The following is a 54,759-nucleotide window of genomic DNA, read 5'->3' as shown; positions in this document are numbered from 1 at the left end:
CTACAGTGCCAGATAGTTTAAGGATTACTTTTTAGGAAGAGGGGCTAACAGCAAGGCAGGAATTGGGTTCCTGGACAGGCAACATCTGAGTATAACAGACAACCTGGAAATAGCTGTGGGAAGTGACACAGTTGAGATTCTTAAAGTGGCAATTGTATATATAGTACATAGACTACATCTAAAGTCAGTGTGTGCCTCAGCGTATTTACTGATTAAACTGGTTAGAGCAGACGGCAGTTTCTTAGTTGTTTAAGTGAGGATGAGAAGACAACTTATAAGAGACTTGTACAATGTTGGAAAACAGGTCATCTGAACAGTGGTAGGCTTTCATGGCATGGTGTCTGCCACGTGAGCGCACAATTAAAATAGTGTCTTGTTTAAAATTTGGTTTGCCTTTCTATCCTGAAGGGTAAATATTTAGTGAAGACCTTATATTCTGTATTCTTAGTTTGGTTGGGTCTTAAATGTGCCCTGAATCTGGCTCTGCTGTCAAAGGTTTTAAATTTTCATATCTGGAAATTACTTGGATTTACTCACAGGTAATTTATTACCTCTTTCAAACAAATGTTTTGTTTTGACATTAAATTTGCTGATGATTTTGTTAGACTTACTAGGCTGGTGACAAAATGCAAAAGCAGAAATAACCAAAGCCTGTCATCGTGTAGATCTTGTGTCCGCACCCCCTCTCCCCCCACTGCATTCTTCCCCCCAGTCAGACTGTTGTCCTCCATCTGCACCACTTCAGGAGCTCCTACCTCATAGACATAAGTACGTGCCTGAACATTCCACAGGAGAGGACACGTGTGTGCACAGCTCTGAACTCTGGAAAAGGGAACACAGCCACGAGATGGCATGAGATCGGGCAACGATGTTGCTAGCACCCAGAAGCTTGCCTGCTCTTCTGGATAGCTCCATTCTTCTGCTAACATAACTGGTAGCCTGATTTCTGTGACCATAGATTAGTTTGCTTATTTTCTAACTATGTAAATATGGAACTAAGTGGCTTATATCCTTTTGTGTCTGATTTACTTAATGCTACGAGTTGTTGCATGCCACTGAGTTTTCAATGCTGTATGTAGTATATTGTGTGAGTGTCCTACAATTTATCCATTCTACTCTTCATTAAGCCCATGGCTTTCCATTTGGGATTTACCTATAGTGCTCTAATGGATTTTTATAAATGTCTTGGGGAACATACGTACTCATTTCTGTTGAGTGTATACCCAAGGATGGAATTCGGGGTCCTGTCGTGTGTCTGATGCATTTCAGTAGCTGCTGCCCCACAGTCTCCCAAAATGGTTACATCAGTTTGCACTTGGCACGCAGCATGTGAAAATTCCACGGACTCCCCACATTACCAACAGTAATCATTGGTCTTTTTCATTTTAACTGTTCTGGTATTTTTCCTAAGTTTTAAGCCCTTAGTCATTCTGACACAGCAGCCAGAGTGACTTTAAATTCTAATTTAATTTACTGTTCTGTAGATAATTCTTAAGCATGATACCTAATTCAAAAGATACAAAAAGATACACAGTAAAACCCGTTCCTCCCACTCCTCTCTCCTAGCCATACCATCTAGTTCCCTCTCGAGATGCTGTCTGGTATTTTTCCAGAGATACTCATTTATGCATCAACGTTTATTTTCCCTTTCCCCCAGAAATGATAGCATGATGTACATATACTGTTGAACACCTTTCTTTTTTCACTTGATAAATCTTAGTATCCTATAAGAGTGCATCAATTTTTTTTTAAAGCAGCTACTAGCATGTAACCTGAAAATGCCTCTGTAACTTCGCATTGTACTTAGCATGAAATCCCAAGTGCTTCACAGGCTTTCCAGCTCTCAGGACCAGGTGCCCACCTACTCCCGCCTTCCCCACCCCTCCATGCCCTCTCCCTTAGCAAGCTCTCGTCACCCTATCAATCACGTCCTTTATTCACTGGGCACTCCCACCTCCGGGCCTTGCATATGCCTTCTTATCCTAGAAGGTGCTTCTACCTGACTGTTTACATCGGCCTGTCACTGTTCCCAGAAGTCTCTAACTGTCCCTCAGCCCTATATGTAATTTAAGGGTCCCTCAGTTACGCTTTCATTATCCCTGTATTTTTTTTCTTTATGATCCTTGAGATGCTAGACATGTAGTTATGTGATTACTTGATTAATGATACTCAACTAGATTATTAATTCCGCGGGGGTAGGGACTTTGTCTCGTTTACCACTCGTGGCGTCTATGTGTTAGGTGTTTAATGAATAGTTGTTGAGTGAATAAATGGATTTATGTGAGGTAAATTTGCAAACATACAAAGGGCTTAATGGCAAGTAACAAAGTAGGACTGGGGCAGAAGGAAAATAGGTGCTTGTGTACAAATTTGCTGTAGCAGTCTGACGGTTAGAGTAAGGCAGACGTGTTGATAAAGCAGAACAGGCCATTCTATCTTCCAGGATGTAGTTCCTGTGCTTCCCACCATGTTGCTTGGGTATGAGCCACCGACAGCCTCCTCTGGCAGCCCGGGCGGCTATTGCTGGTGAAGAGAACCCCAGGTCTTAGGTGTTCTGGGAACAGGCAAATCCCGCTTCTTCCTGAGAGTGCCCATTGGTGTTCTCGAAGGTGCTTGTGGCAGTGGTTGGAAAGGAAATCTCCAAGGGAAGCCAGTTGGAATGCCAACATCTTCCCTTCCGTCCCCTCTTCCCCCTTTCTGACGCTACCAACCAACCGTTCCTATGTTTACCATTGAATGGACCCTTTCTCACCTTCCTGATGGACTAGAGTAAGGCAGGGTGTTCAAAAGAAAGAAGTCGAAATCTAAAATTTAAAAGATCTTGAAGTTAAAATTTTAAAAAGTTCTGGGGACCATGATTCCACCAACAATATGCATTTTTTGTATTTGAAAAGTTTCAGACAATTGTCGCCAAATTTTTTCAACTTTCAATAACTTAAACTGAAAATTTTACCATGGATGTAAAAGGTATAAATATATATATAATTGTATGTATATATGTATATATAATGTAAGTATATATAAGTGTATATATATATATAATGTATATATTTTATTTTACAGAGGAAACCCCCCCCCCCAAGCTAACAGGTGTTGGTGAGGCTGTGGAGAAATTAGAACCCTTATGCATTGATGGTGGGGATGTAACAATGATGCAGCTACTCTGGAAAACAGCATGAAGCTTCATCAAAAAATTAAAACATAGGATTACCATAAGATCCAGCAATTCTACTGGGTATATATCCAACAGAAAGCAGATTTTTGAAGACATAGTTGTACCTATGTTTATAGTAGCAGAGTTCACAACAGCCAAGAGAGAGAAGCTACTCAAATGTCCATTGGTGGATCAATGGAGACACAGACTGTCAGCCTTGAATGCCGGGAACATCTGACATGCGCTGCAACCTGGATGAACCTTGAAGACAATAGCTAAATGAAATAAGGCAGTCACAGAAAGACAAATACCGAATGATTCCACTTACATGAGGTTTCTAAGGTAGTCAAATTCATAGAAACAGAAAATAGAGTGGTGTTTGCCAGGGGCTGAAGGAAGGGAATTGTTTCCGGGGTGTAGTCTCTGATTTGCAGGATAAAAATGTTCTGGAAGTCTGTTTCACAACAATGTGAATGTATGTAATTATGCTGAACTGTATACTTAAAAATGGCCACAATGGTAAATTTTATGTTGTGTATTTTTGCTGCAATAAAAGGATATGATTTTTAAATTTTATAGATCACATATAAAAGTTGTAATAAGCAGGAGAACCACTCCTGCTTGGTTGTAAATACTTAGTTCCCTTTCAGGTTCATCCACTGCTCTCCAAATCTGGGTCTCTGTGCAAATGTACTCAGCTTCCCTTTTGTTAGGTGACTGTTCTTAGATACTTTTCCTCTTGAGAAACACTACACTTCCACATCTTTGTCTTATTAAATGTCCATTTTATATGACAGAATTTAAGTCTTTGACATTAGGAGAGTTAAGATCTCAGCTAGTCACCAGGTTATTGGCGGATTGCCTTTTGACTTAAATTGTTTTACTTAAATTGACTTAATTGCCTTTTGACTTAAATTGTTTCATCTACTGGCATAAAAATATTAGACCTGAAGAAAGAAGATGGATCCAGTACGAGGAAGTTCTAAATGCCTGCAAAATGTAGCAGATAACATTTTTTATGCCTCAGCTGCCCCGTGTCCATTTAGACTATAAAGTCAAGAATGGTATGTTTGCGCTTGGAGAATTTACTGCTGTTTATGTTGAGGGTGAAAAAATACTCTCTGGTGACCATGACTAAAAAAGGTTGAGGATAATGGTGGCTGAGAACAGACTTGGCCTCAGCTGGGAAAGATTGTTTGAGGTTGTAAATGGTGCCTGGCAACAAATTTTACCTGTATCTATAAATCCCTTCAAAATATGGCCTGTATCCAGAATGGCACTTTATAGCCTATTATGTAAATGTGTGGGACTTACAGTTATTAAAGAAAGTGTTTTGGTATTTATGACTGGAAGCACATCAAACTAAGTACCGTTAATGGGTTCTCCTGTCTTTATCAATAGAGATCATCTAATGATACGAATAACCAGAAATTTGTGGTATTTGCCTCCCTGTCCAGGTAACTCCTTATGGAAAGATCTTTGGGCTTAAACTCTGGATCTGACGATGGCCAGATCTCTGTGTGGAATTAATGCCTACTCTTGAGAGACATAAGCTGTACAAATTGTTTCTAAAATGCATTTAGCTGGGACGCCTGGGTGGCTCAGCGGTTAAAGCATCTGCCTTCGGCCCAGGGTGTGATTCTGGAGTTCTGGGATCGAGTCCCGCATCGGGCTCCCTACATGGAGCCTGCTTTTCCCTCTGCCTGTGTCTCTGCCTGTCTCTCTCTGTGTCTCTCATGAATAAATAAATAAAATCTTTAAAATAAAATAAAATGCATTTAGCTGTGGGCTGCCTGACTGGCTCAGTTGGAAGAGCACGCAACCCTTGATCTCAAGGTGGTGAGTTCAAGCCTGACTTTGGGTGTAGAGATTACTAAAAAAATAAGTAAACTTAAAAAAAAACAAACGCATTTAGCTGCTGTGCTGACAACCCTCACTGCTTTTCAGCTTGCTTAAAACTCATTTAGATATGTATATATGCATATGCATACATATATGTGCACATTTGTGTTCATATGTGTATACATACCTATACATATATACATGTGTATTTTTCTACCCCAAGTATATTCAAAATCTAAGTTATGGCATTGTATATTATTTCAGTTTTTTCTTTAGGGTGCAAAAATTCACATGTAATGTTCTGTTACACTGATAAACTGAGAACATAACATGGTCAACATTTCCTGAGAACTTGGTCAGTGTGTATCCAGGAAGTAGTAATTCAGGAAAGTTTCCATCTGGCTAAGATTTAAGCAAGAAAGGCATGATTTACAGTCCCCGTGTTTTTGTCAGATGATTTTTTTTTAATTTTTATTTATTTATGATAGTCACAGAGAGAGAGAGAGAGAGAGAGGCAGAGACACAGGCAGAGAGAGAAGCAGGCTCCACGCACCGGGAGCCCGATGTGGGATTCGATCCCGGGTCTCCAGGATCGCGCCCTGGGCCAAAGGCAGGTGCTAAACCGCTACGCCACCCAGGGATCCCGATTTTCTTATATGTTTGCTACCTTTCTTATTGATGTATTTTCTACAACTACATGTAAAGCAGGTGTAAAATAGCTTTCAGGTGAAATTGGATGGCTGGTCAAAAGGTACTTGGAAATCATACATGGTAACAGTTTAATGAATGATCTATCTTTTGAAGATTGCTTTCTAACTGAATCTTGGTTAGATGATTTTAAAAAGCATTTTAAGAGTTTTCGAGATCAATATATAAGCATAGATAAATAACTGGAAAATAAAAATAATTAAAACTTTTGCATTTTTTAATATCAATTAGGCCTGGGTAAAAAAAAATGATTTTAAAAATGTTTTTTATTGAATTCTGTCTTGGGCACAAGGTGTCCATTGTTTTTATTAAGTAGTAAGAACATTTGTGGGTTTATTATATAATGGCGATAAACTTTAGTCATGTAACTTTTTTGCTTTTGTAAAGTGAAACTCTTTTAACCATGCCAGATTCTATATATCCAAGATGTGAAACATACATTTGTCTTTAAAAGGAGTCAGCTGGAATTCTCTCTTCCCAAATATTGATTCCTTTGAAGTCGCTTTTGAGCTTGGTTTATAAGCCACATGGATCAGTTGGCCTAGTGATTTCACATCTGTGCCATCTATCCCCATGCTGGCTCCTCACTGCCACATCTCACACCTCAGTCTGCTGATTTTCATCAAATAGTTTTTTGGTGGTTTCCCAAAACCAGTTAGGTCCAGAAGATAATGTTCACTATTAGAAATACCTATGAGAATATGACATTCCAAAGGAGAAGTTTTTGAAAAGGTCTCAGGAGTGGTGGCTCCAGGTGCCTCAGTAGGGTGTCTGCGTGATCATGCTGAATGGGGCCACACTTGGTGGGAGATGTGTGTTGCAGTGCAATTGTTCAGGAACCCCCAGATAGTATCACGTTATAGTCACGCCTTACGTGTGTATGTGTGCATGTGTACCCATGCGCTTTGTGTTGTTTTTCTTGTTTGCCTTTCAGAGGATATTTTTGAATCTGGATTTGAAGGAAGGTCCAGGTTAAGAATCTTAGATTCTTTCTTTAAAAAAAAAAAAAGATTTATTTATTTATGAGAGAGAGACAGAGAGAGAGAGGCAGAGACACAGGCAGAGGGAGAAGCAGGCTCCATGCAGGGAGCCCGACACGGGATTCGATCCTGGGACTCCAGGATGGCACCCTGGGCCAAAGGCAGGCACCAAACCGCTGAGCCACCCAGGGATCCCCAAGAATCTTAGATTCTTTAACATTTAAAAATAACACCAGGGTACAGGGTTACAAAGTAGACACCTGGAACAGAGATTCTTTTTTAAAAAAATATTTAATTAATTAATTTGACAGAGAAAAAGAGAGAGCGAGAGCACAAGCAGGGGGAGTAGCAGGCAGAGGGAGAGGGAGAAGCAGATTCTCTGCTGAGCAGGGAGCACGATGCGGGGCTCAATCCCAGAACTCTGGGATCATAACCTGAGCCGAAGGCAGACGCTTAACTGACTGAGCCACCCAAGCACCCCACGGGCATTTTTTTTTAAATAATTTTTTCCTGGGTGGGAGGCAGTTGTGGAAAGAACACTGGGAGCCAAGAGACCTGAACTCCAGCCCTCCTTTTTCACCTGTACCTGTGACATCGAGTAGTTCTCCAGTCCTCCCAGAGGTCTTGGAGATGTTTTCTACATCTATAAACTCCCATATCACTGTGTTAGGGAAGATCGCATGAAAATAAGCTTGGATGTGCTTTTTAATCCATGAAGAGCCACAGTTTTACTTTTAGTTGGTGATCTAGCCATCCTTAGAGACAGTCTAGGATTGAGATCTCTCCAACGGACTGTTAAATGAGGAATATTTCAAACAGCATTTAGAATGGAGCATATAGTAAGTGCTCAGTGAAATGTAGCTATTACAGTTATTAGTGCTATCACCAAGTCTTAACTCTTTCCTTATGTATGAGGCAGGTGGTGGTTGCTGAAATTTTTAAAAACCGATTTTTATTTTCACTAAAATAATGCATATGTGTAAGAGTCTTAAAAAGTCAAATGGTATTAAAAGCCAATGAAAAATAGCAGTCCCCTTCACCATCCTTTCCCAGGTTTACTATTCAGAGGCCACTCTTTTAAAACTTGAACGGTTTCTTCCGATACTTATGTCCATGTCTCATGAACAATACACAGTGCTGCTGTTTCTTTTTTTTTTCTTTTTTTTTCTTTTTGAAGATTGTATTCATTCATTCACGAGAGACAGAGAGAGAGGCAGAGACACAGGACAGTTTGAGTTCTGAACATTTGTATGTGATCTGTTTTTGATCTTTGTAAATTAAAAAAAATTTTTTGACAATTTTGTTGAGATATAATTTATATGCCATAGAATTCAACTATTTGAACATAGAATTAAATTATTTTTGGTATATTTACAGAGTTGTGCAACCATCACCATAATCTAATTTTAGGATTTTTTCATCATCCCCTAAAACAAGCTCATAATTGTCAACAGTCCCTGACCACTCTCTTTGCTTTGGGTTTGGGTAACCACTAATCCACTTTCTATCTCTTACCAATTTGTCTATTTTGGACCTTATATAAATGGGACTATATGATGTATGCTATTCTATGATGTTTTTAAGGTTCATCTGTGTTGTAGCATGCATCAGGACTTAATTCCTTTTTGTTGACAAATAATATTCTATTGTAAGGATACAGCATGTTTGTCCATTTGTCAGTTGATGCACATTTGGGTTGTTTCCACTTCAGGGCTATTATCGACAATTTTGCTATGAACGTTCTTGTACAAATTTTAGTGTGGACATTTGTTTTCATTTCTCTTGAGTAGATATGTATGAGGTAGACTTTCTGAGTTAACGGTTTCTGCATTTCCATCTGCTTTCAGATTTCTTGAAATCTCTCTCCTATTATTGCCTCTTTTCCCATATACCTGGTCCAGGTGGGTTTATACCCTACTATAAAAATATACCTTGTTTTTAACAGCTTTTCTGTCAACTGATTGGGATTTTGGGAGAGAGGAGATAAGGATTCTCTTGCATCATCAACACATTTCGTTGAGTCCTTACTCTGTGACAGACACTCTTCTAGGTGCTGGGACTATGGAATGGAAGGTATCATGAATGTAGGGGCTGTAGGGAGAAACAGAGCAAACATAACAAGTAAAATAAGTATGCCAGAAGGTGCTACATGCTATGCAGAAACCCATGGCAGGGGGACACCTGGGTGGCTCAGTGGCTGAGCGTCTGCCTTTGGCTCAGGTCATGATCTCAGGGTCTAGGGATTGAGTCCTGCATCGGGCTCCCTGCAGGAACCTGCTTCTCCCTCTGTCTATGTCTCTGCCTGTCTCTGTGTGTTTCTCATGAATAAATAATTTTTTTTTAAAAAAGGAAGAACCCCATGGCGGGGGTGCAAGAAAGGGGGCGTGGAAGAACAGGAGATGGGGTTGCCATTTTAAACACAGATAAGATAACATCTGGATAAAGATCTGAAGCAAGTGAGGGAGTGTGCCATGCACACACCCAGGGCGGTGTGTTTCAGAGGGAATAGCCAGTGCAAAGGTCATGAGGTAGGAATATGTGGAAGCATTGGAAGGATGAGGAGGCTTAGTGGGAGCAGATGAGTTGGGAGGCAGAGGGAAGACCTGAAAAGGAAGTCAGAGGGGAATGGAGGTCTTGGTCAGGCGGGGCCTTGTTAGCCTTGATAAGGTCTTGAGCTTTCTCCCCAGTGCAGTTTGAGCAGAGGGTTGGTATGGTGAGACTTCCCTTGTTTCACTGATACCTCTGGGTACTGGGTATATAACAGACCAGAGTGAGGCGGAGGCAGGGAGGCCCATAGGAAGCTGCTGCTCTAGTCCAAGCAGTGGGTGGCACCTCGGACAAGGTGCTTATAGAAGAGATGGAAACGGTGAAAGCATGGACTTCTGGGCTTATTTGGAAGGTAGAACCTACAGGATGACTTGAAGGATTAGACGTGAGGTGTGAGAAAAAGAATGATCAGAAATGACTCCCAGATAATTGATCTGAGCAACTAGAAGGGTGGAGTTGCCCTTAATTGAGATGAGAAGCCTGTAGGTGGAGCAGGTATGGGCCAGAAGGGGAGGATCCATTCTGGACACACTCCGTTTGAGAGGTCTCATTAGGCATCCAAGAGAAGATGTCAAGCAGGCAAGTCCAGGCTGGAAAGAGAAGTGTGGGAGTTCTGTGCTATAAAAATGGGATTTCATATGGACTTAGGTGACTATGATGCGTCATGTGGGTTCATCAGTTGTAACAAATGTACCACTCTTGTGGGGGAGGTTCACATGAGGGGGGTGTGCATGTTGGGGGGCAAGATGTATATGGGAACTCTTCTGTACATTCTGTTCAATTTTGCTATAAACTTAAAAGTGCTCTTTAAAAAGTGTATTTTTAAAAAAAATGGTATTAAAAGCCATGAGACTTGATGAGATAATGAAGTAAGTATGTAAGAGTAGAGCTCCAAAGACCAGGCATGCAGTGCCCACTTTTACGAAGAAGGTGGCAGCAGCAGGAGCAGCAAATGGGGCAGAAGGAAAACTAGGAGAGTGGGGCGGGGAAGAATGGGCTCAAATCTCTCAGGAGACCTAGGAACACATCCTCTCTAAAGCTTTCTGGACCTCAGTTTCCTGATCTGCAGGGTGATAGCTGACCTTCCAGGATCCCTCCGGCTGTGGGATGCCATGAATGTGTGACTTGAAATGCAAGGGAGATCAAAGATGGGAAAGGCCATTGGTGTCTGCTTGCTCCATCCATGGGAAATGGAGAGTCTAAAGACTCATGTTGTAAAAATGTGGGTTTAAATATTGGTAGGTTAAGCCCTGAAGAGATTTTTGACCAGTTTCCAACTACTGATTTTTCTTCCTGATTTAAGAGTATATACACCACAGAAACTTTGCAAAACTGGAAAATGTAATAATGAAAATTAAAAACACCCCTTATCCCATCTCTAGATAAATGCTAGTAACATTTTGGTGTAGTTCTCTGCAAGTTTTCTATATATAAAAATAGACTATATTTCCTCTCCTTCCCCACTGAAAAATTTCTCTATATTTGTATCCTGATTTTTTTCAATGAAAAAAGCAGTTCTTACAACTGTTAAGTATCTCATCATAGGAATATACTGTCACTTAGTCACTCCATTAATGAGTGTTTATAGCAACTATAAACAGCACTGATGAAAGAGGAGTTAGGATGTTCAACTGTACATAGAAATCTTTGCCCCTCAGTCTTTCTTCCACATAAATTACCAGCTGTAGAATTATTCACTGGTCCAATGGGTATAAACATTTTGAAAGCTTTTATGTATGTTGCCAAATATGCATCTTAACACATCTGCCTCTCTTGCCTTCCAGAGAGGTTGTAACAATTTACTTTCTTCCTTTCTCTGTATCAATCGCATCACTGTTACTAACCCTTCCCATTCTCCCTTTTTTCTTTTAAAATGCCACTTCTCAGGACACCTGGGTGGCTCAGTGGTGGAGCGTCTGTCTTGGGCTCAGGGTGTGATCCTTGGTACAGGGATCAAGTCCTGCACTGGGCTCCCTATGGGGAGCCTGCTTCTCCCTCTGCCTATGTCTCTGCCTCTCTCTATGTCTCTCATAAATAAATAAACAAATAAATAAAAGCTTTTTTAAAAAGCCACTTCTCACTGCATATAGGCTAAACTTTACACTAAAGCAGCAGTGGAAGGGGGAGCAAGAGTAATTCAGGTTCCAGTATATTTTGTGTTTCTATATGTGCCGAGTACTGTGCCCAGTGGCTTTCTTGTTTATTGCTGGGGAACGCCACACCCTTAGGATGCAAGTGGCATCCTTTCCCCGTCCAATCCCACAATGGTGTGTTTGAAGACACTTAGCTGGGCTGCTATATGCCCAGGACTGGTACCTAGGTGTTGACTCCAAGGCAGGCACTTACTTATAAATCTTACTGGACACCTCACCTGCCTCAACTGGCCTAGAGTACTCTTTAGGAGAGACCCTAAAACATAAGAAACTCTATAACATATTCACAGCTTACTAATTTTTTAAAGTTTCTGAGTAGAACAAAAAAATACTGAACTCCGAAGTCAATGATCACTCTGACAATCCTGGGCTCTCTTTCTCCTTGCCTGGCTGAATGAGAATTGTTCAACCAAGGATGAGACCAACAGGGTTAGGAAGAGGTCAAACTGCTTCTTCCTATCCAGATTGGTTATCATCGTTTGAGAAGGCTTGAGATGAGCTACAGAAAGTGAGTGATGCTATCTGGATGGTGGGCACTGTCAGCCCACATGCAAACTGCAGGGAGAACTTAATCGTGTGTGTGTGTGTGTGTGTGTGTGTTTTCTTTTGGCAAGCTTCAGGAATCGTGAAGCTCTATACTTGTCTATTTGGTCTTTTATACAGTGCATGTTGAAAACTGGCTTCTGGATCTTTAGACACTTAAAACAGATATTTAAAGCAACTTCGCTAAGACAGACTCTTCATGTCCCAAAACAGAAATTTTAAACTGTACATTAAACCTTGACCATGGTCTTTATTTTTGAACTCACCATCTGATTTGCTAACAGCGCAGTGAAAGTGGTTTGAAGCTGGGCGATCTTCCCCTTACATCAGAAAGGCCTAGCTGCCTTCTTAGCTCAGAAGGCATTCATGGGTATGTCTTAGGCCACAGCAGGGCATTTCAGGACACTGTGGGGCTGGACCTGGCAACTGGCATATTTAGCTATGCCTGATGCCTACCCATTGTGCCCGGCTCCTTATTTCCTGTGTTAGGATTACCTGTAATTTTACCTGTAATTTGGTCTCCAGAGTGGTTTTCTGGGGAGGTGCGCTGCACAGATACCCTTGGCATTGCTTTGAGACTGTAGCCACTTCATTTGGATCCAGGACTCTGGGATTTTCAAAGCCCTGCTCTTAGACAACTGATGAAGCCGCTGCCTGTGGTTGCAGTAAGTTACAAGGGTGTGGAAGCAGGTGGGGAGCCCACCCCCAAAGCAGGCTAAGGATAGGAGGAAGAGGGTTTTTGTTTTGTTTTGTTTTTTTAAATCAAGGTTTTCTGCTGGGCCCTAAGCTTATTCCTGGTCATTGTAGTGACCATCCTCACAATCCCCATGATCATCTTCAGGAGCCAGAAAATCCTCTTCTGGCAAGAGAGGAGAGGGGGTGCTTAGAAATACTTTGAGGAAAGTGGCTTTGAGGGGCCAAAAGGACAGAAATGAGAAGCAACAGTAGAAGGCCAGAAGATGGGCTGGAATTGGGACCGAGCGGGTGGGTAGAAGGAGGGAGGAAAAATGAGCAGAACGGGCAGCTCAGAATAGATGATATAAAAGAAAGTGCCAGCTAGTGAAAACACTGCAAAACGATGGGTGGCAGGGCCCGACGACTGGGGAGCGGTTTAGAAAAATAGCAATTAGCACAGCTAAAAATAAAGACCAATTTGGAGACAAAGCCAGATACACAAGGAGAAAAATAAGACTCGCCACAAAGACAATTCTTCGGAAACCGAACGCTCAAGAAAACGAGGCTAATGACACCCCCTTTGGGGCTGTTTTGCACGGAAACGAGACAATGGATGGAGGGGGGCGCGCCGCGCTGAGCAGGTGACCGGCGGCGGCGAGGTGGGAAGCGCAGGGAGCGCCCAGCGGCCCCGAGCGGAAAGCCCTGCCGGAAGCCGCACCACGTGTCCCCAAAGTTGGAGAAGTGTCCGCGGCCGGCGGCCGTGCGGGGCAGAGGCATCTAGGGCGTCGGAACCCAGGGGTGCGCGCGAGCTCCGCCGAGGCCCGCCCCGGAGCCTCCGGGCCCCCGCAGGTGCCCCCCGCGCGCAGCGGCCCGGGGACCCCGGAGCTCGCGGCGAGGCGGCCAAGGCGGCCAAGGCGGCCAAGGCGGCCAAGGCGGGGCCGCGCCCCCGAGGGAGTGCCCGGCCCGCGGGGAGCCCGGCATCGCAGACCCGCCAGGCCGCGGCTCCCGGGCCCGAGCGGAGGGGGCGCCCCTGCCCGCCGCGCCGCCGAGGCGCACGGGGCCGCGGGCTGCAGGGACAGGGCGGGGGAGCGGCGGGGGCCCCGGGCCGGGCTCTCCCTCGGGGCCGCGGGGCCGGGCCTCGGCGTCGGGTCACCCGCGGCCTCCCGCGCCCCCGGGGCTGGACCGCGGGGCCCCCGGCGCGGGCAGGGCGGGCAGGGCGCACGGAGCGCGCCACGCGGCGGGGCGGGGGCGGGGCGCGGTGGGGCGGGGCGGGGCGGCGCTGAGCCGGCTCCTCCTCCTCCTCCTCTCCTCCTCCTCCTCCTCTCCTCCTCCTCCTCCTCCTCCTCCTCCTCCTGCCCCCGGTCCTCGGGCTCAGCCGCCGCGCCGCCCGGCCGCTCCTCCTTCCTCCCGGGGCCACCGCGGCGATGTTCAACCGCGCCGTGAGCCGGCTCAGCAGGAAGCGGCCGCCGTCAGGTAAGCGGCCCCCGGGCCCGGGGCTGCGGGTCGGGGCGCCCGGAGCTGCCGTCTCGGCCGCCGCTGCCCGCCGGGTCCCGGGCACCACCCCCGCCCCTGTGCCCGCACCCGCCCAGCGCCCCCCGAGCGCCCCCGAGCGCGCCGCCTCCGCCCCCGCCCGCGCCGTCCCCCCTGGCGCCCCTGCGGTCGTGGCCGCGGCGGGGGCGCAGGGCCCCGAACGGCGCCCCGGGGAGGAAGTTTGGGCAAAAGGGGGAACAACGGCAGTTTTCTTTTGAGTGATGGTCCGGAGGGAAAGGGGATCCCACGCGCCCCCAAACTTCGGAGGGAGTGCGCGCTCCGGCCCCGAAAGCAGAACGTGGCGCGGGGCCCTCCCCGTCTGGAGCTCGCCGCCTCTCGCGGGTGATGCTCGGGTGATGCTCGGGTGATGCTCGGCGGGCGCCCGGGGGCGGCGGGACCCCAGGCGAGCAGCGGGGTGGGGCCGGCGCCTCTCCCCCGGCGCCCGGCGCGCGCTGACACTACCCCGGACTCGCCCGGCTGCCACACTGGAGCCCATTTGATAAGACAAAGAATCCACGGTGACGATGAGCCCGTGGCTCTGATGCCAACCGTCTTGCCCCTTTCGTTCCCAGCTATAGCTGCGCTCCTGTGAGCGCGTAACGTGGGCCCAGGTCTCTGCTCCCCAAGTTTTGTCTTTTGTCTGCACCCTGAGGGGCGACCCTGTGAGATAGGGACAGGTAAGGCCACTTTGCACAAGAGGGAACGGAAGCCAGGAGCTAGTAGGTGACTCGGCCCAAGTCACACTTAACTGGGTGATGGAGAATCCTGGAAACCCAAGTTTGCCCGACTGTGGAGGTCAGAGGCTTTTCTGCCCCTTCCCACTCCAAGAGTCACATCTTTCTAGTGCTAAGACTCTGGACACGTTGGTCCGTGTCCTGTTTTCACTGAATATCTTATTTTATGAGACACGTTGCAGTTGAGAGGATAGACTGGAACCAGACCCGCTGGGACAAAAAAAATCCCACCTCCGCTGCTGTTGAAACTTTGTATCTGTGCAGATAAAGATCTGCAAAATGGGAACCAAACAGCTGTCCCTCTGTGAGCACTGGAATGGACCTGGTTTCTCATCCAGGAACGTAGGCAAATCTTCGCATTTAATATTCGGGACACCTCTCATAAAGGCAGATTTCATAGGGTTAGTGGAAAGAGCTTATATTTGTGGCAGCGGGCTCCTAAATCTTGCTGTGTTGTCTGTGGGTTAAAGGATTCCTTTGTGGGAGGGTGTTCGTTTTAGGTGTTCCGTGTCGGTGGGTATTCACTCACAGGAGGGTAGTCAGAACCTGGACCCTAGAGTTCAATTCCTGGTTCCCATCCTGGCTATCATTCAGTGACCACTTGACCTCTGAGCCAACTGCCAAATTACCAGGAAATCTGAGAACTGGTTACTACGTTTCACCATGGAAATGGGCAAATGCTAAAAAGCAAGTTTTTCCTTTTTTTTTTCCCCCTAGGATAGCTGGTTTACTAGCGCACCCCTGCGTCTGTTTTCCCCTCTGTAAAGTGGGTTTCATAGAGTCCTGGGATTAAACACACCGGAACATATGAAGTCCTTAGTGCACATAATAAATGACTAAGAATGGTTAGTTTCCCCCTTTTATATTATAAACAGAGCTGCTCTGAACATCCCTGCCTGGTTATTCATTGCTTTGTGTCATTTTCAGGCATACTGGTTTTGAAGGGTGTTCCATGTGTGAGGATTGTACCCCCAGAAAGATTGGGGCACTTTTTAGGGACATCGGTGGAGTATGCCTCTTTCAGGGCATCTACTTTTCTGCCTTACGACATGGGATGAGGTCACAGATAGAAAGATTAGTAGCTAAGCATCATGGATTGGTATTGGGGGCCTGGCCTCCAAGAGCCCAATCTCCTTGGGATTTTTAGGCTTAAAGTGTGCCCCACTGATGGGAAAGGGCAAATGACGCCCTGCCATTTGGGTATCAACATCCAGCCCTGAGAAAAGGAGTCAAGTGAGAAAGGGAATGTGGGACCCAAGGCAGAGATGCTGGGAAGCCAGCCAAGCGATCCACGGGACCCTGTACATTTTTATTTGGTAGTTTTGATTTTTTTTTTTTCCTAAGCCGGCTCTCCAAATTGTATAAGCTTCTAGCCCCACAAGTGCTGGATCCACCCCCTGGAGGCCCCTGATACGGACCTGACTGCTGTCCTGCCTCCCAGAACCTTCTGCCGTAGACTTTTCCTGCTTTTCAGCAAAACCTATTGGAGACAACGTCTTCAAGCTCAGAGTTTGGAGTCCCTAATCCCTAATTGCAAGGTTCAAAGTGTGATTTCCTTATTTTCCTTTTTTAGATTTCCCAAAGTGTGTTCGTGAACAAACTGAGGGTGGGAGGGGGGTTGATAAAATGCAGCTTTCCAGGCCACACCCTGGACCCACAGATTCAGTCTTGGGGACCCAAGGTGGCAGGGAGAGTAGGCTGAATTTTCAATAAACGCCCCAGTTGATTCTTAGGCCACTGAAGTGTGAGGACCCCTTGAAGGAATCTGGCCAACCTCTTGCCCCCCACCACGACTCACACTGTTGGTGGCAGTTGTGATGCTGCTCACTTGTAAAGCAAAGCCAAAGCCACAGCCTCCCCTCTGCGAATGGACTGAGGGGTGACCCATCGAGGGAATCCCCACCCTGCAGGCAGGCCTCGGCCCTCCCCCGAGGCCTGTTGTCCATTATCCCATTAAACCCTTGGGACCAGTTTCAGATTTATTACTGGGCTTAAGTTTTTATTTAAAGATGACAGTCAACATAGCAACTTAACGTCTTTGTTTTAACAAACCCAGCAGCAGAGCAGTCTTGGCCTCTGGGGAAACTTGCCCTGCAGATCATCACTGGCTCAGGCCTGTGGGTTCAGGGAGAGCAGTTCAGGGACAGAGGGGCTGGGCGGTCCGAGCGGTGTTGTCTTATACGGGCCGTGAGCCGGCTGGAACGGTGGTGTCAGCTCTCAGTGCCACCCAGAGCGGCCTGGAGGCTGGCAGGTGTCAGGTGCTGCTGGAGCTTTCTCTCTCTTCATCGACTCTCTTCATGTGACTGATGTCTCCTTTCCTCACTGTTAGAAGTTGGGGGGACCCCAGCAGGTGCCTGGTGGGCCATTTCCTGGGGCTTCCTGGGAGAACCGAGGCACATCTCCTACCTCGATGGAGTAATCCCCTCCACCCCGGGGGCCGCTGGGCTCGGAAAGTTGCTGTTTAAATTGTACTAAATTTACTCTCCCTGGTTGTCTTCTGCTTCCCCCAGATAGCTCTCCACGGCAGCAGCCCCGAGAGGGGCGGCGGGGGCAGGGGGGGCCTGGGCAGGCCGCAGCAGCAGTTCCTCGATAAGAGCCGTCAGGAGGCATCCACTGCCGGTGGCCGGGGGGGGGGGGGGGACGGGGGGACGACACACGGCCCCATGCAGACTTCTGGGGCCTCACGCCCCTTCTAGGCCACTTCGAATCCTTCCAGGGCCTTACCAGGCGCCTGCAGGTCAGCCGTGCTGCCCCCTCTGCATCTGCGCAGCGCCCGGGGACCCCTCATCTCTCCCCGGCCTGCTCCCGCGCTCTCACTCCGCCCGTGGGTGGCTGCGGGTTCCCACTTCTGCCCCTTTTGTTCCCCCACAGTGTCGTCTCTCCTGAGCCCTCTCCCAGAGCCGGGTCTCCCTGTTCCCGCAGGCCCGCTCTCCCGGCCTCCCTGCCCCTGAGACGCAGCCTGCCCGCTTTGTCTGTCCCTGGGCAGCTGCGGAGGCCACCAACGGGCAGAGCCACCCATTTCCCACGGGACAGACCAGAGAACGCAAATGTCTGACCCAAGTCCTGAGCCACCTGCCTGAGTTCACGCAGTATCCATTTAGTCATCGTGTTAAGTTATATTTAGAGTCAAAAAAAAAAATATATATATATGTACATATATATAAATACGAACATGGAGCTGACCACTTTTCTCCTTCCTGTCCTCCCACCCCCTTCTTCCTTTTCTCCCCTTTCTTCCTTTCTCCAGTCAGGACATTGAAAACCGTGCCATCGTCAACCATCCCTGAACACCCCAGATAGTTTCTCATGTCAGAAACGTCCTGATCCACAGGAATCTGCTAGAGGTTGCTGTGTCCAGGGAGAGGCAGTGGCTGGCTGAGGGACAGGCCAGGAAGCCCTGCTCCCCTGTACTCCCCCTGTGTCTCTTGATTTTGGTACCGTGTAAATAAATACAATGATCTGTTTCCTAAAAACAACCCGAGGCTGTCTTGACCATATCAAGACGGCTTACATGGCAAATGTTTCCTTGTCCTTATTCGCATTTGTTCATGAACCAGTGAAGAAAACTTCATGCCAGCCTGTGGCATTGTGGGCAGGCAGCCAGCTGGGAACTCCTGGTCTCATCTTCTCAATTAATTTTAAGTTCCGTGAGAAAAAGGGCCCCGCCTTTGACTTCTTGCATCTGTCACTGCCCTTCCCTTTCCAGGCTCTGCGGCCAGACGGCTTAGGGTGGTTGGGTCCCACCTCATCCTCTTCTTTGCTTGGAGCACATTACTGAACCTCCCCGTGCCTCAGTTTCCTCTTCTGTAAAACGGGCCACCGAGGAGCCCACACCTCCAAGGGTTGCTGTGAGGTAGAGACGGGATCTATAGCAAGTGCTCAGCCAGGCAGCTATTTTTACAGCTGTCCTGCTCCCCTGCCTCGCCCCCAATCTATCAGAAAACATCCATCAGTGTAAACACGAACAGGAGTGCCAGGCGCAGCCCGCCCTGGGGAAGGCACAGCCTCTCTGAGGCTCACTTCCTCGCCGGGCGGGTGGGGCCCCGGTGGAGCGAGGACACATTTGTGCCTGAGTGTCAGGCCCTGGGGGCAGCACAGGGCTTCTGGGATGTGAAGGAAACGTGAAGGCCCGGGTCTTCATTTGCACCCCCAGGATAGGGCTCCTGGGTAATTTTATTTTTTCTGGGCCTTTGCCTAGAAAGTAGAGATTCTAGGGAGGCTACAAATAACAGTCTGGCGTTCTGATTTCCTTCCCTCTGGTAGAAACTGGAAACCAGTGGCCATCTGTTGTTTAGTCCACTCAAAAGAGGATGTGGATGGAGTCTTGTTTTTCCTCCGGACCCAAGGGTGCTCAGGAGCCCCCGCAGCCCCCGGGCAGAGACACGAAGCGTCTCTGAGAAGGCAGTGGGTTTCTGGGCTGCGTGAGACGCCTCGGGTGGACCCCAGAGCATGGAACGTAAGGAGTGGCCCCCGCCCCCGTCGGCAGATGTCCTCAGCTCGCCCACTGCCCGGGTGACAGCGGGGCAGGGCAGGGGCTGGGGGGAGTGTGGAGGGCAGACGCAGACGCAGGTGCAGAGGCGACCTTTGCAGACACCGCCTGAGCACTTGGCCCCTGACGTCTGGGCTTCACGTGCAAAATTATGCCAAGATGCCTTTTCCGAGCCCAGCCAATCCTCTTTGCAGTCTGTTCTCCTTCTCTGGTCTTTGATGCTTGCTATTATTATGATTATTTTAATACTTTTTCGTTCTTATTATATGCTGCTAATTCCAGTTCACGCAAACCTCTCCACCAAGGGAATTGCATGCTGGAAGGGTAGTTATTCTCAGACGTTAGATACTGGAGCCGATAAACACTTAAGTAATATTTAGATAGAGTGTTTCCATGACCCAGTTTCTCCAGAGCCTTACATAGATCACTAGTTGTAACAAACCGATTTTTTTGCTTCTAAGTTTGGATGACTTAAAAAAAAAAAAAAGTAATACATTTGATGGGGTGTAGTTGATATGAGGTTTTAAAGATTTAATGTATTTATTTATTTGAGAGAAAGAGAGGGAGAGGACGGGCAGAGGAGGAGGGAGAGGGAGAAGGAAAGAATCTGAAGCCGATTCTGTGCCGAGTGTGGAGCCCAACACGGGGCTTGATCTCACAACCCTGAGATCATGACCTGAGCTGAAACCAAGAGTTGGACGCTTAACTGACTGAGCCCCTCAGGCGCCCCTGATGTGAGGTTTTAAATAAAGTTCTGAGGGTGTTCACTTTCCTTGAATATTTACAGGAGAATGGTGTGTGTGTGTGTGTGTGTGTGTGTGTGTGTGTGTGCGTGGGAGGGGGTGAGTGTGTGTGTGTTACACCAAACCACTTCAGAATTTGGAGTGAACATTTCTGCCTCTTCCTGGGCTTGAATATTGGGTTTGTTTTCTTTAATAATGCTGTAAGTTTTAGGGGTACTTAGGATAGACTCTTTGATGATGTGCATTGACTCTGCTTTGAGGAAGCTGCGTATTGAGATATTCCCAGGACAATTTTTTTGCCTTGGGAAAATTGTCCATGCAGGATCATTAGCCAGGCCTTCCTGCAGACTACCAGGAGGGATCCATGCTGTAGGCATTCAGTTCCGAGGAGTGTTACAGATGCCTTTTGCGTATGGATTTCCAAAGAATTAATGTCTGGCGAAACTCTCTGGTAGATATGACATCACAGCATCTATAAATAATGCATTACGAAATATGCTGCCAGCAACCAGCCTCAGCCATCTGTATCTTTGAAATAATGGCTTTTGCTGAAGTCAGAAACCACCCAGAACAACATCAATGTAAATGGAGAGTGTCTGTACTTTGTGTTTGCATGTGAGATGATTCTGGCCAGTTCTTGTGTGGGTTTTCCTCTGCACTGAATTCCCTCTCGGTTTCCTCAGTCTTTTCCCACGGGGCAGCTGCTGTCTTTCTCTTCAAGGCCGTTGTCTTCTGGCCTCAGCATTTATCAAAAACAAAGATGGCCACAGGGCCTCGTGGTAAAGCACATGTGCTGTGGGCCTGTGCTCTGAGCGCGGTCCCCCCTTTCCCAGCTGGGGGACCCTCGCAAGTCACTGTGCCTCATCTGTGCTTCCTCCTCTGTGAAGTGGGGGTAATCGTAAGCTCACCACAGGGCCCTGGGAGGTGTGAAGGATTTAACCCCCTGTTGGAACAGCACCCAGCACAGCGTAAGCCATTTACAAGTGTTCACTGTTGTTATTAGCTCACGATAGATTAATCTGAACATAAGTTTATTGAAAAATAAGTCTTGGGACACCTGGGTGGCTCGGTGGTTGAGCATTGGCCTTTGGCTCAGGTCAAGATCTTGGGGTCCTGGGATCGAGTCCCTCAGCAGGCTCCCCACGGAGAGCCTGCTTCTCCAAGCCTCTGCCTCTCTCTCTCTCTCTGTGTCTCTCTGAATAAATATATAAGATCTTTAAAAAAAGAAAAATAAGACTTGTGCCTACAAAAATCTGATCCAAAATGCTTTAAAGACCTCAGGAGTTTAAATTTTTTTTTTCTTCATTGCAAGAATATTTTAAAGGTGAACTAAACAACAAGACAAGGTAAAAAAGAGCCGGACAAAATGGAAACAAATGTTATCACCAATAGTTCCCTCCTAGCTTGAGTGATCTTAACGCTGCTAGAAAAGTAGGTTTGACTTTTTTTTTTTCCACCTGTGCATTCAGGCTTACTTTCTTTCTTTCTTTTCGATATTTTTATTTATTTGTAATATTTTTATTTATTTGTAAATGAGAGACACAGAGAAAGAGGCAGAGACAAAGGTAGAGGAAGAAACAGGCTCCCTGTGGGGAGCCCCATGTGGGACTCAATCCCAGGACACTGGGATCACTCCCTGAGCCAAAGGCAGATGCTCAACCACTGAGCCAGCCAGGTGTCCCTCAAGGCTTACTTTCTGTGTCATCCATCTAAAATGGCAACTTTTATCAATGAAAGAGCAAAGAAGAAAATTATACCTTCATGGCTTCAAGTGCCAGGAATTGGGAAGCTGGGAACTCTTGGTTTTCCTTTATTCTTTTTTTTTTGTTTTGTTTTAAGATTTTATTTATTTATTTATTCATGATAGATAGAGAGAGGCAGAGACACAGGCAGAGGGAGAACCAGACTCAATGCCGGGAGCCGGACGTGGGACCCGATCTTGGGACTCCAGGATCACGCCCTGGGCCAAAGGCAGACACTGAACCGCTGAGCCACCCAGAGATCCTTTTTCCCTTTATTCTTTTTTTTTTTAAATTTTTTTTTTAATTTATTTATGATAGTCACAGAGAGAGAGAGAGAGAGAGAGAGAGAGAGGCAGAGACACAGGCAGAGGGAGAAGCAGGCTCCATGCACCGGGAGCCCGACGTGGGATTCGATCCCGGGTCTCCAGGATCGCGCCCTGGGCCAAAGGCAGGCGCCAAACCGCTGCGCCACCCAGGGATCCCTCCCTTTATTCTTAAGCTTGGAAATAAACCTGCTTACTCTGGAAAAAGGTTCTTCCTTTTTCTGATGATTACTGGACTGATTCTAACATTTAAGATGAACTTGTCTTAGGAAACCTTTACTTACATGCATTGGGAAGTAGCAAAAGTGTCCTGAGGAGGGGACCCTGAGTAAAAAAAAAAACGCCCCAGGTAGAGGGGCAATCTCTCGGGCAGTGCCAAATGGGGCGGCCCTCGGCTCAGTCTCACAGGAGTCAGGATAATGACTTGGAGAGAAGATACACCATTAAATGAATGGAGTTTGCAAATGCTATTCTATTTAGAGCTATCTTTTTATATTGATGCCAGTCAAGAAAGATTAAGGAAAAAAAGGCATAGCCAAAAGCTTTTATCAAAATTGAGAGACAAGCAGGAAGTCTTGGAAAAATTGAAACCAATACTTCTGGGAAAAGCAGAAACATACATCAGACAGACTGTGGTAGAAGATTCCTACAGTAGGAATGGTTGGGGCAGAAGGTGGGCAAAAAGGCAAGAAGGAATTTGTCTTTATCCAGGACACTGAAGCCAGACACCAGTGGCCGTGGCTATGGGGAGAGTAATTACATCCTGGTGGACTTTTGGAGCCAGCCCTGGAAATTTTGTGCCTTTATGTAACAGTGTGGTGGTAAAAATATTTCCTTACTTTTGATGGCAGGGAGATGATAGCCCAGCTGAGAACTGAGAGGAAGGGCCATTTATTTGCAAAGTCCTGATTCCTGGAGCAGCCCTGGGGTTCTGTGCAGGTGGTCCTGGTAGGGACAGTCACCTTCTCTATACTGGTCTCAATATAGGTTCCATTGAGCAGTTCTTTGGTTGGGTCACCTTGGATAGATCATTATACCCTCTAAACTTTTACTTCCCACTCTATAAAATAAAAGAGGCTAGACCAGACTAGTGCGATTGAACTATAAGACGTTTTGATCAAATGAAACCTAATATGCAAGATGATTTGAGTATGAATTAAGGGTTGGGGGAGGTGGCAATTATCTAATGCTGGGGCTAGCTATCGGAGCTCTCAGTTAACCAGAAGATCTGGTTAACCAGAGCACTCTTTTGGTTAAATGGGAATCCACCTTGTATTTATTTGCAAGACAGTGTGGCAGTAAAAACCCCAGTGTGGTTTGGTTTATTATTGAAAAGGATGTCAGGAGTTCTGGAACCCTTTCAGACCAAGGTCGAAAACTTACGGGCAAAGTAGGTGTTGTGTGACAGCAGGAAAAATTTGTGGCTGCCTAACATTGTCCCTGGGAGCAGCCCACTTGTGTCTCCACGTGTATTTACTTAAGAGAAGATCAGCTGAGGAAGTGCAGCGAATTGTCAAGCTGTATCCCCGAACAGGAGAGTAAATTGGTGAAATGCTTGGCAAAATGAACCCTTGTGCTGAACTTTCTTATAATGGTGATCCTTTGATTTGATTTATACTTTGTTGGGAAGAAACTCAGTGTTCAGAAGCTTGCCATCCCAGCATTTGCAAAGAGAGCAGGAAACTAATGTAATATCCACGAACCAAAGATTCACTTTAGAGAAGCGTCAGGTCCATTTATATTGTGTTCAAGTGAGTTTGCTTCTCAATTAAAGGGATAGATTTGCCCCAAATCATTCTCTCGTGCTCCATCACCAGTGTGTATTGAAACAGCCCCCACCCCCTCTTGGGGCTTCTGGCTTCTGCTTTTTTTTTTTTTTAGCTCCAGTCAGCCAGCGAATGTCTAAAATCCAGATAGTTCTCCCAGATGCTGGGAGACAGAGTCTCAGCTGCTTGAGAAATTAACACGTGTGTTGACCCCCAATAGAACATGAAAGATCATGGAAGCTGAGTTACTCTTAAGTCCACTGTATTCAGATACAACTTTCTTCTAAAAACATTTTATTTTATTTTTTTTTCCAAAAACATTTTAAACTGTATGGCATCCTAGCTATTTGCAGCAATTAATATTCTTTTTTTTAAGATTTATTTATTCATGACAGACACAAAGACATAAGCAGAGGGAGAAGCAGGCCCCGCAGGGAGCCCGATGTGGGACTCGATCCCGGATCCCGTGAGCCAAAGGCAGACACTCAACCGCTGAGCCACCCAGGCGTCCCAGTAATTAATATTCTTAAGACTTTTTTTTTTCACTTATCCTTTACAAATGGTTAGCTTTGCTGATTTTTTAGTTAAAAGCTTATTTTCTCCTACATTCAAACTTTTCTTTATAGAAATATGCTTCTACGTTGAATTTTTTTTTTGAAAGGCAATGGAGAAAAAGCATTAGCTATAAAAAGAGTTCATTCGATGGATCATTATTTTAGGGAAGAGGAGAGAGGAACTAACATTTGTTGAGAGTCCGCTGTGAGCTTCTAAATGCCTGATGTGCTTCCCCTTTACTCCTTTGGATAACCAGAGAGGTAGGAGGATTATCTTTATCTGGCCCACAGATTTTGCCTCTTATCACACAGTTTGAATTGGCCAAACTGGGTTTGGAACCTGGGCCTATCTGAAATGACATTCCATGGGTTTTCCTTGGCTCTAGGAAGGGGCTGAATTCTGTAGAATGAGGCATGTTTGTGTTGTCACTTCCTCTCAGGCAAGTAAGTTGACAAAGTGTGTTAGCTGGAGGTCCCCCATCCCCTTTCCTTTAGTTAAGAAACTCTTGAGAAAGAGAATGCAGCAGAGGTGCAGGTACGAAGAGTTGTTTATTCAATCTACACACATAGGAATGGTGTGATGCCGAACCATTATTGGAGGCAATGGAAAAATCATTAATACCCATCCGGCCATTTTTTAAAAATATTTTATTTTTTTTTTCATGAAAGACACACACACAGAGGCAGAAACATAGGCAGAGGGAGAAGCAGACTCCTTGCAGGAAGCCCGATGTGGGACTTGATCCCAGGGCTCGAGCCCTGGGATCACACCCTGAGCCGAAAGCAGGCGCTCAAACACTGAGCCACCCAGGCGTCCCCCATCCGGTCTTTATTTACAATTTTGGTATTTTGTTTGTTATGGAATTCTTTGCATATTTTGATTTTTCAAAATCTTGCATGAAAATACCATTTATCTTGATGCCTGAGTTTTCTTTTTAGCAACCCCCTGAAGTTTTGCACCTGTAGCCAGTGCCTTCCTGTTGCTACCCTAGGCCCAGTGCTGGTGCATCCTTTTATTTACATGCCAGCCAATGAGCTGCTACGTGTTGCAGGTGTAAGATAAAGAGACACAGAAGCCTTCAGACTAGCGCATCAGTTATCCAACTCATCACACGACAGCATGACAATTACAAGACAGTGCAGAGTGTAGTTGCCCTTGTGTCAGGGTCCCTGGGAGGATGGTGGGAGAGAGACTTGAGGGCTGCCTGAGGGTTGGCCAGAGGACACGTGGGTGGGGGAAGGGCGATGGAGAGTGGTGGGAAAGGAGGAAAAGGCAGTGCCTACCCCCTGAGGTTATCATGGGGGGGGGGGGCTGGAGTGAGTTCTCCATGCTAAGTGTACCAGAAGATTCTGGTACACGACCTGTGATAGCCACAATGGTGATGGCGCTGCAGATATTTTTAAATGAAAGTATCCTTGGGCCACATACACAGTCTGAACTTTGCTTTACAGACATCCACAGCAGCGATGGGAGTTCCAGCAGCAGCCACCAAAGCCCCAAGAGCACAGACAAATGGGCCGCCTCCCTGGAGAATCTGCTTGAAGACCCAGAAGGCGTGAAAAGATTTAGGGTTTGCCTTTTTCATTGTTGATGGGGGTGGGGGGGTGGGGGCTGGATTGCAACACATGAAGTAGTTTAGACACCTGTGGGGGAAACACAGGCTGGTTTTTCACACTCTGTGCCCCAACCTGAGAATAAGGACTTCTCACTTGCCATGGCCACCATGGAGACGTTGTCGCTCTCCCGGGTAGCCGTGGACCAGAACTGAGGGGCATGCCCAGACTCTTTCTGGTTTTTGTATAGTTGGATGGGAGGCGTTAGGAGTGGTGGGTGAAGAGGTACTTTGCTCATAGGTAAAACCTACAAAGAGTTTCCAGCTCTGTGACGTGTGGGAGGGGGTGGTCTGGGTGTTGCTGATGTGAAGGTTTGTTCCCTTGGGTGTTGGGGAGGGATTCTCAGGATTCTATTTTTTTTTTTTAAAGACTGTATTTATTTATTCATGAGAGACACAGAGAGAGAGGCAGAGACACAGGCACAGGGAGAAGCAGGTTCCATGCAGGGAGCCCAATGCGGGACTCGATCCTGGGACCCCAGGATCACACCCTGAGCCAAAGGCAGATGTCAACCACTGAGCCACCCAGGCACCCCATCTCAGTATTCACTTTTAATCCAGTGGGAGATGAGGACAACAGCTGGAAAAGTGAAGTTGAACTCAGAGAGGAGGGCTGAAGGACGGGGGGTGTCAGGGCTGCCTAGAAAGAACTGTTTTGGCTAGCGGAAACCCCAGGTGTCAGTTTAGAAGAACCACATGTGAATTTTGAGAACGCTCCAGGTCTGCCTGAGTCCCACCGACTTCTGTCTTTAAGCCCTGGCTCAGGTCAGAGTGAGCCCTGATGCTGGGGGTCCCCGTCGTGGTGCTGAGGAACCGGGTGGCGGGCCAGCCACCAGGATTTCCTACAATCCTGAATACCAGGCCGCAGTGAGCACTGTGTAGATCTCGGGCAGGACCCTATTCTGTGCACGGCGGGATAGCAGGCTGTACTGCTAAGCACCCAACATTGCCCCCCCCCCAAAAAAAAAGAAAAAGAAAAAAAACCACACCTCCAACTTAAAATAGTTTTCATCATGGCATTTTTAGACATGCTTAATATGTTTCTTTTCTTTTGTTTAAAAAAATGGGCCTGATTTTAGAGGAATGTATTTTGTTTAAACACTGTCTAGAAGGAATGAATATATCTCCCACTTAAATTTACTCTTTGGTAATTTATTGTCATCTTAGACTTGTGAGTAGATTCTTGCTTCATTTTTACTCTTCCTTACGGTGTCCAAGTCATCAAGCTCAAATGCACATGAAATTCTAGCTTTAACATTAAACATACGCTTTGTTTTTCAGGATGGAGGTGTCAAAGGGAGATTGAACCGTACTCATTTGTTGCATTTAGCCAAACCCATCCCTGAAGGAAAAAGGCATTTTTTTTTTGTTTCTCTCTTTGAAGTGGAATACTGCTTGATATTCTTTCCTCTCGTTATCCATAGGAATTTTTAAAAAAGGAATTCAGTGAAGAAAATGTTTTATTTTGGCTAGCATGTGAAGATTTTAAGAAAACCCAGGATAAGAAGCAGGTATGTCTTCCAGTCTGTAATCACGTTCTTGATATTTTTTTTTCTCTCATTATTTTTTCTCTCATTGCTGCCTTTCCAGTAGACTTTGAAATTGCCTAAAGAAATCTGATCCATAGTGGTGGGTTTGGGGAAGGACCGAAGCTTCAGATTAGGTACCTTGTGTTGATCAAATATTAATAATTTTTAAAAGTGTGTTAATTTTTAAATGGAGCTGTTCAAATGGACACAGAGTTGAAGTAAAAATAACGATTTCTGTTATTTCGAGTTTATCATCGTGCACGATTTTTTTCTTCATGAATAAGTTATGAGGATGCTTCCCCGGAGTTTGACATGTCGGCATTTTGTACGGATGTAGTAAAGCGATTAACAGATGTGTGGCGATAAAAGCGCAACTCAGATCAGATAGATTGTCAATTATTCAGCGTATCTTTACGAAACATCCTGTAGCTGGCAGGCGTCCTACCTAGAAAGTTTCTCACTGTTCTCCCGGGTAGATGTGTGCTCTTTGCAAGAGGTAGCCTTTAATTCTGATGTCAGTGGATTTTCTGTCCTTGAAAGTGGGTGTCAGGGGAGCTGGAGGAGATGATAGAGAACAAGGCCTGTGGATTGAGTGTGTTCATGAGGCCTGTGCCTATGTATTTCTCAGAGGCTACCAGCCAAATGCCTCAGGGGCTGGTGAGTAACAGGAGTCCATGAAGCTTTTGGTGTGAGGCTATAGGGAGTGGTGGGGACTGGGGCCGCTGTGGGTAGTGGGCCCTGCGTCCAGAGGCTGTGGCTGATTCTTTAGCTGGCTTTGGCAATGAACGCTTTGGGGCCTGTGGCTGTCTGGGCTTTCTGTGCTTTGAGTTCTGTCTGCCTGGGTCTTCGCTTGCCCACCCTTGCCTGCAGAATCCTAAGTGGTGGGCCTTTCTTCCCAGGGCAGCTTCTTCCATCTCCAGCCCAGTGCTGTCTGGTTTTCCAGATAAGCTGGACTTTTGGATTCTTATGAAATCATCCCGATTTTATAAATGTTGGAACTAATTTGTAAAAAATGTAAAATCTTGCCTGCCAAACAAAACACATCCACGGGCAGATGCAGCTTGTGGACTGCCAGCTTTTGAGCCTCTGTCTCCAAAAGCTGGACTCCACAAAGCCAGCAGCGGTTACATGTTTGTAGACAACAGCTTGGAAAATGTTCATCACTGGTTTGCTCAAAGCCTTTTCCCGACTCAGACACACTTCCCCCAAGATGGGGCAGCAAAGCCTTCCTTCTACCGCTTTCCTCTCTGTGGGTGGAGGGGGTGGAGGGCAAGGGTGGATGCTAAGATAGGTTCCCTTTAGCTCAAATTTCCTAGGTCAGCCTAGAAAGCCTTCCCAGGCAAGACCCTTGGCATTTGCTTCCTTCAGGCTTCTTCTCCTCCCTGGACAACTTTGTCTGAGCCTCCTGGGCGGTAAGTGGCCTCTGGGGAAAAGCGAGCAGGTGGGCCTGCCTGCCTTGGAAGGCTAGGATGCCACCCTGGGCACAGGAGTGCTCATTGTTTTCCTTCAGCCCCAGTGCCCAGGACCACTGTCCATAAATGCTGGACTGTGCAATTGATTTGTCCAGCCCCAGCCTAAACCCTAGGTGAGAGCCAAGCAAGCAAACATGTCCATTCTTCTGCCATAGTCTGTGTGTTGGGGCTACAGGTCTGCTGTCCCTCCTCCCACCGCCCTACCACCCCGTTGTACTAATCGTAAAGCTGAGCCCTCACCCCCCCCACACCACCCCGTCCCACGGCTGAGCTGGGACTTGGACCAGCATTTCCAGGTCACCTAGATGCTCTCTCTGTACACCATGCTTGTGCATCCTTAGTTTCAGTTGATTCACCAGATCTTTGGGAATGTCTGCTCAGGGCCAGGCCCTGAGAAGAGTGTGGGAGACCCACACGGACAAGACAGATGAGCTTCTTTAGGGAACAGGCATATAAAAGGAAAGCAGCTTGTTCAAACAGCCTTTGCAAGTGTGCTGAGCAGAGAAATGGGAAGTGTGGGTTCCCCTGGGGCACCAGTGGGGGTCGGTGGGGGAACAGAGTTTGGGGGTGGAGTTTGAGGGTAAGGGTAGTGTTCCTGGAATAGGGGACAGCATGTGGGCAGGGATGGCTTGGAGAAATGAGCCAAAGGCAGGCCAGGTGATGGGAGAGTGGTGCTTGAGGGGCAGGCTGGCTCTGCTGCACTTAAGGCTGGAAGGGAGGTGGGGGTCACACCCGGGGAGCCTGGGAGTCAAGGTGAATGCTGGAAGGCCGCAGGATTGGTTTGCACTGGCCCATCCACATCCTATAGACAGAGCTTCCAGAATCTGGCAGCCCCTTGCTGCACCCCCACCCCTGACACCCAGCATGTGACCCCTGGAAGGTTCGTGTCCTTAAGCCTAGAACATGTCTGGCTACTGCTTCCGGGCAGTGAATGCCTCACCTGCCAGCTGCCTGAGAAGACAGTGCTGGGAAGGAAGCAAGCATCCACGAGGCCCGTGGTGCCCAGACCTCAGTCTGGGGTATCACCCTAAACCTCATGACTGCCTCCATCCTTCCAGATGTGCGGGCTGTGGTTTGGGAGGATACACAGCAGCTTGCTGCACAAGGGGCCAGGGTGTAGATCCAGGTCTCCAACTGCGGGGCCTGTGTATTCTCCAGCAGGTCTGGCTACAGGGGAAGTAAAACCGGGAGTAAGTTCTGAAGCACTAATTTTAAAAAGTGGGGGAGGCCGGAGACCAGAGGAGAAGTGAGCCCAACTGAGTTTCACAATAAGGCTTGTCATGTCTGGTCCAGCGAGGAGTGTGTCAAGGGTGCATCTCTACAGTGAACTAAGGCAGTGGTGGGATCGGTGTGAATCTTACTTTGCCTCCATTGTTTTATTTATTAGTTATTTATTTTTAAGATTTATTTTTTTGAGAGACAGAGAGCATGGGTGGGAGGGGCAGAGGGAGAAGGAGAGAGAGAATCTCAAGCAGACTCCATGCTGAGCACAGAGCCTAATGTGGGGCTCAATCCCATGACCCTGAGATCACGACCAAGAGTCGGACGCTTAACCAGCTGAGCCTCCCAGGTGCCCCTCCATTATTTTATTTTATTTTTTATTTTTAAATATTTTATTTATTTATTCATGAGAGAGAGAGAGAGAGAGAGAGAGAGGCAGAGACACAGGCAGAGGGAGAAGCAGGCTCCATGCAGGGAGCCCGATGTGGGACTCGATCCCGGGACTCCAGGATCACACCCTGGACCGAAGGCAGGCACTAAACCGCTGAGCCACCCAGGGATCCCCTCCTCCATTATTTTAAATAGGACCCGTGCTAGCTTGTCTTTTTCATTCTTTTACTAGGATTATTTAGATCTCTCCAGAGCACTTAACCAACTTATCTGGCACCTTATGTGTATGATTTCTTTATTTCCTCTATACTGTCTTGGCTTCCCTCTATCCTGCGGCTCTGCAGGTCTGAGATCAATGTCTTCTCCCCACTGTATCCAAGTACCTAGAGAAGCCTGGTACTCTTTACTTCCAATGCTCCCCACTCAGATGCACGGGCACCTGAAGAACCACCAGAGGCGAGGTCCCAGCCCCCTCCCCTCCTGCAGCGGCGACAGCCCCGGGAACGCACGTGTTTGCCCAGAAGCTCCAAACAGTGGACCCGTGCTGTGCTCATGCTGTCTTCCCCGGCCTGTGGCCGCTTAGGTTGGGAGGGTCTTGACACTCGTCATGTGTGGCAGGGATGCTGGACTTTAGGAAGTTGGGAGGGTGACACCCCACACCCCCACCCTCCTTGGAATCTCTAGGATGGTTGTAACTCAGGGTGTTCATATGCAGCAGGCAGCTTTCAGAACATGTCTCCCCCTTCTCAATTTCTATATGGCTTGAAATTTTTCTATAAAGTGCCTCTCCCCCATGAATTAGCACGAGAGATGGATCTATCTTCTAAAACAGAGCAGCATTTCTGAGTTATAAAACCTCAGGAGAAGCTCCAGTTAGTTTGTACAGATTTGGAAAAACCAAGCTGAGAGTAGGGGTGAAGTGGTGGGACAGTGCAGGTTTCTTTCTTTTCTTTTCTTTTTTTTTTTTTAAGATTTATTTATTTATTTGAGAGAGAGAGAGAGAGAGGGAGAACCTGCAAGCGTGGTGGAGAGGGGCAGACAGGGAGGGAGAGAAGCTCAAGAAGACTCAGAGCTGAGCACGGAGCCCAACTTGGGGCTCTGTCTCATGACCCTGAGATCATGACGGGAGCCAAAATCAAGAGTCAGACGCTCAACTGAGCTACCCAGGTGCCCCACAGTACAGGTTTCTAATAATCATAGCTTAAAAAAAAAAAAAAAAAAAAAAAAAAAAAGGTCAGCCCCGGTGGCTCAGCGGTTTAGCGCCACCTTCAGCCAGGGCCTGATCCTGGGGTCCTGGGATCAAGTCCCACATCAGGCTCCCTGCATGGAGCCTGCTTCTCCCTCTGCCTGTGTCTCTGCCTCTCTCTCTCTCTGTGTCTGTCATGAATAAATAAAACCTTTAAAAAAAAAAATCATAGCTCCGAGAGCGACTTGCACTGGTATTTAAATATAATGGTACCTTGCATTTTTATAGTGTTTTAGCGTTAACAGAGTTATGGGGGTGAGGGTCTATGGTATTTATGATTTTTATTACATACTATTTAACACTACAAGTTGATCCAGGATTTAGCGTGTTTGAGATTCTTATCTAAAGTACTAAAGTAGGGGCGCCTGGGTGGCTCAGTCGGTTAAGCATCTGCCTTAGGTTCAGGTCATGATTCCAGGATCTTGGGATCGAGATCCACATCAGGCTCCCCGCTCAGCAGTGAGTCTGCTTCTCCCTCTGCCCCTCCCCTGCTCATTCTTTCTCTCAAATAAATAAATAAAATCTTAAAAAAAAATAAAGTGCTACAATAAAGGTTTTCCTAAAAACCATCTTTTTTGTTAAAAAAAAAAAAAGTATTAAAAATCCCAAAGTGACCCATGCTCCTTCTGGAGTAAGATGGGTTGGTTCCCTTCACCCCGCAGCACCCTCGAGTTCATCCCCCACTCTGGTTCGTGCTGCGCCTTTCAGCATGGGCTTGGCTGGATCCAGGCTGGCCTGCGTGGAGCTCAGCTGCTCCCGGTGTGGTTTAGGCCCAGCGTTGGCTGGCCTGCACCCCCGTTCCTTCCGAGCTAACTCATCACTTTTAGATATTATCTACCAGCTTCCTCTTGCTATAACTGAGCTTTCACTTACTCGCATCCCTGTCTACTGTATTTTCATGATTAAGACTTCATCTTTCTTGTTTGCTGCCGAGCCAAAGGGGATGCTTCCATTACATTTTTCCTTCTTGGACCATCTTTGGTTTTCTTATTTTTATAACATCCAGCAGCCCTCTAAAATGCTTGATGTGGTGTCGCATGGGCACAGGCCTCTCGGTTCACCTCTGCAGCTGGGGTTCACTTGGGGACCATCCTCCTGGGGCCCGCTGACCGCAGCTCCCCCTGGGGTGTCCCCAGATCTTCCTTTGCCACCAGCACTATTCCTGCTTCTGCGACCCAGGACCTCCTCGGTCCCAAGTCACTCCTTCATGCCTGTTGTGGTACAGCCAGCAGCGGCTTCTTGAGGAAGGGGACACGGCAGGTGGACATTTAAAGATCTCGTTGAGTGAAAATGTGATTTTCCCCCCTTCTTTCCCACTTCACTGATACGGTGATGGAACATAGAATTGAATTCTAGGTTGACATTGTCTTAGAACTTTGAACACACTGCCCCATCGCCTTCCCTTTTTGTTAAGAATTAATATATTATATGTAAACTATTTGTTTTGTTCCCTTTGTTTTTTTCCCTCTGGAATAGCATACAGTCTCCTTTTCATCACAAATATTCTACAGCTATATAGTCAGAGGCTTTGGGAGGTTGGGGCTCACCCACCGTGTCAGTGTTTCATGGAGCGTATTGATCTGGAAATGTATAGTTCGAGGCAGTGCTCTGTTGTTATGATTGTCAAGACTTTTTTTTAAAGATTTTATTTATTTATTCATGAGAGACAGAGAGAAAGGCAGGGACACAGGCAGAGACAGAAGCAGGCTCCCTGTGGGGAGCCCGATGCGGGACTCGATCCCAGAACCCCGGGATGATGACCTAAGCCAAAGGCAGGTGCTCAACCCCTGAGCCACCCAGGCGTCCCTGTCATGACTTTTTATAACTCCTTTCCTCCCACTTTCTCTGGTCTCTTTCCCAGGGATGGCCCTCATCCCCTGGACTGAGCGACCCCTTCACTTTTATCTTTTTTCCCTCCTCTTTTTTTGTCATTTCTTTGGCTTTTGATTCCTACTTCTCTTTTGGAGATTTCAACTTTATTTCCACATCCTCCTGTGGAATTTCTTTCTGCTTTTGTTTTCTGTAGACTGGGGGCCCTGTTTAATCTCTTCCTGGCGGCCACAAGCCTGATGTGCTTGGAAACCACACATAGGTCCAGTGTACAGGGCTGGGAGGATTTTGCTGGGGGTCCACCTAACTATATGCTGTCTCATCCTTGTTCTCCTCAGGCTTCTGTTTGGCAGCTTCCCTAAGTTTCTTTAGAGGAGAAGATTCTAGCTTCCCATGGAGAAGGGAGGGGGATAACTGCTCAGGGTTGGGGCCCCTTGGGGGTCCTGGGGGTCTAGCAGCTTCTCTCTGCTGCCCTCCTTGTCCCTTCTGTCTGGGCAACCTGAGACCCCTGAGCTCCTGCCATTTTCGGAGGTTCCTTGTGGGCACTCCCTGCCTCCCAACACCCATGCAGGTGTACGCTTGCTCTCGGCAGAGTCAGCCACTGTCCCTCCAACTGCTTTCCATTTCCTGAGCCAGTTCTCAGAAATATTTTCGAATCCTCTATTTGATGTTTTCTTTGCCTCATTCTTTTTCTGGACCATTGCCGGCCAAGTGGCGGGAGTGGACAAGAGCGGGCTGTGCAGGCACGTATAAAAGGCAGACTGAACAGAGGGAACAGATCTTGGTGACAGGTGCAGTGTAGGGGGAGGCATGTGTTGGGGACCGCGGCTCCCAGTGTCCAGGAGTAGAGACTGCAGGACCCACCGTCCAGGAGGGGCCACTTGGTTCTTTCGTGTGTTAAGTTGGAGGTGTCTGTGGGACATCCAAGCCCACAGTTCTAGAAATCGGTTGGCTACGTGGTCCGTAGCTTGGGGGAGGGGGTTGGGCTGAAATCTTGGGAGAGCATGTGGTTGGGAAAGCAGTTCCCCTAGGGCAGAAGTCTGGGAAACCCAGAATTTATGGGGGAACAGAGAGACAGGAGCCTCCCAAGGAGACAGAAACAGGAAGGTGTTGGAGGATCCTGAAAGGGCAGCTGGGGGCCAGAGTGTGGACCAGAAGAAGTTCTGAGGGACTTAGGCACCAGGCCGCATCAGGGAGCTGCCGGGAGGCCGCGCTGGCAGGTGGGCGGAAGCCGGGCTGAGCGGGTTGAGGAGGGGTGGCTTGGGGACAGTGGAGGCGCCAAGTGCATGCTTTTCCTTTGAGATGTTTCTGTAAGAAGTCAGGGGTGGGGAGGTCATTAGCTATAAGGGCATGTGGACTAGAAGGAGGTTTTGTTTCATTCTCCCAGTGGAAAAAGTTTCAGCACTCTTAATGGATGAGGGAGAGGGGCCAGAGCATACACAGCAACACTCTTCTGAGCTCTGGAATGCTCGTGCTTTTGTTCTTCTGAGGAGATTTCTGTGTCTCGGGCTGATATTAAAACGAATTTGCTTCTCCTCAACATGCATCGGCTGAGGGAGCAGCGTCTGAGCGCTGACTTGTGTCTGCACATTGTTATGGCTGATGCATTGCCAGGTGGAAGGAAGGCCCCAGACTCCTGGGAGAAGCTCATCTGGGTGCAGACGCCTCCACAGGCAGTCCTCAGGATGATGCCAGGAGTCATCACATGGGCCCTGGGGGCGGGGAATCCTTTTCCAGCACCCTCTGGATGGTCAGGATCAGATGCTGGGCCTAGTTGCTCTCCATGGAGCAGGTGCTCTGGTGGAGGCTGTCCGGGGTAGGGAAGAGAAGCTGGCCATCCTTCCAGGTCACACCCAGAACCAGAGACCCGAGTAGCTCCTGACAGGAGCTAGAATAGGGTTAACAAAGCTATGGAAAATCTACCAAAATAACTCGAGAGACCCGGTTCTTCTTTTTTGTTAAGAGTTCTCGGCATGGGCACCAGGCCTTCCCGTGACTGGCTTGTGGTCTGTAGTCTAAGGGTTTCCCTTTCCAGTCATGCTTCCTACCCCGGCCCAGATAAGCTCTGTGGCTGAGGCCATTCCCCTGTGCATGGGGGCAGCCACAAACTAGGCCGGCCCTGGCCTGGGTGCCTCGGGGACTCCGCACTGTTCCCAGACAGACTCAGGAGGGGTGGCGGGGGCCTCAAGGTGGGGCTGAGCCACCCAGAGGCTAGGATATCTTCAGGCCCCCCAGCCTGCTTCCTCTTCTCCTGGTGCCTTCCATCCTTGTACTACCCCTCCCACCCCCACCTCTAAGCCTCAAGCTATTCATTACACTTCTCCTTTACAGAACCACCCAAGATAGCCTGGATTCATCTGGAAAACGTGTGTGTGTGCATGCATGCGCACGTGTGTGTGTGTGTGTGTGTGTGTGTGAGAGAGAGAGAGATAGAATGTTCAAGGGAGGGGGAGACCCAAAGTGATTTCTATTTCCAGAGCTCTGCATGGAGTTTGTTGATCAGACTAGCTGAAACTGTATTTTTGTGAAGTATTGTTAAAACAGGAAGTAGTTCTCTAAAATTGTTCCTCACTGACAGAAGGGGTGGTGGGAGTGAGGCTCATGACTTCATGGAACGGTGGGTCTTTGAAAGGCAAAGAAGCTCCAAAGTGCTGCCCTCCCTGGGTCTCTGTGATGGTCTCCAGACTTGTCCCGTGGAGTAGCCATATTTATCTTGAATTGCCCCTGGGTTGTTTGAGTTTGACCTCAATGAACTGTTCATAGTAACGGTTGATCAAGAAATGACACCAGGGCCTTGGGTGTTGACCCCCACCTGGGGATTCTTCTTGCAAGTGCTGTCAAGACTTTCTTTCTGGAGGATAGGATGGTCAGGCCTCGGCCTCATGGGGTCTTTTGTCAACCATTCCCTGGAACCAGGATAAGTTAAACTCCCCTCCTTTCAAGCACCAAATATTGAAGCCTTCTGGTGGTTTCTCTAAGGCTGAACGTTTCCAGAGCCTGGGCTTTCCTGAGCTGAGCTCTGCAGCCTGTGTGGGGTCCCAGGTGGGCTCTCTGGAGGGAATAGTAGTTCTGTAGGCCCCACAAAGCTCCCTGTACTCCCCCCACATCATGGCTCCTTGGCTGCATGTCAGAAGCATTTGTCTCCTGACTTGCTCTGTGGGGTGAGGCACTAGGTTAGGCTGTAATGTTCAGAGGACCGACCCCCATCTTTGCAGCCAGCGAAGTGCCTCCTTTCTCTAGGAGAAAATAGAACCCTAGGGGGATGCCCTGGAGGACGGGCTGCCTTCTGCAGCCCCAGCAGGGAGACATGCTGTTTTTAAGACAAAGCACTTACCCTAAGAGTTTTTGCTCCAGGTTTTCGCAGCACCATGAGTCCAGGTGGGTATATATTTTCCAGTTGTGCTTACAAGCCTTTTAAGGGCCTGTGTGTACTTAGGGCTGATGTTTTCCAGCAGGACAGCACTTAGGACTCAGGGGACAGCAAGTGTTCTCCTCTTTGCTTGTACTCCTATCCCATTACCAAAAAATCCCTGTCCTGGAATGCAGACAGATGGTACACCTGGAGGTGGTGATGAATCTCATGAGCGTGGAACTGGGGTGGGGGGCGGGGGTGGTGGTAGAATTGAAAGGCTTTGGAGCCAAACATTCTCAGTTTCCCTGTAGGCTTCTTGAATAAGCCACAGTACTCTCCTCTGTGTCCTCCCCAGGGAGGTGGTGCCAACAGGAAACGGCCGTTTGCTGGATGCTCAGGGGATTAAGGAAATGAGATCATGGCTGTAAAACCCCTGGCATGTGTCTTGGGCATAGTAGGTGTTGGATGAGTGGTTGGGATCTGTGTGCATGGTTTCACTTGATTTTTTTGTCTTTTTTATTTTTATTTTTTACTTAATTTAATTGTTTTGGAGGTGAGGAGGGGCAGAGGGAGAGGGAGAGAGAATCTTAAGCGGACTCCACATCCAGCATGGAGCCCAACATATGGGGCTCAATCTCACGACCCTGAGATCATGACCTGAAGTTAGGAGTCAGATGCTTAATGACTGTGCCACCCAGGCATCCCAAACTTGATCTTTTAAATCGTGGTGAAACACACACAGCATAAATCTTACCACTTAACCATCTCTTAGGGCTTTCATTTTTACTGTTTTCATCATTTTAAAGTGTATAGTTCAGTAGCATTAATAACTCTTGCATTATCCAGTTCCGGAATCTTGTATTGCCCTAAAGAGAAACCCCTTACCCATTTGCAGTTGCTCCCCATTTCCCCTCCCCCCAGCCCTGGGCAACCACTCATCTTTCCATCTCTATGGATTTGCTTATTCTGGATCTTTCATATGAATGGAACCATGTAGTATATGGCCTTCAGTGCCTGCTTCTTGCCCTCACCATGATGTTTCCTAGGCTCCTGCATGTTGTAGTGTGGGTCAGTGCCTCCCTCCTCTTTATGATTGAACAAGATTGCCTTGAGTCCTTAATTTGGAGACTTCACAGGATAGTCCTGAATGGTGCAGACAGTCATTCACTCTGGGCCAGGATTCTTTCTGTCTTCATTTCCCCATAGATAGTATAGCAATTTCATAACAGGAGATGTAGCTACAGATGCATGACAGGGGTAGGGGTAGGGGCTAGACCAACCACGAGCCCTCCCAGAGAGCTTAGCCCTGGAGCAGCAGCCGGAATACCCAAGAGCTATGGAGCAACAGCAGCTTCTGGGTCTGGCTGGAGTAGAGAACTGGGTGCAGTGGGGAAGGGCTGGGCTCCCAGATAACAGGCTCCCTGTGTCTCCTCCAGATGCAAGAAAAGGCAAAAGAGATCTACATGACCTTTCTGTCCAGTAAGGCCTCATCACAAGTCAACGTCGAGGGGCAGTCCCGGCTCAATGAGAAGATACTGGAAGAACCGCACCCATTAATGTTCCAGAAACTGCAGGACCAGGTAACCTGTCTTCCCAGCTGGCACTTGGATGTGACACTTACTCCTAGGCTGGGGAGAATTCAGTTAAAACTAAATGTTAGACACCCCAGAAGCCGTCCCTTCCAGCTGGGCAAGTTGAGGCATCCTGAGAGGCTGTGGTTGGTGAACTAGAGGGGACTAGGGGAATGCCAGGCTCAGGATTTGACCCGTCGGAGTCTCCCGCATGCCTGCTTACTTTTCGTCTACACACAGCTTGGACCAACAGTATTATCTAATCTTCTCCACCCAGATTAGAAGGGAGGCTGGAGCTATTCAAGGAACCTACATGGAGGAAGCAATATGTAACTGCTAAAGGGAGGAACAGAGAGAAAAATCTAGAAATTGAGCACGAGGACTCACAATGGTAGGGAACCTGGGGCCGTTTTTGGTGCAAATAATCTAAACATGATCATGCACTTCCAGTGGCCCAAGACTGTAGGCTAGTTCATAGTGAGGCTCCTGAGTTATAAGGAAAAAGGTTAACATTTGACAGTTTATTCCACTTAAAGCAGGAAGAATTGAGTTTAAAAAAGGACCTATAAAGGGTAAATTAGTTTTCTAGCAAGGTTTTTTATGAGATTTGTCAGTGGTAATAGGAAAAGGGATGAGATTGCAGTCAGAGATTTCTTAGACGTGAATTTGCAGATGTGACTATTCAGAGTGTGCTCCGTTCTTCCGAAATGTTATCTATACACTTGTAGATGATGGAACACAGACAAATATCAGACTCTGCATGCACTTTCCTTACTAAGGGAGCAAAGGCTTTCCTTGGCTCACAGGTGGAAATTAGCTTTTAGCTTTATTCAGCAGCCCTCAAAGGTAAGCAAGCCCATACCCATCTGGAGGGCTTGTTAAAACAGACCCTGGGCCTCACCTCCAGAGTTAACCTTCAGATCTAATGGTTCCCGGGTGGCCTGAGACTTTGCCTTCCCAGCAAGTTCCCTGGTGACGCTGAGGTTGCAGGTCCTGGCACGATACTCCGACAACTGGTACAAGACCTTGGTTGGCCTTTTTGCGATCGTTGGGAGCATGTGCAGAGCCCAGAGCCTGTCCCAGCATCCGTGATGCCCCATCTTTGCTCAGCATCAGATTAGGAAACAAGTAGCAAATACAAATTTGAAAAGTAGTTTGAGAATGTTTTCTAGTTGACACAGTGGCAAGTGCAAACTCCATGTGAATCCTTAATCAAATTTAGGTGTTGAAGGAGTTCTGGTGGGTGCAGGAGACTAGTTGAGGGCTTCCTGCAGGTGGTAGTTTTGAGCCAATGGGAAAGATGCCATGGACGTGGATTTGTGGAGTGAAAGGAAATAAAGTAGAATGTATGGCGAAAAGGCATTTCTTTTGGCTGTAGTGCGTAAGGATATCTACTCCACCTGGATCTCTGAGTCCTTTTTTTTTTTAAAATTTTTATTTATTTATGATAGTCACAGAGAGAGAGAGAGAGAGAGAGGCAGAGACACAGGCAGAGGGAGAAGCAGGCTCCATGCACCAGGAGCCCGACGTGGGATTCGATCCCGGGTCTCCAGGATCGCGCCCCGGGCCAAAGGCAGGCGCCAAACCACTGCACCACCCAGGGATCCCCTTTTTTTTTTTTTTTTAAGATTTATTCATTTAGAGAGATAGGGAGACCAGGGGAGGAGGGGCAGAGGGAGACACTCCTCAAGCAGACTCCCCACCAAGTGTGGAGCCCCATATGGGGCTCAATCCCATAACCTTGACTCAGGTTATGAGCCTAAACCAAGAGTCAGACACCCAACTGACTGAGCCATCCAGGCACCCCATGGACCTCAGAGTCTTTCAAAAGCTCCCTAGAGTCACTTTAAAATACAGCTAGAGTTGAGAACCTGGACTGAACCCCCCTGTTGTCCTAGACTGAAAACTCAGTAATAACAATATTTACTATTCAGGAGTGCCCTTCAGTGCCTGATGCCAACTTGGCACGTACCATCTCCTTAATCTCCAATGCATGTTATTTTTCTGATTTTGGTGATATGAAAAGCAAGGTTTGGGAGAGATTATGTGGTTTGTTAGCACAAAGTCACACAGGTAGCAAGAAGTGTTAGAGGCCAGGTGCATTCTTGTCCACCTGTCTTCAAAGACCCCAGTCTCTCTGCCACACTCACAGCCTGGGCTCCTGGGGGCCTCTCACGGCTCCTCAAAGCCCCAAGAGGCCAGCTGGAGCAGAGGGACTGGAGAGACGAGGTGAGCACAGGCAACCCCATTTTCTGGGATTGCAGAAGCCAAGGTAGTAGTGAGGAATGCAGTAAGCTGACAGCCCTGCACTTGATGGGACCGCGGGCTCCCCAGGACCCAGGCCTCTTGCAATTAGTCCTGCAGCACATCCTAAAATGGAACTGGACCCCTGTGACTGGGCACGCTCCCCTCGATGCATACATTGGGGGGGTTTGCTGGCAGGGAAAGGAGGACACACAAGGAACAAAGGCAGATCTTTTTTTAAGTGACAAAGAAAAATATTTTAAAAATTACTTTTACTTACCTAGCTATGAAAGTCATACATGCTTAACAAAAGGATCTTAGGAAATCAAAAATATAAAGATGAAAAATAATTCGTAGTTCTATACCTGGAAAAAAACAGAAATAACATTTGATTTCTAGATTTTCCATCCTTCTCTTTCGTGTGAGCACACATGCGTAGACGCACACAGCATTGTGCCACAATGCGGTTCAAAGGATTTAGTGTGAAGAAGGTACTTGTGTATCCTGTTGTTAAAATTCACTGATTTGAGAGGGAGCAAGGGGCACTAACTCTCTTTCAAAGGTACAACAAGGTGGAAACAGGGTGTTTGGCATCTGAGCTGATTCCACAGTGAGTCCCTGGGAAGGGCTTCTGGGTTCTGTTCCACTTTGGAAAACTCTGCCTCATGAAAGCCTTGCTGGTAACCATCAAAATGTGTGCTCAGCATGGTCCTGTGGTTCTCTGCTCCCAAAAGGCCCCCCAGAGGGCCCTGGTTTTCTAAGTGAAGGAATTTGGAGCTGAGAGGCACATATATGGAACCAACCACAAGAGTTCACCTAACTTGAATCCCACCTGGCTCCATGGCTCTGGCTTTGTTGAGCACCACTTGGCATCAAGGCAGCTAGCTGTCTGAGCTGCCTGCTTCCCGCTCCCTACCTCCCAACCCTGTTTGCCAGGAAGACTTTGGGGAGCCTCAGTCCCTCCTCAGGGCAGCAGGGCCCCAGCCGTGGAAGTGCTGATAGGGCAGGATGGATGTTAGGACAGAGTTAGAACCTAAAAGGGTGGAAAAATCCTCCCTGGGCATTAAATTAAATGACCCCCCCATCTGTGCATCTGATTTAAATGAAAAACTTCTTGGTTCTTCATTCAAGTCCTGTTTATTCTTGGTTTACGCACAGTTCTAGCGGCCTCTGCTTCTTAGGTCACAGCAGATTGGAAGTGCCGGTAGAAGCTGTGCAGCAAGAAGCGATAACTGACAGGCAGGGAGGAGACAGAAAGACAAAACTAAACATAAAACCACAGAGCAGAGATATCTAGAGCCACCGCGTGTGGGCGCCCCCAGCCCCACGCACCACTGTGGGGGCATCCCTGTGCTATGTGATGGTGGCACCACCAGTGATCTTGATACCCCAAAGCATCAAGTTTGAATTGTGGTCGACATATTCTATGAAGGATGTGTTAGACGTTTTAATATCTTAAAAGAAGTTTGCTATCTTACGAGAAGTTTGGGTGCTCAGAACTCTGTCACTTTGAAAACTTATGGAAGTGGAGGGATCGTGCTCCGATTTAACTCAGTTCTGCAAACACAGCCCCTCTGTGCGCCCTGCACATGCGGATAAGGCCAGGAGAGGTGGGGGTAGTACTGTGGCCGTTTCCTTGGAACCTTAGCCTAGAATCAGAGGACAAATTTAAGTTGTGGGAAGCAGGAAGGAGGAGGCGACCTTACAAAGAGTTGATTTTTTTCAATGAATTGCAATTTCCTGCAGTGTCTTTTTTTTTGTTTTGCTTTGTTTTCTTCTTTTAAAAATCCACTGCTGGCTGGTCTATTTCAGCTCTGGTTGGTTTGCTGGTATTTGTTCTTTTATTCACTCCCTTGTGCCACAATGACGATGGAGAGCCTACTGTGTGCCTGGGACCGTGCTAGGAACTATATATGCAGTGAGAAAATCAGCCCCCGTCCAACCACAGAGACAGAAAAAGATAAATGCCATGAAGTACCTACAGCAGGTGGTGGACTGAGAGTGATGATTGAGGGGGGCCTACTTGGGATCTAGTGGTCAGGGAGGGTGCCCCGAAGAGGTGGCTGAGACCTGAGTGGCAAGGAAAGCCAGGTGAGAAGGGGGCAGGACCTTCCAGGGAGAGGCAACAGCAAGCACAAAGGCCCTGCGGTGGGGAGCCACTAGGCGTGTTGGAGGAGGTCCATATGGCTGGAGTATATAGTCAATGAGGACGGCAGTAGAAACTAAGTCAGGAGGGACTGGCCAGGGTGAGGCCCTGAAGCTGTGGTAACCAGTTTACTTTCAAGGATTTTGAATGGTAACTCGTTCTAGAATATGCCAGTTGGGCTAATAAGGTTAGGGCCTCTTCAAAGGTGGGCACCTTGGCCCTGATCCCCAGCTCCAGCCGTGCCCGTGTCTCATGAGCTGTGCAGGAGCCTGATGATGACTCGGTGGTGCAGAGCCTCTCTGTGAACCCGCAGCCTCCTGACCGTGGCTCATCATTTGTTCCCTGATGGCCTGACATCTCCCTCGCTGCTCATCACTTCCTGGATGCGGAGCTCACATTTACCGTCATGATCACTGCGTGTTGGGTGCGTTGGGCGGGGGACGTGGGGGCTCTTGGTGTGGCCTCTGTGTCCTCATCTACGGCGTGTGGCTTCTGGCAAACTCTGCTGCCCCTCGGAGCTGCACAGTGAAGCCATCTAGAACCCTGCAGCGCCCTGATGTTGAACAGCCGCTCCCTGCCAGCCACATCTTTATTTCCTTAGGCCTGACTTTTCCCCCCTTTCCTATGACCTCAGAGTTCATTAGCTGTGACACATTGGGCAAGATACAGTCTGTGCCTCAGCTTCCCCTTTTGTGAAATGGAGATTATGATAAGACACTTACGAGGCGAAATGCAGTCGTGTCTGTGTTTACTCAGAGCCCTCTGTGTTAACTGTGCGTGTCCTTTAGACTGTCATGTGAAGATAAACTTTAATTTCATGCAATAGTTCTTAACTGGGGATGATTTTGTGCCCCCCCCCTCCGCCCACCGCCTGCCCAGGGGACACTGGGCAGTGTCTGGAGACCTTTCTGGCTGTCACAAGCGGGGTGGCAGGGGGGGCACCAGCAGCTCCTGGGCAGAGTCCAGGATGCTGCTAAATATAAGGCACGGGACAGCCTCACACGACACAGAATGATCGGCCCCAAGTGTCGGTGGTGCCCAGGCTGGGAAAGCCCAGCTCAACAGAACTCCCAAAGGACTCCCAAACCCGCGGCGGAGCTCGCGGCCTCAGGCCCCCACCGATAACCAGCCAGGGTCGCGCGGCTTTCGCCAGCGTCGTGACTTCGGGAAACACGAGGGCCGAGCCCCACCCCCCTGTGGTTTCCACGATGCCTCCACGTGTGCATCTCATGGGACTTGGGGGGGGGGTGGTGGTCCCGGGGAAGTGTGAAAGGTCACCCCAGGGGACGGCAGCACGGCTGGCCTCAGGTCACCGCGCAGGGTGAGGGGAATCGGTGGGCTCGTGGCCCACGGACCTGGCCTGGGCCAAGCGGTGGCCTTCCTCACTGTCCCCTCCTGGTTGGGGCCACCCCTCGCCTTTGCACATGCCGTAGGGCAGCATGAAACCCCCGCCAGCGCTCTCCCTTCTCCAACACGCAGGGAGCAAAATTGATCCCCGCGGCCTAAGGCGCTCCTCTATGTACGAGAGAGGACAGCACCCGTCCCCGGTGGCCCTGTCAGCTCAGTGGGCTGGGAACACGTGTGTCCCGTTCTGTCGCACGGCTGGGAGCTCCAGGGAGGAAGGCCACCCAGGGCCCGCTCGGCCTGAGCGCATCCTGCTACTGTGCCGTTCAAGATCCTGAGCAGGTTAATTTTAAAAATTAATTCTTTTAAAGATTTCATGTATTTATTTATTTAGAGAGCAAAAGCAGGAGGAGGGGCAGAGGGAGAAGGAGAGAGAATCTCAAGCAGACTCTGTGCTGAGCGTGGAGCCGGACACCAGGCTCGATCCCACGACCCTGAGATCATGACCTGAGGCTTAATCAAGAGTCGGATGCTTAACCAACTGAGCCACTCAGGCACCCCTAAGAATTACTATTATTATTATTATTTTAAAGATTTTATTTATTTATTCATGAGAGACAGAGAGAGAGAAAGAGAGAAAGAGACACAGGCAGAAGGAAAAGCAGGCTCCATGCAGGGAGCCCGATGTGAGACTCGATCCCGGTTCTCCAGGATCACGCCCTGGGCTGAAGGCAGCACTAAACTGCTGAGCCACCCGGGCTGCCCACTATTATTATTTTTTAAATATTTTATTTATTTATTTGACAGAGAGGGAGTATGAGCAGGGAGAGAGGCAGGCAGAGAGAGAGAGGGAGAAGCAGACTCCCCACTGAGCAGAGAGCCCGACACGGGACTGGATCCCAGGACCCCAGGATTATGACCTGAGCCAAGGACAGACGCTTAACTGACTGAGGCACCCAGGCACTCCTAAAAATTATTTTTACTTGTTAAATAACTACATGTTCATTGTTGAAAAGAAAAGAAAATTCACATGACCCATGAGGGTCTGAAGTAAAAAGTTACTCACCCCAGGCCGTGCCTTCTCTCTCCCTCCCAGGCAGTAATGCCCATATGTTTCAGATCCTTCCAGACCCTTCCCTGAAAGTATAAGAATGGAAAGCTTTGAAATCTGCTCAGTGACTTGACATTATGCCATGTCAATGATTTGAAACAAAACTCTGCTCCTATAAGTTTCTCAGCACCATCTTAAACCCCTTTCTTGCCCTGATGCCTTGGATTTGGATTCCACAAGATTGGGTTGGAATCCAGTTGGTTCGCTCCGGGACAGCAAGGAGACTGGAGATGATGGGAGGGTCAAGGTCATTGCACATGACAACTTGAAATCATTGCTTTTTTGGACCATGAAAAAAGAAGGTTTGAGGGCAAGCTCATCCTTCTTCCTTAAACCCAAGGGATCCCAATGCTTACACTTAAGCAGGTTTTAGATGCTGCCAGGACATTCCCATCCAGGTTTCTTGCTAAGTCTGGTTTGGGGGAAGGGAGAATGGAGGCAGCTTTCTCCACGGAAAAGGAAGCCTTCAACCTCCGATGCTTAAAAAAAAAAATGTAGAAAAGACTTCAGTGAGATGTCAATGCTCCCAGCCACATCCTTGACAGAAAGGAACCATGCGTCCGGCCCCTTGTTAGTAGTGTCTTTTGTCTTTTCTTTGAATTTCCCCAGAACCCAAGAAGTGAGAAACACTTCCTTTTTAGACATCAAGAAGAAGGGGTGGACCAGTTGGTGAGGATCCAGCAGTGGGGGAGGGGCATGACCCCATGCTTCCGGGGTCATGTAGGGGTCCACTCCCTCCACCCCTAGTATCTTCAAGTCTGCAGTGGGGGCTAAGGCTGGGGATCCTGGGCACCTCCGTCTTGTGGGTGCCAGCTGACATCTGCCCCTAAAGATTGAGTCCAGTCCTGAAATTGGCATTTTCCAGAGTGCAAAGCCAGAAAGGGCAGGTCATGGGTTTTCATTCAAATGGAAGAAAAGTTGGCTCCCTCCATCTGCCACAGCCTTTGCCTTATGAGGGATGGGGTGGGGCAGGAAGGATAGTATTTGAAATACTTTGAGATTTTTTTTAATATAACTCTAAAAGTGTGTTTAAGGGAAGAAGATCAGAGGGATACTAGAATAGCTTTTAACTCTCCTCCTGATGGCAAAGGCAAAAATAAAATACCTTCACCCCACGTATAAAGCATGTCATTTGGGCCTTGGATTCGAGTGTTACGGACTCCAGGAAAAAGTAGATGAATTGACCCCTGCTCCATGGGATAGCACCCCACCCATGGGCCTGTGAGGGGATTTCACCCTCGAACAGGCGTCTTTCCTTCTCTGTTCATGTCCCCCTTCTTTCCAGAGTTTTAATCCCACCAGCATGCTGTCCCTGTCTGGCAGCCTGTCCAGGAAGCAGGAGCACTATCCAGGATAACAGAAATGTCCACGGCCCAGCCTCGCAGGTTGGGACAAGTATCGAGCTGAGCTGCTGTGCAGTGGATGCACCCCACTCAGTAGATGGCGAGGCCGTCTGGAACTTGCGTGGTGGGGACATCCCTGTGTGTGCCCTGCCCCGTGGCTTCTGATCATTTCATAGCCTGAGGGCTGGAGGGAGGGAGCTTGCTTTCTTCGCACTTTTTGTCTGTACGTGTGGGTATGAAAGCATGTCTGTGGTCTGGGTGTGTGGGAGGAGAGCACGTTCTAGAAGTGTAGTTCAGAGACCGTGGTGCTTGCCACCTTCTTTCAAGAACTCAGTTCTTGAAGCAAATATGAAATCCCACTACTAAAACGTTTTGTTGCATTAAAGGATTTATTTTTTCTCCTTGTACCCAGTTGAAATCACATGGCACAGGGGTTTGAAAAGGAGGGAGGATGCTCATTTAGGTCTTTTAATGTTCCTGCTGTCTGAGAGGCATGAAAAGATTAGGCTTGAAACACACTTGATGGAGACAGTGATGAAATCTTTACTGAGGAAGTTTAGGCATCCTGTCTTCCCCGTGGATGAGGGTGCTTCCCGGAGGGGGTCCTTTCCTGGAGCAGCAGATTCGGAATGACTTCCGGTTGCAGCACCCCGTGGCTGTTTTCCCTTGAGGAAAGGGAAATCCTAATCAGTCAGCACCCTGGGTCTGGAGAGGGAGAGTCCTGGTCATGTAAGGGGACCTGGCACATAGATGCCCACGGGCAGGGGGGCTCCCTCTCTTTGCCTTTATCACTGAGAGTTTCACCTCCAGCCTCCTGCAGGAGTGGATCCCAAGGCAACGATGCTAAATAGGTTATAGACAAGGCATGCTGCCTACAGATGTGGGGCTGCCAAAACTCTCAACCTGCTGAGCCACAGCTGTCTTGGCCAAAAAAAAAAAAAAAAAAAAAAAGGTATGGAATGCACCTTAGCTGCCAACTGGAGTTTTCTACTTCATTGGCTGCCTGTCTCTCAGAAGGACTTCTGCTCTATGGCTCTGCTCCGATGCCGTCTGCCCACCTGGAGCACCACCCCGCACCCCAGATTTGTCTCCACCTTCTGCTTTCTCTTCCCTGCGGACAACTTGAGGTGTGTTGGAAGGGTGATGCTCTCAGTTCAGGCCTGGTGAGGCCAGTTATCCCCATCAGAGAGTCCTCATTTTGTAGAACCTTCTGGAACACCTAGGTCCATCTCATTTTCTGTGCTCCAGTAAGAGTGAGCTGAAATCAATAAGCTGACTGTGAGTTTCCAAGGGCTGTCTTAACAAATTATCTCAAACTGAGTTGCGTAAAACAACAGAAATTTAATCTCTCGGTTCAGGAGGTCAGAAGTCTGAAATCAAGGTGTCGGCAGGGCTGTGCTCCTCCCATAGGCTGTATGGAAGGATCTTTCCCGGCTTCCTCCTGGCTTCTGGTGGGGACTGGCATTCCTGGTGTTTCTTGTCTTGTAGCTGCATCACTCTGGTGGTTGCTTCTGTCTTCACATGGCTTCTTCTCTCTGTGTCCCTCTGTGTGTCCTATCCTCTTCTTAGGAAGACCCTGCTCCTTGGAAGATGATGTCACTGTGACAAGATCCTCACCTAACCCTATTCCAAATAAGGTCACATTTTGAGGTTCCAGGTGAACAGACACTTTGCAGGTCCAGCATTCAACCATCGTACTGACTTTTAGGGATATTTGTTTCCCATTTATACACACAAATGCACTTTTTTTAAAAAAGATTTTTTTTTTTTAAGTATTCTCTACACCTAACATGGGGCTCGAGCTGATGACCCTGAGATCAGGAGTCACAAGCTCCTCCGACTGAGCCAGCCAGGTGCCCCCACAGATAGACTCTTGGAGAACATACTTGGAATCATTGTTTCTCGTTTTCATACATTTTAAAAATTTAATGTTCAGTGGTGTAACGCTCACCTATTACATTCTTTCCACGTCTCTCTTTGCAGCCTTCATTTTTAGTGACTGCCTATAGGTCTGTCAGGTGAGTGGTAGGACTGCCTAGTGGTTAGGAGTAGGGGCTCACAGGGCAAGGTGGCCAGCGTTCGCATCCGACCCATCTCTCTTGGGCTGTTACAAGCTGTGACGCCTCCAAACTCCGAGGTTGAAGTCCTAAACCCTAGCACCTCAGAATGTGACTGTGTTTCAAGATAATTTTAATTATCTAATATATCTAATCTAAATATCTAAATCTAAATATCTAAAATATCTAATATACAGATAATAACCCTTTAAAGAGATAATTTTAAGGAGATAATTCATGTAAAATGAGGTCATTGGAGTGGGCCCTACATCCAATATGATTGGTGTCCTTCTAAGAAGAGGTGACACACACAGAGGGAGGATCGTGTGAGGACACAGAGGAAGACGGCCACTTATAGAGCTTCTTCAACTCAACATGGAGGTACATCTTGACCATAAGTTGAAAATCTTGTAAGTTGAAGATGATATTTAACACATCTAACCTACCGACCCTCATAACTTAGCCTAGAACATGCTCCAAACACTTAACATTAGCCTACAGCTGGGCAAAATCATGTCGCACAAAGCCTACTTTACAACGAAGTGTTGGATATCTCACATGGTTTATGGAATATTAGACTGAAAGTGGAAACAGAACTGCCGTAAGGGTGTGGGGTGGTTGTCAGTATGAGCTGTTTGCGCCCATGATCGGGGGACAGACTGGAGGCCGGGGCCCAGCATCACCAGCAAGGAACGTACTGTGAATCGCTAGCCGGGGGGAAAAGATCAAATTTCAAAGTTTGAAGTACAGTTTCTACTGAATGTGTGTTGTTTTTGCACTGGTATAAAGTAAAAAAAATCATAATCTGGGCCATTTTAAGCTGGGGCAAGGCACCAAACCCCGAAGGCCTAGTTTCTTCTCTCTGCAATCAGGTCTCATCGGGTCCCCGTGAGGATTAAAGGAAAGAATGCTCGGGGCGCTGCCTGGCGCTGGGCTGGAAGGTGCTCCCGGCAGTCTCGGTATCCCCTGCGTCATTTCACCAGCCCCTGTCATTGCACGGTGGGTGGTTTCTGTTCATTCATCAGGCGAATGTTTACTGGACCCCAGTCGCGGCCACTGGACCCCAGTCGCGGCCACTTGCCCCGTGATGACTAAGACTGTGGCCTGTGGTCAGCAGCCAGGTACGCTGCCTTTGGCCACTTTCTTGAAAGGGATTTTTGGGAGCATTCTCTATTCTCCGAGCTGTTTTCACCAAGCACCCCCCATGGGGGCCCTGTAATGGGAGCACCCTGTTGCCATATGCTCTGAGGCCTGTGCCCAGGAGAGCCTTTGCTGATGGGCAGTGATGAGCTATTAGGCAGCTCAGAGCCCCAGAAAATGTTGGGAGCGATAGCCCTTTCCTTTTTCCTTTTCCCATGGAGGTCTGATGGCTTCGGCCACCACCCGGTGACTCCACAGCCCCTGGAGGCGGGCGAAGGTTCCTGGAGGAGGAAGTCCTAGCCCAAAAGCCTTCATGGGCATTTCACACCTGGCCACGGCAGGGAGTGGCCCTTATGTTCCTGTTAAATAGTTTGCAGCCCTATCCCCTCGAGCTTGCTGGCACTCGTGGAGTCCTGAGAGCCTGTGGCCTCTCAGGATCTCGAGCATTCCCCTCAGCTGAAGCAACCCCCTGCCCTCTGTCCCCTGCCGCCTCCATCCCTGGGTGCCTTTTTCTTCTCTTCTTTGAAGTGTGAGCCTCAGAGCCACGACAGGCAAACAGGATGTTCCACTCCCACATGCAGAGACTTCAGACGAGACACTTGGGTCGAACCGCATCCTGCTGGCAGTGGTGGGTCCCATCTGCTGCGGACCTGGTGTGGGAGGGGTGCAGGGCTGGGTGCCAGGAGGGGTACTCATGAGGCGGCCTTCATGAGTCACTCTGAGCCTCATTCCAGACTTCCTGACTAGGTGGGCATGTCACAGTCCCCTCTGGGAGCCCTGTGCCTGGAAAAGCCAAATAATGCAGGTGGTGATGGATGGCAGCACCTGCGCAGCATGTTTGTGGGAGGCCGTGGCATGATAATGGCATTCCTTATCCCCCGCCTTGCCCTTGGCTATGATTTTTGTTTTCTGGGAGATTTTTTTTTTATTGTTGTTTTAAAATGAATGATTTCTCCAAACCCCAGCAAATCAGTCTAGGATTGCAAAATTGCTATAAAATAGGTGATGGCCATGGAGAGACACAAGGTGGGGATTTATGGAGGCGTGATCTTCCTGAACAGCTGCAGATCTGAGGCAAGACTGGAGGGACACCCAGGGAAGGGCAGGCAAGAGTGTAAGAGTTTAAGGAAAACACAGAGTCCTAAATCTTCGCTGAGCGGTGGGCTTGGAGGATTAGCAAAATGATTTAGGCGCTTCTCCTGGGGGTGAAGCCATCTTGGGAGAAGGAAGGTATAAAGGCGGAAGGTTCCAGGTCTCCAATCCCCCAGGCAGATGTTCTGAGTCCTTAGACTCCATCAGACATTCAGTTTTCTTTTCTTTCTTTCTTTTTTAAAGATTTTATGAGAGAGAGAGAGAGAGAGAGAGAGAGAGAGAGAGAGAGAGAACGGGTGCACACAGCAGGCAGAGGGAGAGGGAGAAGCAGGCTCCGAATGAGCCACTCAGGCACCCCAGACATTCAGTTTTCAAAATAGTTTGTCTGTGTGTTGGCTGAGGTCAAATTTTAAAGATGTCAGGGAGGACACCTGCGTGGCTCAGTGGTTGAGCATCTGCCTTTGGCTCAGGTCATTATCCCGGGATCTTGGGATCGAGTCCCACATCGGGCTCCCTGCGGGGAGCCTGCTTCTCCCTCTGCCTATGTCTATGCCTCTCTGTCTCTCAAGAATAAATAAATAAAATCTGAAAAAAAAAAAAAAAAGGATGTCAGGGTTTTACCACCCACTTGAAAACCCTGCCTGGCAGTGAGTGACATTCTAGACACCCCTAGAACTTTCCACTTGAGCCTGTCATAGTTCAGTAAGCGAAGACACCAGGGTACTTGCAGATTTTCCATCTGCAGAAGGTCCTGAAAATTCAGTTGAAAGGTTTGAGAGAGAGACAATGAGGGAGATTTCTCAAGAGACGATACTCCATGACAGCCGGAAAATACTTTCCTGTTTGCTTCTCCTTTCTCCACCACTTTTGTAGGGCAGGGGAGGAGAGTGGCAAAGGATCAGGGTGGGGGAGTGGGGGAGAGGGGAGGCTGGGAATAGGGACGGTGGCTAAGAAGAGAGGGGGCGACTCTCTGAGGACGTGTGGTGCAGGAGGCAGCCCTCTAATCTAGGGGACTTAGGTTCCGGGATGGGTGGTCCTCTCGGACCCCACGAGCACACAAGGGAATCCCTGCTTTCCCAGAGCCATGCTCCTGGGCCTGTGTGAGTGCGCAGGTGTCCGCAAGCTGCAGCCAACTGCTGCTTCCTTTAATTAGGGCCTGTTCCCAGAGCCTCTCCTTGCTAAGACTGTGGTTTCACCCACCCCTGCCTGCATTAAATAAGCCCTATTTTTGTTCCTTGGCATAATAACAGGTTTATCTGAGACCTTGGATGCCAGACTTCTGGGGGGTCTTAACAATATCGACATCACCTGAGGTGACCGTGGCCTTCCCAGTAACCACCCTCTCTACAGAATGGTTTCTGTTCGGCCATCTCCAGGTTCTGGTGAAATCCATCCCTGTGTTATCTGTACAAATAAAGTGGAGATTTTTTTTAATTTTTTTATTTATTTATGATAGTCACACACACACACACACAGAGAGAGAGAGGCAGAGACACAGGCAGAGGGAGAAGCAGGCTCCATGCACCGGGAGCCCGACGTGGGATTCGATCCAGGGTCTCCAGGATCGCGCCCTGGGCCAAAGGCAGGCGCTAAACCACTGCGCCACCCAGGGATCCCTAAAGTGGAGATTCTTAACGGACCTCTTGATACAAGGGTATGAATCAGTGCTGTCCACATTCATACTTCCGTGGAAGATAAAGATAGATTTGTTCGTGTGGCAGTAACTATTATATTCCGTCGAGACTCATAATGACCCAAACCATCCAGGAAACCTTCCCTGCCCAGCACACAACTTAACTTGCTTGGTGTGTTTTGCACATATTTGCCTTCTTTGGCACACGGAAGGTATTTAATGAACATTTGATAGAATGACTCATGGTCTGATTAAGCCTCAACCTTTAGACTCTTTTTCCTTTTTCTCCTTAGATCTTCAACCTCATGAAGTACGACAGCTACAGCCGCTTCTTGAAGTCTGACTTGTTTTTAAAACACAAGCGAACCGAGGAAGAGGAAGAAGATCCCCCTGATGCCCAAACTGCAGCTAAAAGGGCTTCGAGAATTTATAACACATGAGCAGCCCAAGAGCTGACAGGACTGGTGGCTGTCAGAGGCAAAGGGACTCACTCTCAGGACCATGCAGGGTTTCTCATTGCTTTGTTATCTGTAAGGACTGAAATGTAAAAAACCCTCCAATGGGATATGTGTATTTTATTAACTGCTTGACCTGTAAGTTTTGCATGATGGCTAATCTTACATAAAACAACAAATAGCTTTGAGGTTTTAGTTCACAAACACACACACACACACACACACACACACAAGCAGAAGCGTCCTTAAACACTGGATACTTTGAGCGTTTTGTAGCCTGATTAAACATCCTGTGAGGCCACCAGGTGAAACTTAGAGCCACCTGTTACCTTTAAGTCTTTGCCCGGCCTCTGCGGGAGGGGTCATGCATGTCCACCGATTCACTTGGCAAATCAGCTCAAGAATGACTTGAGTTGTCAAACCCAGGCCCCTGGGGGTGTCATCTGTCAGGCGCCTTTTTGGATTAAGTACCTGTTGAGAGTAAGTTCCGACCTGGGAAAGGAAAAGTCCTCACCGACAGCCTCTACAGATTTGGGGAGCTGTGTGTGAGCATCATCAGAGGGTTCTTATTTCTGGTGTGTGGGTTTGTCCTGGTTTTGCCTACCGTCTGTGACATTTCATGCAGCACAGATAAATAGTTCACCTTGACAGAAACAGGATCTCAACCAGGAAGAAAGAAAGACACATGTGGAATTGTTCAGGGTCCCCCGTGACAACGCAAGGCGGTGTTGGACGAGCTCGTGGCACATGGCCTGTGCCAATGATGGAACTGGTGGGATGATTCGTTCCCCCATAGCCCTTCTGGGGACACATTGGAACCCTTTCTTCTCTGTCCTACCCTTTACTGGACTTGTTAACTCTGGGCTTGACGCTTCAATGAGGGGAAAGAAATGGTCTTTGAAAAGTTTCTTCGTGGGTGGAGAAGCTGTGCTTGAAATCCTGCTTGGCCCAGGCTGTCCCAGCCAGCCCAGGTGCCACCCACACCCCCCTTTCCGAGCAGAGCCCAGCGGAGCCCAAGGTCAGGCCCAGTTCCCTCCTGCCGCTTGCTCCCGCCATCTGCTGCTGCCAGGCCTCTCCAGCATGTTTGCCAAACCTCCAGCTCCTGTTTGTACAAACACAGCAACCAGACTGTTACTTGCGAGCCTTCCCACTCAGACGTTTCCATTTGCAAAATTCCCTGATGTCGAGGGTGACCATGTAGTTTATTAATCACACCAGGATAGTTTTGAGAGAGAAGGGAACTAAGTTTAGTGATTATGCTGGGATAATCGGCACAGACTGGTTCGATTCTGAGTGAGCCATTTGCGATGATGACTGTCCCCTCCCGTGACCACTCTGCTGTTCTCCTGGTTCCCCAGCGTCAAAATGTCCATTCACTGTGGTCGAAGGTTTCCTGTCCGTCCATCTCCGGCCTGGGGAAGGGACAGCCTTCGGGAGCCATTGACTGCTGAGAACCAAGTGACTTGACCGTGCATTTATCAGAAACG

At 48.1% G+C, this 54,759-nt stretch overlaps 1 protein-coding gene across 2 annotated transcripts; it reads left to right on the top strand.

The window, feature by feature from the left end:
- Nucleotides 1-13,945: 13,945 nt before the first annotated feature.
- RGS10 (regulator of G protein signaling 10) lies at nt 13,946-53,587 on the top strand. Of its 2 annotated transcripts, none has more exons than XM_055299972.1 (5): nt 13,946-14,075; nt 25,936-26,054; nt 27,521-27,607; nt 38,573-38,716; nt 53,111-53,587. In XM_055299972.1, exons 1-5 carry the CDS (start codon nt 14,027-14,029, stop codon nt 53,255-53,257), a joined length of 546 nt encoding a protein of 181 aa, XP_055155947.1. In that variant the 5' UTR covers nt 13,946-14,026; the 3' UTR covers nt 53,258-53,587. The 2 variants fall into 2 exon arrangements, with proteins under 2 accessions (XP_055155947.1, XP_055155949.1); XM_055299974.1 differs by lacking the exon at nt 13,946-14,075 and adding an exon at nt 19,173-19,322.
- The last annotated feature ends 1,172 nt before the right edge of the window (nt 53,588-54,759 follow it).

The sequence above is a fragment of the Nyctereutes procyonoides genome, unplaced genomic scaffold (genome assembly GCF_905146905.1).
Source record: "Nyctereutes procyonoides isolate TBG_1078 unplaced genomic scaffold, NYPRO_anot_genome, whole genome shotgun sequence".
NCBI classification, from domain to species: domain Eukaryota; kingdom Metazoa; phylum Chordata; class Mammalia; order Carnivora; family Canidae; genus Nyctereutes; species Nyctereutes procyonoides.
The sequence above is the reverse complement of the archived record's forward strand: the minus strand, read 5'-3'. Positions and strand labels throughout refer to the sequence as shown.

What these genes read in the sequence shown, in the direction of transcription:
- RGS10 (XM_055299972.1), top strand. Translation starts at nt 14,027, where the DNA reads ATGTTCAACCGCGCCGTGAGCCGGCTCAGCAGGAAGCGGCCGCCGTCA. An exon ending in AAGGCGTGAAAAGATTTAGG is followed by an intron (nt 26,055 to 27,520) that starts GTTTGCCTTTTT and finishes CGTTATCCATAG; the next exon opens with GAATTTTTAAAAAAGGAATT. An exon ending in AAACCCAGGATAAGAAGCAG is followed by an intron (nt 27,608 to 38,572) that starts GTATGTCTTCCA and finishes TGTCTCCTCCAG; the next exon opens with ATGCAAGAAAAGGCAAAAGA.